Source organism: Serinus canaria, chromosome 2, assembly GCF_022539315.1.
Source record: "Serinus canaria isolate serCan28SL12 chromosome 2, serCan2020, whole genome shotgun sequence".
In the NCBI taxonomy this organism is placed as follows: Eukaryota; Metazoa; Chordata; class Aves; order Passeriformes; family Fringillidae; genus Serinus; species Serinus canaria.
In genome coordinates, this window is record NC_066315.1 from 2,310,192 (window position 1) to 2,378,236 (window position 68,045).

The 68,045-nt window shown below is 51.0% G+C and overlaps 4 protein-coding genes across 10 annotated transcripts; 2 read left to right on the forward strand and 2 right to left on the reverse strand.

Moving 5' to 3' along the window:
• The first annotated feature begins 34,643 nt into the window (after positions 1–34,643).
• ARF1 (ADP ribosylation factor 1) lies at positions 34,644–49,031 on the forward strand. The gene is made up of 5 exons (XM_009085751.4): positions 34,644–34,796; positions 44,339–44,518; positions 45,537–45,647; positions 46,195–46,319; positions 47,433–49,031. Exons 2-5 carry the CDS (start codon positions 44,371–44,373, stop codon positions 47,592–47,594), a joined length of 546 nt encoding a protein of 181 aa, XP_009083999.1. The 5' UTR covers positions 34,644–34,796; positions 44,339–44,370; the 3' UTR covers positions 47,595–49,031.
• Positions 49,032–51,269: 2,238 nt separating this feature from the next.
• Positions 51,270–54,557, reverse strand: C2H1orf35 (chromosome 2 C1orf35 homolog). Its single transcript, XM_030241613.2, has 9 exons — positions 54,337–54,557; positions 53,582–53,715; positions 53,335–53,488; positions 53,208–53,253; positions 53,039–53,121; positions 52,876–52,948; positions 52,462–52,541; positions 52,038–52,196; positions 51,270–51,871 (listed from the first exon to the last, which is right to left on the reverse strand). Exons 2-9 carry the CDS (start codon positions 53,673–53,675, stop codon positions 51,625–51,627), a joined length of 936 nt encoding a protein of 311 aa, XP_030097473.2. The 5' UTR covers positions 53,676–53,715; positions 54,337–54,557; the 3' UTR covers positions 51,270–51,624.
• Positions 54,558–54,700: 143 nt separating this feature from the next.
• On the reverse strand, positions 54,701–56,826 carry MRPL55 (mitochondrial ribosomal protein L55). 6 transcript variants are annotated; one of them, XM_030241598.2, is made up of 4 exons: positions 56,796–56,826; positions 55,937–56,021; positions 55,388–55,571; positions 54,701–54,907 (listed from the first exon to the last, which is right to left on the reverse strand). In XM_030241598.2, the coding sequence occupies exons 2-4, from the start codon at positions 55,957–55,959 to the stop codon at positions 54,764–54,766; spliced, it is 351 nt and encodes a 116-aa protein (XP_030097458.2). In that variant the 5' UTR covers positions 55,960–56,021; positions 56,796–56,826; the 3' UTR covers positions 54,701–54,763. The 6 variants fall into 6 exon arrangements, with proteins under 6 accessions (XP_030097458.2, XP_030097453.2, XP_030097449.2 ...); XM_030241593.2 differs by having other exon boundaries at positions 56,747–56,820; XM_030241589.2 differs by having other exon boundaries at positions 55,937–56,049; positions 56,796–56,813.
• Positions 56,827–56,832: 6 nt separating this feature from the next.
• GUK1 (guanylate kinase 1) lies at positions 56,833–67,999 on the forward strand. Of its 2 annotated transcripts, none has more exons than XM_030238364.2 (8): positions 56,833–56,952; positions 62,240–62,353; positions 63,088–63,129; positions 63,861–63,957; positions 65,197–65,335; positions 66,542–66,626; positions 66,929–67,014; positions 67,821–67,999. In XM_030238364.2, exons 1-8 carry the CDS (start codon positions 56,910–56,912, stop codon positions 67,854–67,856), a joined length of 642 nt encoding a protein of 213 aa, XP_030094224.1. In that variant the 5' UTR covers positions 56,833–56,909; the 3' UTR covers positions 67,857–67,999. The 2 variants fall into 2 exon arrangements, with proteins under 2 accessions (XP_030094224.1, XP_018764663.1); XM_018909118.3 differs by lacking the exon at positions 56,833–56,952 and adding an exon at positions 59,965–60,098.
• Positions 68,000–68,045: the final 46 nt, after the last annotated feature.

The window sequence follows — 68,045 nt, forward strand, 5'->3', positions numbered from 1 at the left end:
ATTCTAGTGGGAAGTGCCAGACCAAATTCCATCAGAGCTGGACAGAGCCCAGGAGGCAGGGCAAGCTCCAGCCCTCTGTGCCAGGACCTCCCTCAGCCTGGCCAGGCACCAAGCTCCACTGCACCCCCTTCTTACCCTACAGAGATGGAGAGGAACTTTATTGACTTCCAACAAAACCTTCCAAAGATTTACAGGAACAGGCAAAACACCCATGTACCTGTGGAAAAGATAATAAAGGAATATTAAAAAATAAATCAGGTTTTGTCTGAGGTGTGGGGCTGGCCTGGGGAGCAGAGAACAAGATTCCAGCAGGCTTCAGAAGCAAACTGGACATTGGTGCAGATGGAGATTCAGGAGGGTGACCCCTCTGGTGCCAAGCAGGGAGAGGATCAGCAGTGCCAGGCATTCCAGGGGGGGATTTTGGAGACAAGTTCTTTCTTCATTTGGAGAAATCTCCTATCTCTTGTTTTGCTGCTCAGGTTTGTGGGCTCAGAGCCTGATCCAGTGAGCAATAACTCTGCATTGACTTCAGGAAGCTTTGGATCAGGCACAGAATGAACTCAAAACCAACATCTTGGGGCTTCCTAAGGAGAAATTCCCTCTCTTCACATTTCTGAGGCCAAGCAAACACTTGAGCACAGTGGCTGCTTTCAGGGCTGGGCTCAGGTACACAGCCTCAAGCACATTTGCCACAGCCAAGGAGGAAGCTCTCCACATGAGTGGGGCCTTTTCTGGTTGGTGGAAGAGAAATCTCTTCAACAGAAAGTGTCTGACTGGACAAACATCCTTCCTCAACATCGTCCAGCCCTGATAAGGTCCCAGCACCACACAGGGCAGAATCTCTGCAGAAAGCTTCTCTCATAATTCCTCCCCCTCTTGGGCAGGTGCCAGTTGCCTAATCTGGGTAATAATTTGCTTTGAGAGTAAGAACACCCAGATCTCTTGTGCTTGACCTGGGTCCTGCCTGGAAAATTCAGAGTGATCCAGGACCCACGCTGGTGTGGGTTGAGATGGTTGTAACAAACAGAAAACCCTGGTTTTGAGAAGGCGGCCTCTCAGGCAAGAAGATAAAATAGATGATCAGAATAATATGAGAGGAGCGGGAGAGGAGAGAGGAGAGAGAAGAGGAGAGGATGAGAGCATAGAAAGAGAGATAGTAGGAAAGAGAGATGAATATGGGAGAGAGATAGAGAGATAGGAAGAGAGAGAAAAGAGAGGAGAAGGAGAGAGAGAGTAGATGAGAATGATGAGAGAAGAGAGAGATATGGATGAGAGTAGAGGATATATAGAGATAGAGGAAGAGGAAGCTAGTAAGTAGGATAGAAAGGAAGATATGAGATCATAGCATGAGAGGAGTATAGTATAGATGAGATATATTATGTAGATTATATATAGTATAGTGATATTATATTATATTATATTAGATTATATTATATTATATTATATTATATTAGATTATATTATATTATATATATGTATTTATTACATCATACATTATATTATATTCATTATACTTACATTATATTATTATATTTATTCTAGAATGCTGTAATAAAACTATACTAAAGAAAGGGAAAAGGACACATCAGAATGCTTAACAAGAATGATGATGAAAACTCGTGACTTTCTCCTCAGTGTGACACAGCTGGCTGTGATTGGTCATTAAGTTAAAACAATTCACATGGAACCAATCAAACCTGCACCTGTGGGTAAACAGTGTCCAGACCACGTTCCAAAGCAGCCAAACACAGGAGAAGCAACCAGATAATTGTTATTTACATTTTTCTGTGAGGCTTCTCAGCTTCCCAGGAGAAGAAATCCTGGCGAAGGGATTTTTCAGAAAATATGACAGTGACACCATGCTGTCTTTTAGACCCTCTCACCAAGTTTATAGCTGTTCACGGGCCACAACAGATCAACATAGAGTTCATGGGTGCAGGGTGGTCCCCACCACTGTTTTCCACCACAATCTGACTGCAGGCCCCTCGTTTATCTCTTCCTCTTGTCCATTTCCACACCAACAGCCTTGGTAGAGCTCCTTTCAGGAGTAAAGGCAACTCTTATCAGCTTCTCCTCTTCAGCTAACTCTTCCTGACTCACAGAGCAGCTGTGAGCCCCTTCCACACTGGGTTTGTGTTCCCAGCCCCTCTCCAGCCTCGCTGTCCCCTCTGGATGTGCTCAGTGTCCCAAAGTCCTTCCCAAGCTGAGGGCCCAGAGCTGGGCACAGCACTCCAGGTGTGACCCCAGCAGTGCCCAGGGCAGGGCAGAGTGACCTCCCTGCTCCTGCTGGCCACTCCATTGCTGAGCCAGGCCAGTGCTGGTGTTGACACAGTCGTAACAAACAGAAGAACACCCTGTATTTGAGAGGGCTCCTCTCTTTTCTTTTAGCACCATGCTCTCTTTTATACCCTCTCACCAAGTTTATAGCTGTTCATGGGCCACAACAGATCAACATAGAGTTCATGGGTGCAGGGTGGTCCCCACCACTGTTTTCCACCACAGTCTGACTGCAGGCCCCTCGTCTATCTCTTCTTCTCCTCCATTTCCACACCAACAGCCTTGGTAGAGCTCCTTTCATGGACAAAGACTCTCATCTTCTCCTCTTCAGCTGTTTCTGACTCTCAGAGCAGCTGAGAGCCCCCTCCACACAGCAGCTGTTGGACAGAGCCCTGCTCCCATGGAACGCCCACGCTGGCTCATCCATCCTCTCCTGGTGGGTTGGGATGGAGGCTTCCAGCACACCCAGGATGCTGACACACAACTGGTGTGCAAAGCCAGGAATTCAGTGCTGTCCCCATGGGAACCACGCTGGGAGAAGCTGGGTTCTATCATAAATTCCTGGCTGGGGGAAAAGGGGAGGCAGCAGTGCCAGCAGCTGGAGATCCCAATCCCGCCGGAGCGCGGAGCCAACAATCTGTCCAGGGAGAGGGAGGGGAAATGTACCAGCAGCAGATCTATATTTCTTAAAGGGATTAACTAAATCAAACCCATTCACATGGCTTCACACAGTCAGCAGCTCGTCACGAAGCAAAACAAAGGCAGGGAGGGAGGGAAAGGGACAGGCCAGCTCCGCTCCCTCGGGCTGAGCCGGAGCAAATCCTGCAGGAGGCTGCCAGCCTCCCCTCCGTGCCATCCCGAGGGATGCCCGGCCCTGGGCAAGCACATCCAGATGCCTGCAGGGAGAGACAAGTGGCTAATTAGAGTCCTGACCATGAAGGGCACTCAGCAGCCTCTCCCCAAGCCCCAGGATGAGCTGCCAAAGGGAAAACACGCCAGGCACAAGCTGGGAGCTTCAGTCACACCGATTTTCCCCCCTATTTTTTTCCCCTTCCTGGCAGTGTGATAATTTTTTTGCTAATGATCAGCTTGTGTGGTTTGGCCATCTCGGCAGCACGGGGCTGGAAACTCAAACATCCATCAGCTGTCAGGCAGTGGAGCTCCAAGAGGGATGAGAAGGTTGGGATCAGTGAGGATTCCAAACACGTGGAATTGTTTTAGCCACCTAGACTTTGGGCACAACCCCTTTTCCCTCTGAATTCTGAATCTGTAACTTTTCCAAGGTCTGTTGTGCTCCTCCATGAGCTAAAAGCTGCTGGTTCCTCAAGAGGAAAGTCATGACTTCTCCAAAATTTCAGGAGCCCAGGAGCTGGACCAGCAGAAGGAGAAACATCAGGAACCCCAAGAATCACACAGGTTGGTAATGCTGAAATCACGTTCCCAAGGGGAAAAAAAATCTGGAAAAAACACTGAAAATAATTGGTAGGGAGAAAACCCTGCTGAGATTTTCTCTAAACCAGTGGTATTTATTTTGCAGTTCAGAGTAGCTGAGGAGCTTTGAAACTGGGGCTCAGAGTGATCAAATCGTGTTTCTGAGCACAGCCATGGGGTTTTTCCTCCCTCTTTTCTCCCTCTGGCTGCTCTCATTTGGACTTGCCTTGGGAGAGGTCACTAAATTCACCGCTGGTGATGCCCCTAAAACCAGCATCTATTTTTCAACTGCAGAATTGAATTCAAATGAAGTAATTTACCAGCAATGATTACAACAACCTGAATTTCTCACCCTTGGCTTGGCCATATATCAGAGAGGGAAAACAAATTTTCCACAGGTGGTACTTCACTCGTTCTTCTCTCAGATTTTAACATTTCCTTGGAAGAAGTTCCTATCCCCATTTTACTTTTTTGTCCTCAGTGGTCCCCCTGAAGTCTCCAGCAGAGGTCACAAATGAATCATTTCTGCCATGGGCTAAACCAAACCTTTTCTTGCAGAAATCCAGAAGTGAAAAAGGCTTTTTCAATATTTTTGTGCTATTTTGCTAGTTTGTTCCACTTGGGCTCACCAGGATAAAATTATCACCCAATTTAGGCCACCAAAAATGCTACTCAGAGCAGCTGAGTGTGAGTTGGTCAATTTTTGGAGCATTTTTAATTTCATAAATGAATTTAACTGTCTTGGGCACATCCCATTTCCCACCAGCCTTGTCAGGAAACATTATTTTGTCCTAAAATTTCTGATTGAAAGCAAAGGAGAAATATTGCAAGAGCAGTTCACATTCACTCTAATGAGAAATTAGGGAATTGCACCATCCAATCCCTCCCTTCCTTGAGGATTTTGTGATAAGGGCAAGGCAGAGGGAAGGAGAAGGTTGAGCTTTCTGACCTTTTGAAGGGCTGGTCCTCACAAAGAGCTGCTCTCTGTCCTTTTCTTGGTGGCCTGGCTCTCACCTTGCTGAGGAACGGGAAAAATTCTATTATTGCAATAATTTCTCACCCTGTTCAAACTGGAAGGAACCTCTTGGACCCCACAGGGCCCTGGAATGGGTGGGAATAAAAACCCATTTTCATCCTAGTGCAGGATCTTCCCAGGGCACTGGAGGAAGGGGACACAGGAGCAGGAGCCTGGGTGGCCCTGCCAGTGCCAAAGCAGCTTTTCCAGAAGCCCTTAAATAGTACTTAGGGCTAGATCTGCTGGCACATTTTTTATTTATTTTAATGCAGAGCATTTCTTTCTTGGCACTCAAGAGGCATTGAATCCATGACTTAATCCATGACTTAATTCTGCAGATCTGCACCAGAAAAGCATCCAAGTGTATTGGCCAAAAGGGGTGGGGAAGCAACATGAAAGAGGGGAAAAAATCAACAACTGGTTTAAAGTCTAAATAATTGTGTTATGTGACAGCTGCAGGAGTGAGGTTGAAACCCTGAGTGGGAGGTGAAGGGAAATAAGCCCAGACCACAGAGCTGGTGTGATATTTCCCACCCCACTTGGAGCCCGCGTGGCCAGGCTGGGTTTGTGTCAGAAGGAATGAGGACAGAAGCTCTAGTGAGGAATTGGAGTGTGGTCCCACCTCCTCTGATTGCATCCCACCTAATGGTAGGGATGAAAGTCAGCAGAGAAGTTCAGACCCCCAAGTTGGGGTGTTCATACCAAATGTCCTCTTAGGCACCTGGTGTTTGAGCTCCCAGAGGAAAGAGCAAAGATCCAGGCACTCAAACCCCCAAGAATTCAATCTGGAAGATGTTTTTCCAAAAGGACCTGAGCTCCTGAGCAAAGACCTGTTGAAAACCTCTGCTCCACTGATACTTTGGGGTTTAGCTTTCTATTTTTTTCCTTTTTTCTTCTTTTTGGTTCTGTGCTGCTTTGGTGTGTGGGTCTGGGTTTCATATCAGGGGATGGTGAGCTCTCTTCACAGAGCAGGGAGACAAAACAATTCACAGAGTAGGGAGATAAAACAATCCAAATCTCAGGCCCAAGAGCACAAACCCCGTGGGCTGGAGAGAGAAAAACAAGCAGGGTGGGACTGCCTGGGCTGGGGCTATAATTGGACAATTAACTCCACTATCCAAATGGACCAGAACTTATAAAAATGTGAGACCTTGTGCCCAAGCCCTCTTTTGCTTCCATCTTGGAGCCATCTGGGCAGACCCAAAGCCATGGCTCTGGTACTGCCAGGGTGTGGCCTTTGAAGGCCCTTCAATAAATATCCTTTTATTCCCTTTAACTCTGTCAAGCCCCTGTTTCAGCTGTTTAAGGCATCACCACCTTCAGATTTCCTTCCTGATCCTCACCTGGGGAGGCAGCAGCCTGCAAAGAGACAGACTGAAGCATCACCAGATTTGGGATTATCCATCTGCTTGGATTGGCTCCATGTAACACGAACACAAGCACGCTGGAAATGCCAGGAATTGCCCCATTTTGCTCCAGGGAGGGCCATAATTAGATCAGGTTGGGGAGAAGCCACAACAGTGCAAAGCATTAGAGGTGTTTCAGAGCCAGCTTTGTCACTCAAGAGGAAAATGATCCGGGGGAAGGTGGCAGCTTGCCACAAAAATGTTCCCAATCCTCACGTGGCATTCGGAGCTCAGTGCCTGGGACGTGTCCTGACATGGAACTCGACGCCTGACACGCTCCACAGCATGGCTGGGAGATGGAGAGGCCTGGAGTGGACAGGAGTCTGTTCAAACCTGGGGAACTGCAGTGGAGAAACCAAATGTTGCACAAGAAAAGGGCCCAGCCTGAAATCACAGAATCACAGAATTCCCAGAATGACCAGGCTGGAAGAGACCTTCAAGATCATCCAGTCCAACCCTGCCCCAACAGCTCAACTCAGCCCTGGCACCCAGTGCCACATCCAGGCTTTGTCAAACACACCCAGGGATGGGGACTCCACCACCTCCCTGGGCAGCCATTCCAGAACTTTATCACTCTTCCTGGGAAAAACTTTTCCCTGCTCTCCAGCCTGTATTTCCCTGGGTGCAGCTGGAGGCTGTGAGCTCTGGGTGTGTCAGTGCTGCTGCAGACAGAGCCCAGCCCCAGCTGAGCACAGGCACCTTTCAGGAGCTGTCAGAGTGATGGGGGCACCCCTGAGTCTCCTTTTCTCCAGGCTGAGCACCCCCAGCTCCCTCAGGGCTCCTCTCAGGGTTTGTGTTCCCAGCCCCTCTCCAGCCTCGCTGTCCCCTCTGGATGTGCTCAGTGTCCCAAGGTCCTTCCCGAGCTGAGGGCCCAGAGCTGGGCACAGCACTCCAGGTGTGACCCCAGCAGTGCCCAGGGCAGGGCAGAGTGACCTCCCTGCACCTGCTGGCCACTCCATTGCTGAATGAGCCAATCCCAGGTCGTTCAAGGGCTCAGAGGACCATGTTGGAGCACTGCTGCCCAAGGTGGGAACATCACTGAAGGGCTGTCAGGGACAGCCAAAGGTGAAACCCCAATAATCTATTTTTTCACCCCGTGATAATTTCACTATTATGCTACTTAAACTACTGTGGCTTGCTGGTCTTCATCTAAGGTTGGTAATTTGCTCCACGGGTCATAATCAAGACCACAGTGTTCTGGGCTCTGTGCCAGGGTCTCTGAGCCCCCTGGCAGGGGTCTTGGCTGTTCTGGACCCCCAGAGGGATGTCCTGGGTTCCTGGGGAAAGGTGGGGATGGTCCCAGCTGGCTTTGCAGAGGACACAAACAGTGCCATTGGCCTTGCAGCCCTGATGACCACCACAGATGTGCCCAGGCGTGTGCTGGGTCCATCCCAGGAGAGTCAGGACACAGAGGGGCTGTGGTGCTGACAAATCCCATCAGCAGGGTGGTTTTGGAGAGGGATTTTCCAGATCTGTCGTAGTCGAGACAGGGACCATACAAAGCAACACATTCCATTTTCAGAAGGCTTCAAACTGTTTTTATTCCAGCATGCACTCTTTTTAGACATTCTTACAAAGCTCATAAGTTTGCACTTTACTCATTGGTCAGGAGAGACAAAGTGCTCATTGGAACAGGCAGTTGCAGGTTTCTCTTATTTATCCTCCTTTCTTTCTTGGTTTCTATGCCAACCACCTTGGTAGAAAATTCTTTCAGGGGTGAGCATGGATCCTCTGATCCAGCTTCTCTCTGGCTCACAGAAGCTTCTGTAGAACCTCTTCCACACAGATCCTATCAAAAGACCAGTCCAAGGAGTGGGGAAGGCTGGGCAGTGCACCTGGAGGGAGGCTGAGGATGCTGCAAGCAGAGTCTGGAGCCAGGAAAATCTGCAGGATCCAAAGGGGGAGGAGGAGAAGGTGACCTCCCTGCTCAGCCCATGCCCAGGGGGAATCAGGGTTAACCTGGCCTGGAAAACACACACGGGTGGTCCACAGGGTCTGGACACAAGGCATGAGGCTTCTGCTCCAAGCTGCCACATCCAAGCTGCCTCTGGCAGCCTCACTTTCCCTCTCCTGGCACGGCTGGGGATGGTTGGAGGAGTTTTTTCCCAGATCTGTCCTCACCTGCTCAGCTCCAGCTAAAACGCTGCTCGGGAGGATGTGATAAGGTGATGATGTCGAGGCTGCTTGCCAGCCTGCCCAGCAGCCAGGAGCTGGTTTGACAGCCAGGAATGACAGGGAAAGGGCAGAAATGTGCCTGGCTGGCTGCCCTGGCAGCAGGGGAGACACCGGGGATGCCCATGGGTTTATCTGAGATGTCCAGTTACAGGTGGGAGGGGAAGGAGGAGCAGGGCTGGTCCACAGATCCTTACCACACCCAGCATCACTCTGCAAAACCCAATTCCCTACTCCAGGGGCTACTTTAGTGGTTAAAACTCCCAAAACTTGTTCTTCCCTCCTGGTGACCGGGGTGGTGGGTGAGAGGGGACGTTTTGGGGGGTTTGCACATCCCTGGAGTGGGGTCAGTCCCCAGGCACTTACTGCATCTCCTCAGAGAGTGGCATTTGCAGGGATGTTGTAGCTGAGACAGATCACCACCATCAGAATTTATTTTTGTTATTAATAATAATAAAAATAAATAATATTTAATTATTTTATTTTTATTTTAATAATAATAAAAATTAAAATAATAAATATTGCTACTTTGAGTAGCAATATTTTTATTATTATTAATATTAATAAAAAAATGGCTCTCAGTTGTTTCTGAAGGAAGAGGAACTTTCTCAAGTCAAAACCAGTGAGTTTTGTCCCCTGATCTGCCTCACAGGGACATCTCAAAGCCTTACATCAGTGGGACAAATCAAAGATGCTCTTCCTGAGGCAGCAGCAAGGCCACACTGAGCATCCTCCTGGGGCTGAGCAATTCCCTCCCCCACCAGGGATGCTGCCACCCACCAGCCTTGGAGGTGAATTTCACAGTGAATTATCAGTTTCTCTGGGCTCTGCTCTGCAGTTCTTGGCTGCAGCTGGGACTCAGGAGCTGAGGTTGCAACCTGGATGTCCAAACACCAGGTCAGCTGTCGGCTGATGTGATGGAAAAGCACCTCCAGAGGAAATTCCCAGCTGGGGATGGCCAGCTGCTCTCACAGGAGACAGGTGAGGAGTGAAACACACGAAGGTGGTGGCTGCTGTTGGATGGAGCCCATCGCTTTAATATTCACTTTATTCTCCTCAATAATTAATATTGTTAATTATTATCACCACCAGCCCCCACGCCTCAGCCCCGTGCTGGCATCCTTGTGCTCTGAAAGTAAATTTGCTTTGCAAGGAGGCTGAAAAACGTGCACTTGAAGAGGAAGGGAATAGACCCAACTCGTTTACACAAACAAGCAGGAGAACAGGCTTGTCACATTCCAGGCGTGTTTCCCCTGGCTGCCAGCCCCCTCCTGCTCCCATGAAGGAAAAAAAGGCTTTTTTCAAAAGAAATCCTGCATGGAAATCGCCCCATCCACAAAAATCCTGAGGGGGATCTGTATGGGAGGTGACCTGGTTATATTTGAGCTCCCAAGGTAATTTTTTCCATCCTTGCCTTGTTTTGAAACGTGAAGGGAAGGGGTTGAATTTTCCCCTTGGAGGGCTGTCATCATCTCAGTCCCTTCCATGAAGGACAAGGGATGGCCCCTGTCCAGGCTGGGGAACTCTTTAGTGTCCAAAAGACAGAGGCTGTTCCCTCTTTTGGAGCACGTTCCTGGATCCACTCTGTCTGGGAAGATTCCAGAGACTCCCACCAGCACCTTACTGATGCTCCCTGGGGATGTCTGGGTCTGGGAGCCCGGAGGGGAGGCTGAGCCTTGGTTTGCAGGGCTGGGGAAGAGAAAATCCAGGGGGGAAATCAGATAAAGCACATTCCTGGGAGACATTACTGGAATGACTCCAGTGGCAGCAGCAGCAGCGCTAATGCCCATACTTGACCGAGGAGCTGCACAAACCTACTTGATTTATGGAGCAGAGGCACAGGCAGAGCCAGCCAGGGGAGGGAGGGTGTTTTCCCACCCCCTTGGAACAGGGACAATGTCTGTGCTGTGTGTGAAGTGCTCTGGCAGAGAAAATGGGAAATGCCAGCAGAGAGAGAAGCGCTGCTCCAAGCTCGGTGCGTGGCCATCACTCCTCGGCTCTTTATCAGCACTGGGCACCTGGGGGAAGGGATCTGCTGGCTCAGAGTTGCCCTTTATCAGCACTGGGCACCTGGGGGAAGGGATCTGCTGGGCCAGGGCTTGCCCTTTATCAGCCACTGGGCACCTGGGGGAAGGGATCTGCTGGCTCACACCTTGCCCTTTATCAGCACTGGGCCCCTGGGGGAAGGGATCTGCTGGCTCAGAGTTGCCCTTTATCAGCACTGGGCACCTGGGGGAAGGGATCTGCTGGCTCAGGGCCTGCCCTTTATCAGCACTGGGCACCTGGGGGAAGGGATCTGCTGGGCCAGGGCTTGCCCTTTATCAGCACTGGGCCCCTGGGGGAAGGGATCTGCTGGCTCAGAGTTGCCCTTTATCAGCCCCTGGGCACCTGGGGGAAGGGATCTGCTGGGCCAGGGCTTGCCCTTTATCAGCGCTGGGCCCCTGGGGGAAGGGATCTGCTGGCTCAGAGTTGCCCTTTATCAGCACTGGGCACCTGGGGGAAGGGATCTGCTGGCTCAGAGTTGCCCTTTATCAGCACTGGGCACCTGGGGGAAGGGATCTGCTGGGCCAGGGATTTCCCTTTATCAGCACTGGGCACCTGGGGGAAGGGATCTGCTGGCTCAGGGCCTGCCCTTTATCAGCACTGGGCCCCTGGGGGAAGGGATCTGCTGGCTCAGGGCTTGCAGAGGTGGGAAGGACTCAGTGTTAATGAGGGGGAAACAGCTCAGCCTCAGCCCACAGCACAGGGTTGTCCCTGTTCACCTCACAGCCACCAGTGATGATTGACTTTCACCCCTCTCCATCATCCCCAGGTCTCTTCCACCCACCTCCCAACACCAAACTGGTTTTCTCTCTTTTTGCTGGGTACTTGGCAGAGAAAATTTCAGCATGTTGGAATTATGTTCTGCACGTATCTCAGAGTGGTTTGGGTTGGAAGGAACTTTAAAGACCACAAATTCCAATCCCTGCCATGGGCAGGGACAACTTCCAACATTCCAGGGTGCTCCAAGCCCCATCCAGCCTGGCCTTGGACACTTCCAGGGATCCAGAGGCAGCCACAGCTTCTCTGGGCAACCTGTGCCAATCCTTCATCACCCTCATATTCAGAAATTTCTTCCTAATAACTAAATAAAAAGCTCCTTTGTCAGTTTACCATCATCCCTGTGGATTGGTTTGATTGGTCTCATTTTGCAGAGGAAACTGAGGCACAAGAGAAACAGGATGACATCCATTCTCTGGGTGAGTGACCAGGCCTGAAAATGGGCTGGAATTGCCTGTGGTGATTCTTCAGCTTCCCTGGGAGATATTTCTTTACCTTCACACCTCAGGCTGGAGGGGGAATTCAGAAGGGTCTGATGTGAAAAGCCCTGTTGGGATCCAGCCCTGATGGCTGAGATTTGGGGCTGTTTATTGGCTGAGATTTGGGGCAGGTTTATTGGCTGAGATTTGGGGCTGTTTATTGGCTGAGATTTGGGGCTGTTTATTGGCTGAGATTTGGGGCGTTATGGTGGATGGGGCTGTTATGGCTGAGATTTGGGGCTGTTTATTGGCTGAGATTTGGGGCTGTTTATTGCCTGAGATTTGGGGCTGTTTATTGCCTGAGATTTGGGGCTGTTTATTGGCTGAGATTTGGGGCTGTTTATTGCCTGAGATTTGGGGCTGTTTATTGGCTGAGATTTGGGGCTGTTTATTTGCTGGATTTGGGGCTGTTTATTTGCTGAGATTTGGGGCTGTTTATTGGCTGAGATTTGGGGCTGTTTATTGGCTGAGATTTGGGGCTGTTTATTGCTGGATTTGGGGCTGTTTATTGGCTGAGATTTGGGGCTGTTTATTGGCTGAGATTTGGGGCTGTTTATTGGCTGATCCCAAGAGAAATGGGGGTAACACAAGGACTCAGAAACATCACAAACACGAGCTGCCAACTCCTATATGCTCTCTGCCTCAGTTTCTCCACCTCCCACGGGTTGAACTCTGCTTTGGTCGCCCCCATCCCAGCAGAAATCCAAGGGGAGCGCTGAGATTTCACCCAAAACCAGAGCTGGCAGCGTGTTTCCAGCAGCCTGGGGGTTCCTCAGCAGCTCAGCCTAAATCTGCTCTGGGCTCAGCTCTCAGCACAGCCCAAGGTGCTGAGATTATCACCCCAAACCCATCCTGTGGATCGTTCTGCCATGGCCCCAAATTCCAACCCCCTGACCACCACCTGGTGGAGTTTCCCGGCTTGCAGCTTGTTTACACACATTTCCTCCCAGGCCTGACTCAGGCCTCAGGTATTTGAGAATTTGGTCATTCCTGAGCTAAGACACCTTCCCAGCACTGGGAGGGACTTTGGCAATCCCCAGTGCAGCACTCAAGTTCCCACCACCCCTGGCTGGGGTGTGGTTTCCCCTGTCCCAGGCATCCTGGAGTGATGGAGAAACCTGCAAGGGATGACCCCAGCCTGACACCAGAGGGAGATTTTTGGTGCTGGGGCCAGGACAGAGAAACCAGACCTGCATCCTTCAGGCCCAGCTTGGAAAAGCAGCAGCAGCAGCATCTCCTGCAGGGCCAGTCTGATGCTGCTGGGCTGGGGGTGGAAGGCACGAGGTCTTGGGGCTCAGTGTGGGCTTGTGCTGGGCTGGGGGTGGTGTGGGACAGGGACACAAGGTCCTGCATGAACCCACTGCTCCCACCAGTGCCCTGGGGAGAGAACCCAAAGCTGCATCAACACCCAGATGCACCCAGCAAGGAGCAGGAGCTTGGCTGAGCTGCCTCAGCTGGGAACTGGACATTTCCTGGAGCCCAGGCACCTCTGGACTCCAACCAGTCCCTCTGAGCTGCAGAATTCCATGGAATGGAGCAAACAGGAGCTGGATGCCAAGGGCCTGAAATCCAGGAAGGGGAGATCCTGATGAGATCCAAAACTGAGCCTGATGGGATCCAAGCTGAGCCTGGTGGGATCCAAAGCTGAGCCTGATGGGATCCAAACTGAGCCTGATGGCATCCAAAGCTGAGCCTGATGGCATCCAAACTGAGCCTGGTGGGATCCAAACTGAGCCTGGTGGGATCCAAGCTGACCCTGGTGGGATCCAAACTGATCCTGCTGGGATCCAAAGCTGAGCCTGATGGGATCCAAACTGATCCTGTTGGGATCCAAACTGAGCCTGATGGGATCCAAACTGAGCCTGATGGAATCCAAAGCTGAGCCTGATGGGATCCAAACTGATCCTGTTGGGATCCAAACTGAGCCTGATGGGATCCAAACTGAGCCTGATGGGATCCAAACTGAGCCTGATGGGATCCAAACTGATCCTGTTGGGATCCAAACTGAGCCTGATGGGATCCAAACTGAGCCTGGTGGGATCCAAAGCTGAGCCTAGTGGGATCCAAAGCTGAGCCTGGTGGGATCCAAAGCTGAGCCTGACGGGATCCAAACTGAGCATGATGGGATCCAAACTGATCCTGGTGGGATCCAAACTGACCCTGGTGGGATCCAAAGATGAGCCTGGTGGGATCCAAAGCTGAGCCTGGTGGGATCCAAAGCTGCTCCTGGTGGGATCCAAACTGAGCCTGATGGGATCCAAAGCTGAGCCTGATGGGATCCAAACTGAGCCTGATGGGATCCAAAGCTGAGCCTGGTGGGAAGGCTCTGCTCTAACTCACAGCAGCACATCGTGTCACAGAGATGCCACCCGGGTGAGGGACAGCCCACAGAGGGCACAGCAGCCCTTAGAGACCCTGGCACATGTGCCCAGAGAAGCTGTGGCTGTCCCTGGATCCCTGGAAGTGTCCAAGGCCAGGTTGGATGGGACTTGGAGCACCTGGGACAGTGGGAGGTGTCCCTGCCCATGGCAGGGGTGACACTGGATGAGCCTTAAGGTCCCTTCACACCCAAACCATTCTATTTTGAGGTAAACTGAGGCACCAGCTTGTGGGAAGCTCTGTCCTGGAGGCTGCTGCTCATGTGCCACAGGAGGGAATTCCTGCAGACACAACTGAGGGAGCACAGCACGAGTGTCCCCTTGAATCACTGCAAAAGGCTCTTTGGTGCCTAAATCCTCCCCATCACGTCCAAACACAGTTATCCCACGTGGATGAGGGGTGGGGGGTCTGTCAGGGAAGGAGGACCATGCAGACAAGGGACAACTTCCATTAACCCAGGTTCCTCCAAGCCCTGGACACTCCCAGGGGATCTGGTGGTTTCTGCTTTGCTCTGCGTGGTCAGAGCACCTGCAGCAGGTGGGGACACGCCAGGACAGCCCTGTGCCACCACAGGGGCTTGGGGGAGAGCTCCAAGGCCGCCCCTCATCCCTGCAGGAAGCCCAGCAGGTCCTTGCAGCCCTCAGCGACGGCTCCGTGTCTGTCTGTCCATCCCCTCCTAATCCCCAACCCCTGACCTGCTGCCTTTGTGCTGCCCAGGGAACACAGCCCTGCTAAGGCAACACGGAAATGACCCCGAGGCTGATCCCCCTGATCCCTGCCCCACCTCCCCTGATCCCCCTGATCCTTGCCCCACCTCCTCTGATCCCCCAATCCCTGCCCCACCTCCCCTGATCCCCCTGATCCTTGCCCCACCTCCCCTGATCCCCCAATCCCTGCCCCACCTCTCCTGATCCCCCTGATCCTTGCCCCACCTCCTCTGATCCCTGCCCCACCTCCCCTGATCCCCTGATCCTTGCCTCACCTCCCCTGATCCCCCAATCCCTGCCCCACCTCTCCTGATCCCCCTGATCCCTGCCCCACCTCCCCTGATCCCTGCCCCACATCTCCTGATCCCCCTGATCCCTGCCCCACCTCCCCTGATCCCCCAATCCCTGCCCCACCTCTCCTGATCCCCCTGATCCCTGCCCCATCTCCCCTGATCCCTGCCCCACCTCCTCTGATCCCCCTGATCCTTGCCCCACATCCTCTGATCCCCCAATCCCTGCCCCACCTCCCCTGATCCCCCAATCCCTGCCCCACCTCCCTGATCCCCCAATCCCTGCCCACCTCCCCTGATCCTTGCCCCACCTCCTCTGATCCCTGCCCCACCTCTCCTGATCCCCCTGATCCCTGCCCCACCTCCCCTGATCCCCCTGATCCCTGTCCCACATCCTCTGATCCCCCTGATCCCTGCCCCACCTCCCCTGATCCCTGCCCCACCTCTCCTGATCCCCCTGATCCCTGCCCCACCTCCCCTGATCCCCCTGATCCCTGTCCCACATCCTCTGATCCCCTTGATCCCTGCCCCACCTCCTCTGATCCCCCAATCCCTGCCCCACCTCCCAGGACCAGCAATGTCCCCTGATCCCCCTGATCCCTCAATCCCTGCTCCACCTCCCAGGATGGGCAATGCCCTCTGATCCCCCTGATCCCTGCTCCATCTCCCAGGACCAGCAATGCCCTCTGATCCCCCTGATCCCTGCCCCACCTCCCAGGACAGGCAATGTCCCCTGATCCCTGATTTCTGCTCCATCTCCAAGGATGGACAATGTCCCCCGATCCCCCTGATCCCCCAATCCCTTCTCCACCTCCCAGGACAGGCAATGTCCCCTGATCCCCCTGATCCCTGTCCCACCTCCCCTGATCCCCCCAATCCCTTCTCCCCCTCCCAGGATGGACAATGTCCCCCAGCAGCCAGGCCCTAATCCCCCTGCCCAGCCAGGCCTGTAGAAGAAGAAAGATTTGTAGAAAAGTCCCAGAAGAAGAAGATTTGTAGAAAAACCACAGAGAAAGGCTTGATAAAATCAGGCTGCTCTCCTGGAATCTGCCCTTGCCAAAGCTGGCATTTTGCAGGTTCCCATGTGAAAGCAATCCTGGTGTGAGTAACTCGTTAACATAACAATCTAAAATAAAAAAAAAATAACTTGCACCTGGCACAAACTGTTTTTACACCATTGGATAGAAAATTGAAAACTATCTCTCAAACAAAACAAAACAACTGTTCCTGCACACAGACACAGAGAGTTTGAGTGACCAATAAATACAGAATAACAGCTTGGTGCTGACCAATAAAGTGATTGGCAGGAAAGCTCCTCACCAACTGGAGTCCCACACGAGGTCTGCAAAATGGAAAAAAAGGAGTTTTGTGGATAAAGCAGGGGCTTTTCCCACCATGTGATTTATTCCCATCGGGCAGCTCATGGAGGGACACTGAGCACTGAGGAGTGGCGACCTGTGAGTGCTGGAAAAGAGCAGTTCTGCCCCAAATCCTCCCAAATCTGTCCCAAATCCTCCGGGGCCGAGGGGGAAGGCGAGGATGGAGCGATGAACCACGAGCAGGGTGTTTTTGTCCTTCATGTCTGGGGCCACTGCTCCATCTAGTGTTGGAAAGGTCCCTCCAGCAGCCGGGAAGGGACAGATCCTGGAAAAGAAAACTTTGGAGGAGCACAAAGCCCTGGTGACTTTATTCTTTATTTATACCCTGTTCTTTTGAGTTCTTCCAAGCCTTCTGATGTTCACAGTCTTGTAATGAAGGTTCTCACAATCTTTTCTGTAAAGAATTATTGTTTTGCATTCTTTTCTGGAGGAGGAGAAATTTGGTTTGTCCATTGTCATTAGAGAGGTGGCACTGTCACCCTCCAATCCACTGTCACTTTTGAAAGTATAAATGTTGGAGTCAGAAATTAAACTTCCCTCCTTTTTACCTTGGAAGTTCCAGTGTCTGCATTGTTTTATTTCATGTCCTATAGTGACATTATTCTGTTTGGTTTCCTGGGGCTTTTGGTTTTGGGTTTATTTGTTTGTTGGTTGGGTTTTTGTTTTGCTTTTTGGGGTTTATTTTTTTTAATTTCCAGGAGGATGTGTCTGTTTTCTCTTACACATCCCAAAAACTTTGCCAGGTGATCTCCAAAAATGCCATGGAAGGAGCTGGAGAGTCAGATCAAATCTGAGCACTCGAGTGTGGGTGGTCACTTCATTCCCAGACCTCAAATGTGACACCTCGAGCCCCAGATGAAGCTTTAGGCTCAGGGGAGATCAGGAAAACCCCCTGGCAAAGGCTGCCAGAAGTCGTGGTGACACCAAAAAACGCCATCAGCAGGGTTCAGAGTAAAGAGCTTCTCATTCTGGGAAGGCAGCTGTGCCCCTCTCCAAGGGGTGTGGGAGCAAAGATGGTTTGGAGCCTCTCTGGAAACCTTGCAGTTCTCTCACACCAGCCTGGGATCGAGATGTTCTCGAGTTTTGGGGTGATACAGAAGAAATTGGCTCCTTTTTCAAAAACAGCCCAAAATGACCATTTGTGACTCAGCTGGGTCTGCCATCCCTGGGTCACCATCCCTGCAAAACCCACAGGCTGTGGGAAGGGAGGAAGGAAAGGAGGGCCTTATCCAGCATTTTCAGGGAGCTGGGGGGTTTTATTCTGCTCCTGGGGAAGCAGGATCAGGTCCCACCATGGGGGCACCCAAATTGATGTGAGGAACCAAAAGTGCCTTCCCAAGTCAGCAGAGTGAGATGGGCTCTGTGGGGGCAGCCCTGGGCACAGCTCTGGTTTGAAATCTCTGGAGAAAAGTGATACTATTGGAGCATTTCATTTTTAAAATTATTTCCAAATAATTATCTGAAAGAGCCATGCTCCCAAAATAAAATGGATTTTTTTTCCTACCTTCCAAGTAACACTGGTTGCTTCTGAATTGTTTTGATGAAATGTCTGTGGCAGAAAAGTGAAATTTTAAAAATACTTGGTGGGAGAGAAGCTTTTATTGTTTAGGAAGCACCACACATGGATCTGGGTTGATGCCAGGATAGAACCTTCAGGACCTTAACAGAGCCTTCTAGTACTGAAAGGAGGCTTAAAAAAGAGAGGGTCAGTGAGTTTGTACACAGGCAGGCAGTGACAGGACAAGGGGGAATGGTTTTAAACTAAAAAAGTTGAGATTTAGATGAGATATTGGGAAGAAATCCTTCCTTGGGAGGGTGCTGAGATCCTGGCACAGGTGCCCAGAGCAGCTGTGGCTGCCCCTGGATCCCTGGCAGTGCCCAAGGCCAGGTTGGACAGGGCTTGGAGCAGCCTGGGACAGTGGAAGGTGTCCCTGCCCACAGCAGGGGTGGCACTGGATGATCATTGATGTCCCTTCCAAGCCAAACCATTCTGGGATTCTCCCTCATCACCTCCAGTGGGGTCCCAGGTGCCAGCACAGACCCAGGAGTGGCAGCTCCTGGCTTTGGTGACCCCTCCAGCCACCACAGGAACAAAAGAGCCCCCAAAGCCATGGGCAGACAGGACAGGAGCAGAGATCCCTCATGTCTGAGGGCTCTAGGGTAGCTCAGGTGGGAAGGGACCCTCAGGGGGTCTCCAGTGCAACCTCTCACCCCAAACACAAGGGACTGGGTCAGACCAGGAGGGACAAAACCACCCAGATGGGCCTTGCAGGCTGACTCTGCCCTTTGCTTTATTCCTGATGCCAGTGAGGGAATGGAGGAATTGCTGTCAGGTGGTGACCAGCCATGTCCCAGGGTCAGGGTTTGGGGGTCCAGGTGTTTGATCATCACTTCTCACTCTAGAAATCACAGAATTCCCAGAATGACCAGGTTGGAAGAGACCTTCCAGACCATCCAGTCCAGCCCAGCCCCAACAGCTCAACTCAGCCCTGGCACCCAGTGCCACATCCAGGCTTTGTTAAACACACCCAGGGATGGGGACTCCACCACCTCCCCAGGCAGCCATTCCAGAACTTTATCACCTTTCTGGAAAACCTTCTCCCTGCTCTCCAGCCTGTATTTCCCTGGGTGCAGCTGGAGGCTGTGAGCTCTGGGTGTGTCAGTGCTGCTGCAGACAGAGCCCAGCCCCAGCTGAGCACAGGCACCTTTCAGGAGCTGTCAGAGGGATGGGGGCACCCCTGAGTCTCCTTTGCTCCAGGCTGAGCACCCCCAGCTCCCTCAGGGCTCCTCTCAGGGTTTGTGTTCCCAGCCCCTCTCCAGCCTCGTTGCCCTCCACTGCAGGTCATGCCTTCCATCCCCAGAACTTTATCACTCCTTCTGTAAAAACCTTTTCCCTGATGTCCAGCCTGTATTTCCCTTGGTGCAGCTCGAGAAAGGGAGGAAAGCTGCAGGAACAGGAGCTGCAGGGAGCACAAGCCCCTGTGCCCATGCCGTGCCCCTGCTCAATCAGCTCCCACCCTACAGCCAGGGATGTACCAGGAGGAGCCGAACGCTCTTCTGGCTCCTCCTGAACACAATTTCATAATTTCACAATTCAATATTTTGAATATTTTGCCCAGGACATGAGATCGCTCGGGTATTTCTGCCGGCATTCCAGACTCGGAATTCTCCAAGACCAGAAGTTACCCCGAGAGCTCCTTTTGTGTGCCAGCACAATCTGCTTTTCTGTTCCCAGGGGGGCCGAGACAATCGGAGCTGCGGCGCGCTACCTTAACGCCCTTCCAGCAGTCAGGGACTTAATTCTGGGCAGAATAACTCCCCGCAGTTATTGCCATAAAGCAAACAGCGATTCAGAGAGCCCTTTTCACTCGCCGGTGCCGGGGGGGACCACCCAGGAGCCGGCGGGACAAAGCGACCCCGGCCCCCGCTGCGAGGGCAGAGCCCAGCCGGGCCGTGCGGAGGGACCCTGCTGCTCTGCTCCCCCAATTTGGGATGCAGGGATGCAGGAAGGAGCCCCAGAGCATCCCACACGTGCAGGAAGGGATGCAGTGTTACTTCTCAGTGGGGAGGGACTGTACTACTCTGGTCCCCCCAGTCTGGGATGCAGGAAGGAGCCCCAGAGCATCCCACACATGCAGAAAAGCTTGTGCTACCTCCTCCTCCCCCGTGGGGAGGGACCCTGCTGCTCTGCTCCCTCAGTTCGGTATGCAGGGATGCAGGAAGGAGCCCCAGAGCATCCCACACGTGCAGGAAGGGATGTGCTAACTCCTCTTCCCCCGTGGGGACAGACCCTGCTGCTCTGGTCTTCCCCAGTTAGGGATGAAGCTCGGAGCCCCAGAGCATCCCACACGTGCACAAAGGGGTGTTATGCTCGGTCCTCCTCCCCCGTGGGGAGGGACCGTGCTGCTCTGCTCCCCCAGTTTGGGATGCAGGGATGCAGGAAGGAGCCCCAGAGCATCCCACACATGCAGAAAAGCTTGTGCTACCTCCTCCTCCCCCGTGGGGAGGGACCGTGCTGCTCTGCTCCCCCAGTTTGGGATGCAGGGATGCAGGAAGGAGCCCCAGAGCATCCCACACATGCAGAAAAGCTTGTGCTACCTCCTCCTCCCCCGTGGGGAGGGACCGTGCTGCTCTGCTCCCCCAATCTGGGATGCAGGGATGCAGGAAGGAGCCCCAGAGCATCCCACACGTGCAGAAAAGTATGTTGTGTTGCTCTTTCTCCCCCGTGGGGAGTGACCCTGCTGCTCTGGTCTCCCCCCCAGTCTGGGATGCAGGTCAGAGCCCCAGAGCATCCCACACGTGCACAAAGGGATGCTGTCACAGACATCTTTTATGAAAAATCTTTTTTGCCAAGATTTTTCTCCTGAGAAGCTGAGAGGCCTCAGAAATGAAATGTAAGCAATGATTTTCTGCTGCTGTGGAATGCACCAGGTGCATCTTTGATTGGTCTCATGTGGCTGTTTTTAATTAATGGCCAATCACAGTCCAGCTGTCTCAGACTCTCTGGTCAGTCACAAGATTTTATTATCATTCTATTCCTTTCCTTGCCAGCCTTCTGATGAAATCCTTTCTTCTATTATTTTAGTATAGTTTTAATATATAATTTTCTTTTAATATAATGTAAATATACTTATAATGTAAATGTATAATGTAATATTATAAAATTATAAATCAGCCTTTTGAAACATGGAGTCAAGATTCTCATCTCTCCCCTCCTCCTGGGACCCCTGCAAACATTGCCAGAGGATGTTGTGCCACAGGTTCCCCCCCGTGGGGAGGGACCCTGCTGCTCTGGTCCCCCAGTTTGGGATGCAGGGATGCAGGAAGGAGCCTCAGAGCATCCCACACATGCAGGAAGGGATGTTGTGCTGCTCCTCCTCCCCCATGAAGTGTCGGAACCCAGGACATCCCTCTGGCTGCCCTGGAGGGCTGGAGCCCCTGCCCAGGGGGGCTCAGAGACCTTGGCACAGAGCCCAAGACCCCTGGGCCTTTGATCTTCACCCATGGGAAAAATTACCAACCTTATATGAGGATTTACAAGCCACAAGTTTAAGTAGAATGATAGTGAATTTATCACAGGGTGAAAAATAGATTTTTGAGGTTTTTAGAATGGGGGCTCAGGGTCCCAGGATGGAGGAATTTGGGTGTGCCTCGTCCTTCTTCTTCTCCTTCCTAGCCTCCATCTTCTGGGTGACGGTGGCACTTTTGGACTGGTTTAGAGTAGAAGCTCCTAGGTGATAGATATTGGGAAGTTGTGGTAAATAACTACTCCACACGTGCAGAAAGGGATGGTGTGCTCACTATGGGGCTTCAGCAAAGGCTGGGGGGCAGAGGGATTTGATTTTAGGGGTGCACAGAGGCAGCCACCCCCTCTTTGCCACCTCTTCTCCACTGCTGTGCTCGTGCATCAGCTGCAGAGGCGTTTGCCAGCTCAGGCATGCAAATCTATGTGTGTAAATCCATAGAAATATATCTTAAGGGGGAAAAAAAATCAATGCATTTTTTACAGCATTATCTGGTTTCTACTCCATTGGAATGGGACTGGACAGTCTCCCCTTCTCCCATCCTCTTGTCTCCAGGAGTGGGTCATGCTCAGACATCAGCTCCCTGACCCCACAAAGAACATCTGTCCAGAAATCTCAGTTAATTCTGGCAGAAACAAATCTGGAGAAGGGTTGAGTCACATCCCTGAGTGACATCCCTGAGCTCCATATCTGAGTGACATCCCTGAGCTCCATATCTGAGTGACATCCCTGAGCCCCATCCCTGAGTGACATCCCTGAGCCCCATCCCTGAGCCACATCCCTGAGCCAAATATCAAATCAAATATCATCACTCCCCCTCCATGAGGAAATACAGAGACTTTCCAATGGGACAAATCCTCAAATCCTCCCCTGTGAGGTTGTAACTCATGGAAAGCAAAAAGAGCAGAAAAAGGCCACGTTTGAGGCTGTTTCTCCCTGGGGAAGAGTGGTCAAAACATTCCCATTTGACTTTTTTTTTTTTTCTTAACTGCCCATTTGTTTTACTTTTTCCTCTTGAGTGACATCCCTGAGCCCCATCCCTGAGTGACATCCCTGAGTGACATCCCTGAGCCCCATCCCTGAGTGACATCCCTGAGTGATATCCCTGAGCCACATCCCTGAGCCACATCCCTGAGTGACATCTCTGAGTGACATCCCTGAGTGACATCTCTGAGCCACATCCCTGAGCCACATCCCTGAGCCCCATCCCTGAGTGACATCCCTGAGTGACATCCCTGAGCCACATCCCTGAGCCCCATCCCTGAGTGACATCCCTGAGTGACATCCCTGAGCCACATCCCTGAGCCCCATCCCTGAGTGACATCTCTGAGCCACATCCCTGAGCCACATCTCTGAGTGACATCCCTGAGCCCCATCCCTGAGTGACATCTCTGAGCCACATCCCTGAGTTACATCCCTGAGTGACATCCCTGAGCCCCATCCCTGAGCCCCATCCCTGAGCCCCATCCCTGATCCCCATCCCTGAGCCCCATCCCTGAGCCCCATCCCTGAGCCCCATCCCTGAGCCCCATCCCTGAGCCCCATCCCTGAGCCCCATCCCTGAGCCCCATCCCTGAGCCCCATCCCTGAGCCCCATCCCTGATCCCCATCCCTGAGCCCCATCCCTGAGCCCCATCCCTGAGCCCCATCCCTGAGCCCCATCCCTGAGCCCCATCCCTGAGCCCATCCCTGAGCCACATCCCTGAGCCCCATCCCTGAGCCCCATCCCTGAGCCCCATCCCTGAGCCACATTCCTGAGCCCCATCCCTGAGCCCCATCCCTGAACTCCATCCCTGAGCCCCATCCCTGAGCCCCATCCCTGAGCCCCATCCTTGAGCCCCATCCCTGAACTCCATCCCTGAGCCACATCCCTGAGCCCCATCCCTGAGCCCCATCCCTGAGCTCCATCCCTGAGCCACATCCTTGAGCCCCATCCCTGATCCCCATCCCTGAGCCCCATCCCTGAGCTCCATCCCTGAGCCCCATCCCTGAGCCCCATCCCTGAGCCCCATCCCTGAGCCCCATCCCTGCTGGACCCCTGGCCCTGTTGCTCCCAGTCCCCAAGGAATGCTCACCAGGAACACACCAGCATTCCCACCTCTTAATGGAGAGAAAATCTTCCTTTTCTCCCTCCTGGGGACCAGAGGCCCCTCTGCCATTGCTGTGTGGCCTTGGCATGTCCCTGGTCCCTGTCACCCTCCCACCTTTGCAGCAGGCAGGGTCTGCTGGATCCAAGCTGGATGGCTGCTCCCACAGGGGTTTCACTCAACATCTGGGAGTTTAACTGGGCTGAAATCAGCCTAGAGACCAGGAATCCTGTGGAGAGGACACACCAGGGACATCAGATCCCTCCTTGGCTTCAGAAAGTTAGCTAAAGAAAGAATCAGAAAAAAAGGGGGAAACGTGTTAATTAGGAAGAAGAGACTATTAAAAGACTGGCTGAGATTCCCAGAGGAATCTCCCCTGCAGAGAAATAAGAATAAAGGGGTCAGGCTCTCTGTGTCCCTGTCCACTCCAGCTCCAAACCATTGCAGGAAGGGATTTGGGCTCAATATTGAACCCACAGAGGTTTCTGGGATCATTGGAATGAAAATCCACAGTCTGGGGGAATACCTGCTCAGCAGCCCCCACATCCAGCCCCAGCACTGGGAATGCCAGGGGAGGAGGAGCTGCTCACCCCCTCTGTGGGACACTGGAGATCCCCTCTCAGGTTTTGTGTTGCTGGAATGGCTCCTGAGGTATTAAAAACTCTCTTTTTTCCCAGCCCCGCGACTGAAGAAGAAGTGGAGATTCCACAGCTCTGCTTTTCAAGGCTGTTTATTTTCTCTTATCCATTCCATTCCTTCTCTGCCCTGCTGAGCTCTGCCCAGCAGGTCGGGCTGTGGCTCTGTCTCTGCCCTTGGGGTGCTGTTGGCTTTTTATACTAAGAACTACCTGTACTTTATTTACAATAATTTTCCAATCCCTGTCACCTGTGTTAGACAGTCTGTCTCTGCTCTAAACCAATCCGGAAGTGCCACCATCACCCAGAAGATGGAGAAGAAGGAGAAGGAGAAGGAGAAGGAGAAGGAGAAGGAGAAGGAGAAGGAGAAGGAGAAGGAGAAGGAGAAGGAGAAGGAGAAGGAGAAGGAGAAGGAGAAGGAGAAGGAGAAGGAGAAGGAGAAGGAGAAGGAGAAGGAGAAGGAGAAGGAGGACAGAACACACCCAGATTGCTCCATCTTGCCTCTTGAACCCCCATTCTAAATCCCCAAAATTCTACTTTTTCACCCTGTGACAAATTCACTGTCATTCTACTCAAACCCTTGTGGCTTGTAACTCCTCACACAAAGTTGGGAATGGTTTCCATGGGCTAAAACCCAAGGCACAGGTGTGTTTGACTGAATGCCAAGGTCTCTGAGCCCCCTGCCAGGGTCTGGAGTCCCCCAGGGCAGCCAGAGGGATCTCCTGGGCTCTGACACCCCCCACACACCCCAGCAGTTGCGGCTGGATGTTCTGCTGTGGGATGCAGAGGTTGTGGGATCATGGGTGGGACATTTCCCTCCCAAAATCCCTGCTGGAATCCCTGGGAGCTGTCAGGACCCAGCTCCGTGGCTTCTCCAACCTGCTGCTGCCATTTGCTGCAGGAGACCTCCCTGGGAGCCAAAATTTGGGCTGGAAAACCTTCCCAGAGCCCATCTCGTGGCTGTCACGGCTGGGCAGGTGCCAGTGCCTCAGTTTCCCTGCAGGGAGGGTCCATCCTGACCCAAACAGATCCACAGAGCTGATGGCAGCATCAGCCCCATTGGGGATGGGCTGCCACAGCCCAAACACTGCATGTTTGTTCTTTTTGGGGCCTTCAAATATCATCACTGCCCCTCCAGGAGGAAATACAGAGACTTTCCAACGGGACACATCCTCCCCTGTGAAGCTGTAACTCATGGAAAGCAAAAAGAGCAGGAAAAAGGCCACATTTGAGGCTGTTTCTCCCTGGAGAACAGTGGTCAGAACATTCCCAGTTGACTTTTTTTTTTTAACTGCCCGTTTGTTTTACTTTTTCCCCCCAATTTTCCACAGTTTCCTACTTAATCTCAAGCCAGCTGGGACCAGAATGTGCCCTCTGGCAGTGCAAAGAGCTGCCAGTCATTATTATTTGGCCCCCAAATTTAAATTTTATCCAGAGAGTTTTGCTTTTGCTTTCATTTCAGTTGGAAAGGGAATAAAAGAAAGGAAACAACAAAAAAAAAAAAAGGAAGAAAAAGAAGAAATGAAAGTACCAAAAGCTTCTCAGAGAAGAGCAAGTCCTGCTCTTGTCCTGCTCTAATGCAAAGAGCAGCTGGGGCTGGACCAAGGACTCAAAAAATATTTATGATCACAGATTTATGATCTCCTTAAGATGAGGGGAGCAGCCCAAATCATCCCAGCACTGCAAACAGGATGGGACCTCAAAGCTGGATTTGGGATCTTTGGGGGGTACCAGCAGAAAAATCAGGATGATGGTTCCTGGTTTAGGAGATGTTCTGGAAAGTTCTTTCATGCAGCACCTCTAGGAGCAGCTGCTGGAGGGATTTCCAGCCAAGGAAAATCACTGCTGTAGTTTGTTCCGTGGAAAATGAGGATTTGGGCCCAGACTCCTCCTGGGAGGTGTTGAACTGGAGTCAGTGAGAGCTGGAGCAGGACCCAGAGGGGTGGAGAAGCTTCTGGAGTGAGTCAGACTCTGGAGCTCACAGATCAGCAGCTGCTCCTGTGGTGGCCAGAGGGGACTTTCCCTCACCTGAAGCCTGATCCCAAGGAGAGAAGCCTTTCAGGGAACCAGGGGCTGGGACTGAGCATTGTGCAGCTAAAGAAATTCCAGGTGGCACATCCCAAACCCAGGTCTCCCACTCTGCTGAAGCCACCAAACCAGGAGGAGAAGACCCCTAGAGCCCAGGGAGGTCACTCTGCCCTGCCCTGGGCACTGCTGGGGTCACACCTGGAGTGCTGTGCCCAGCTCTGGGCCCTCAGCTTGGGAAGGACCTTGGGACACCGAGCACATCCAGAGGGGACAGCGAGGCTGGAGAGGGGCTGGGAACACAAACCCTGAGAGGAGCCCTGAGGGAGCTGGGGGTGCTCAGCCTGGAGAAAAGGAGACTCAGGGGTGCCCCCATCACTCTGACAGCTCCTGAAAGGTGCCTGTGCTCAGCTGGGGCTGGGCTCTGTCTGCAGCAGCACTGACACACCCAGAGCTCACAGCCTCCAGCTGCACCCAGGGAAATACAGGCTGGAGAGCAGGGAAAAGTTTTTCCCAGGAAGAGTGATAAAGTTCTGGAATGGCTGCCTGGGGAGGTGGTGGAGTCCCCATCCCTGGGTGTGTTTGACAAAGCCTGGATGTGGCACTGGGTGCCAGGGCTGAGTTGAGCTGTTGGGGCTGGGTTGGACTCAATGACCTTGAAGGTCTCTTCCAACCTGGTCATTCTGTGATTCTGTGAAGAAAAGCTGTTCCCAGCAGAGCTTCACCTCCAGGCAGCAGCCAAGGGACCCATCCCAAACCCACGTCCCCACCACGCTCATGCCATTCCCAAAATCCACCTGGAAATTGTGTTTTCCTTACCTGGTTGTAATTACCTCCAGAAATCCGTGGCTTCAGGTCCTGGCTGCTGGCTGCCAGTGATTTAGGACAGCTGCTCTCCAGTTCAGGGCCTCAGGTCTCCATTTTCCCTCCCATTTTCCCATTCTTGCCTCTCACACACTGATGGGAAGAGGTGCTTGGTCCCCTCCAGCCTCTCCACCCCAGCACCTGACCCCCATCAGGAGCTGATATCCATCCCTGCACAATAAAACAGGGAACCAACCTCTATTTTCACAAGTTTATTGCCACATCCATTTTGATTAGTGACCAGCACCTGCTCCCCAGAGCCTGGCCAGTGGATCAGGGAAAGGTGGAGCTGTTCTGGCAACTCTGGAATCAGTGATAGCATTTTCTGCTGTGTGCCCAGCTCCCACCAGGGTGAGTTCATGACTAAAAACCTGATTCATTATATTGCTTTTGTAGCTGCAGCATGGGCACAGCCTTAAATGTGAATTGCAATCTACCTCTTGAGGATAAATCAGCTGTTTCCCTAGAGATGAGTGTGGCACAAGCCCTGAAAATGTAAAGAAAATGGGTGTTTTTCCAAGGGATGCAGAAACCCAGGGGACAGATTTTAGGTTTTCCCCTGAATCCCTGAGGTGGGAGGAAAAAGACACCCCAGGACCTTGACCTGAGGTTGTCCCTTGGCCAGTCCTTGCTGATAGGCCAAGCCCTTCCCCTCTGCCCTGTGCTTTTGGGCAAGGAGATGTCCTGGAGGTGATTCCTGAACTCCAGAGACCTCTCAAGGTCCTCACTTGTGATGTTTGTAGGTGTCACATGGAGCTAGTGATAAATGTGATGGCCTTGAGGGCCTTTTCCTCCTGGGAATCCTGGTGGGTCTCTGGGAACTCCCAGCACTGGCAGATTCCACCCTTCCCTGCAGTAAATGGGAGGATGAGCTCAGGCTCTCCTGCACCACACAAGCTGTGAGTCCTGGTTATTTCACACCTGAATTTGCCTTTGCCTTCACTGATTTACCTTTGCTCAGAGGAAATCCTCCTGATCCAGGCAGGCCATGGGAACCCAGGAGCTGCTGGAGGCTGCTGAGTGAGCCAAGCCCACCCCAGCAGCTCCTCTGCCCCATGCCCAGGGAAAGGGGCAAAAAATGTCCTCAGCTTTGGGTCTGTGGGAAGGTGCAGGAAATTTAAGACAGGGAGAGGGATCTCTGCTCCTGGGGGCAGCTCTGAGAGCCCTCAGGTGTCACCATGGCAAGGAGAGACTCAGCCCAGGGCCTCTGTCGTGCCTCTGGTCGTTCTCCTTCTTCTTCTGGCACAGAGCTCTGCCAAAGGAGGATGGAGATGGCCTGGAAACACTCAGGATCATGTTGGACAGAGCTCTGGGCAGCCTGATGTGCTTGAAGGTGCCCCTGCTCCCTGCAGGGCTGCACTAAATGTCCTTTAAAGACCCTTCTGACCCAAACTATTGCATTTTCCTGGGATTCAAAGGGAATGAACTTGTCAGGGGATTGCTCAAAATGAGATTAAATGATGCTGTCCTGCTGTGAGTCAGACATTCACCACTTTTTGACCTGCACACCTTTCTCCTACGCCCAAACCCTCCTCCATTTGATGGTTTGCATAAGCTGAATCATTAGCAAATAATCAGAGATCCATTAATTCTGCAAGGAAAACTTAGGGATTTCTGAGGGAGGCCTGGATTTCTGCAACTTTTGAGTAAAGAAGAAAGCTGAATACACAAATGTTGCAAAACTGAAGGCACAAATAGCAACATACAGAGATTAATCAGCTTCTCCATGGCCCTTCCCCAGTCCAACTCCTCCTGCCTTGCAAACCAACCCTTCCATGCTGGAATTCCCCCCTCCTGCATCCTCAGCCTTCCACAAAACCCACTCTGCCTGAACAAAGCCCCTCAAGGTGACATTTTTCCAGCCTGGAAACAGAAGCTGGACCCCAGCCACCCCTGTCTGGGAGCTTTTTCCCCCTCTCCACCAGGCAGGTGTCCAGTGGGGAGCTGTGACCTGACATTGATGTTATAATTAGGCTGCTCTCCATCTCTCCCCTCCAGAAGGAACAATTCCAGCATTCTTGCCGGTGGTCAGAGTTCACCCAGGGCCAGGGACAGCTGTGACATTGATTGGCAGGTCCCAGGGCAGCCACCATCTCCTCCTTGTCAGGTTTGGGCTTCTCAATTAGGGGCTGCACAGCTTAATGAGGTTTTGATGATGGAGGGAGGGCGAGGTTTCATTCCCACCCAGGCAAACACTGTGGCAATAACTCTGCTCCCTCTGCTGTGATGTTCTCTTCCACAGCAATGACTTCAGAGGGAAAGGAGGAGCCTTTCTCCTTTTTTTCCAAGGAATTCTGGCTGGAAAAGTGTCCTGAGTGACAGGATGCAACATTTAGAGTTTCTGAGGTGGCAGCTTTGCCGGGGTCTCAGAGCACTCTGCTGATGGAGGGCAAATATTCCAGCTGAGCTTTAAAAATCCAGATTTTCTGCCAGGGGGCATTAAAAGCAGGAGGATTCATGCCACAAGAAATCCTGCACAGCAGCATGGTGCCCTGGGGATGGTCAGACAGCTTTGCCTGATGGAGCTCTGGGAAACTGCTCAGAGATCTCCAAATGGGATTTTTAATGCTCCCACCTTTGGGTTTAATGCTGCCAGCTTTGGGTTTAATGCTCCCACCTCCAGGGGTGGGATGGGGAATATTTAAAATCCCCTCCAACCCATTCTATGATTCTGTGACAGCACAAAAATCAATTTTTCCTGTCCAAGCCACCTTGCCTGGGTACCAAAAGGCACCACCAAGGCTGCCCAAGAAGGGGATCATCCTGATGCCTTGTGCAGGCTGACCTAGAGCAGAGACTGGGCAGAGCTAAAGGATAAAGCAGGGATTGATTCCAAGGATCTCCTCCATGGATGCACCTTGGGCAGCAGCAGAGCCCAGCCAGGGCTGCACCCAAGATGACCCAAAACGGCCCCAAAATGCACCAGCGCTCCCGGGGTCTCTCCCTGGGATCAGCTCTGCTCCATTCCCACCTTGCAGTTCATTGTCCCAGCCCAGCTTTAGCCCAGGCACTCCCACCCTGCTTGTTTTTCTCTCTCCAGCCCACGGGGTTTGTGCTCCTGGCCTGAGATTGGGCTCATTTTTACAGTAAAATCAGGACCCCTGATGAAGGAATGATTGGCATCTGACTCCAAGGCTGTGGAATGCTGAACACTCACTTTATTAAAATTATAGTATATTCAATTACAACTATATTAAAGAGAGATACTTTACTATACCACACTTATTACTAGGAATACTAAAGAATACTAAAGAAAACTCATGACTGTCTCCTGACAGTGAGGATCCAGCTTTGTGAGATTGGTTAAGGAAACAAAACAATCTTCAGTAGAATCTAATTATCAAATTCTTTCAGGTAAATAATCTTCTAGCACATTCTGCATGTTCACAAACACAAGAGTAGTAAATGAGATAAGAATTGGTTTAATTATCCATTTTTATTATTCTTTTCTCTACTGTTCTTGTAGCTTCTCTCTGTTCAGAGGGGATATGAATACCACAATCCTTGGTGCCCAGCTGGAGCTGGAATTGTTTTGTCTCCCTGCTCTGTGCACAGAGCTCACCATGCCCTGATGGGAAGCCCAGACCCACACACTAAAGCAGCACAGAATGTGAAAATATAGAAGTTAAAACCTGGGGCATCACCCCATGGCTGCTGCAGCTCCCTCCTGAGGTGCCAGCATCAGCAGTGCTGAGGTGAAACATCTCCTCACTGCCAGGTGACCCTGCAGGCCACAGAGCCACCAAGTGCAGCTGCTTCCAAGTGAAGGAGGATTAAAAAATGAGGCAGAGAGGGCTGAGGCAATTTTCCCAACATCCCTGGGGGTGGTGTCAGGAGCACAGAGCTGATCTGCTCCCTCTGCTCTCCAGAGGCTCTCAACGGTGCTCCAGCTGAGTGGGTCCTTCTGCCACCTAAATCAGCTCTGAGAGGAGAAACCACAGCAAAATAAAAGCTCTGGTTGTGAATACTCTTGATTTTTCTGCCTCTCCATGCAGCTGTGTAGAGTTGTTCTTGCTTTTCTCCTCCTCCAACCTTCCTTTCTCTTCCAGGATGGTGAGACATGAGCAGCAACTTTAGATCTGTCATCTTTTCAACAGCCCGAGCCCATCTAGAGGTGACCCCAGGACCACCAATCCCAGGAATCATGGCTATTTTTGGTAGGCAACATAGCAAATTGCTGGAGGGGTGGAGGCTGGTGTAATTTCTCAGCTCCTGAGCGTAATTGCAATTCTCACCTCGAGGTGAGAGACTCTGAGGTGAGAAATCCTCAACCTGACAGCAGCCAGGAGCTCCAGGGCAGCAGAATTCAGAGCAGTGATGGGTCCCCATGTCCTTCAGCCCCTTCCACCCTTTTGGGGTCAGTGCCTACCCCAAAATTACCTTTCCATCACCACCAGAAGAGATTTAATGCTTGGACATCGCTGCCACCTGCTCAGGGGTCTCCACCACCCCTTTATCCCAAATATTCTCAGCAAGAAATCCTCAACCCCACAGCAGAGCTCCAGAGCAGCAGAAAATGAAGCAATGCTGGGCCCTCAGTCCTTCAGCCCCTTCCACCCTTTTTGGATGGATCTCCACCCCAAAACTACTTTTCCATCAGCATCAGGAGGGAATTAATGCTTGGACATCACCGCCACCTGCTCAGGGGTCTCCACCACCCCTTTATCCCAAATATTCTCAGCAAAAATCTTCTCAATAAAGACAGCTTGCCCACACTTTGGAGAAAAGATTATTTTGGGGGACCCTGAAGCAAGAGCCAATCCAGCCTGTGGTGATTTTCCCTGGGGGAAGATGCAGAAGGAGAAGCACATCCTGGGAAGTGCTTTGAGGCTCCAAGTGATATTTTTATAACCTCAGAAATCGCCTTGCACAAACACTTCTTTATTTTTTATTTTTTTTTTTAATCAAAAGGGCAGTGAGAACAGGGTGTGTAGTTCAGCTGCAGATTTGTCATCAGAGGCTCCCAGCAGGGAGGAAAACTCTCCAGCTCCAAAGGGGCCATCCAGGAAAAGCCAAGGGGTTTTCTGGAACCCTGGGAGCACCCAGAAAATGAGCTGAGCTGCCCTGTTTTGTCCTTCTCCCACATGGGGTTTTTTTCTTAGGATGGAGGAAGCAAAGGGGCACTTCTGCTCCCTCAGCTGAAAAAGAAACTGAGGCCTCTTTTCTTTCCACTAATGCTGTGAGTCACAGGGCAGAGGGTTCCAGCTGCAGCACAGGGATGAATCAGAGGGATGAGACCTCGAGCTCGGTGTCCACTCAGGTCTCCAGAGGATGAGGATAATGAGATCAGATCTCCCTGGTGATGTGCCATGGGTGACAATATGAAATAACCTCCCCTGGGTTGCTCTGTGCCTGGATTTTCACCCCAGTGGGGTGGTGGGGTTGAGCATCTTCTCCCCTGAGTGAGCTAAAAGGAGGAGTTGCTCTGGGTTAAAAATAAAGCAAAAGGGAAAAAAAAAAAAAAAGAAAAAAAGAAAAGGCAAAGCAAAGGAGAGAAGGGTTATTTTTAACTCAGAGCAGCCCTGATCTGGTTCACTGCCTGGGCATGGAGACAGGGCTGTGAAACAGGGGCTGCTCAGCTCAGCTGGGCCCAGGAGGGGCTTTGGGCATGGGGAGAAATTTGGGGTTTTTGCTGTTGACTTGGAAGCAGCTTCCTCCTGTCACAGACACACAGAGGCACCCAGCTCAGCTCCTGCCTCAGGGCTCACCCAAAATATCCAGCAAGGACAGAGGCAGATCCTCCCCAGGAGCCCTGAGCAAGTGCAAAATCTCCTTTTTCTCCCTAAATCTCGCTGGGTATTTTTGGTTCAACTCAGGCTCTCTTACAGCAGGTCCTGGAGGCTGCTGTGTCCCAAACAGGTCCCAAAGCCAGGGCTGCACCAGGGGACAGGGACATCTGTGATCCCAGTGGGAGCTGGCCGTGCCTGGGCATCGAGGTGGGCACCAAGCTGTGCCCTGGAACAGTTCTCCTCTTCCTGAGGCCCCCATTTCAGCCAGCTCAGCTTCCACAGGGCAGGAAAACAGGATTCATTTGATTTTTCAGCCTGTCCTTGCTGTCACTTTCTCAGCCCATCAGTGCTGGTGCTGCTGAGGGACCCTTTGAGGAGATTTAATGCAATTTAGGGGCTTTTTAAAGCGAAATAACAATACTAATTTGAACCTGCTCTGCCCGGGGTTGGTGCCTCCCTGGAAGAAGCCCAGGGATGATCTTGCCTCCTGCCCAGGCTCCCTCCTGGCACTTCTCAGCCCTGTTGCTGCCATCTCTCTTGAGTGTGACCCAATTTTTTTTAGGAAAAGAAGCTTTTGGGCTCACTCCCATCTGCCTGTCTGCCTTCTGTGTAATGCTGGGTGATTTCAGCCCCTTTGCACAGGGAATGGGGGTCTTTGAGGTACTCATTTCCTATGAGCATCAGGGGGAAATCTGGAAATAAGCAGTTTTGGTGGCTTCCTGCTGCGTTTCCAAACTTCCCCTTAACAAAGGATTTAGTATTTAGCCAGGGACAGCACACAGCCTCGATTTAGCTCAAAGTTAACCCAAAACAGAAAGGAGATAAACCTAAATTTATTGTGCACAGCTGTTTCTACGCCGACCTCTTGAGCTTTGGAACCATGTGAATTATTTCCTTTGCATGTGGAGTTAAGCTACTGCTGTGCTGACCTGTTCCCTCTGTGCTGGGTAAGGTAAAACGAATTAATATTAGTTCAAATAATGAAAATTAGGGAATTTTTCCTGCTTAGGTAAAAAAAAAAAAAAAATTAAAAGGAATTTTCCCTGTGTGGGGAAACTGAGGCACAGAAAGGCTGGAGCAGCAGCCAGGGTGGGAGAGCTCAGAGAGGATCTTTGGCTGCTTTGGGAATAGGGAAGGGAATAGGGAAAGGTGTAAGGAATGGGGCAGGGAAAGGGGGAATGGGGCAGGGAAAGGGGGAATGGGGCAGGGAAAGGGGGAATGGGGCAGGGAACAAGGAAAGAATGGTGAAGGGAAGTGGGAACAGGAAAAGGAGAAAGGTGCAGGGAAAGGGGGAGTGATGAAGGGATGAGAGGAACAGTGCAGGGAAGAGGGAAGGAATGGTGCAGAGAAGGTGGAGGAATGCTGCAGGTAAGGGGAACGGGGCAGGGAAGGGGACAGGGTGCAGGGAAGTGAGAACAGAGCAGGGAAAGGCCAGGAATGGTGCAGGGAAAGGGGAGGAATGGTGCAGAGAAGGTGACGGAGCGCTGCAGGGAAAGGGGGACGGGGAAAGAACGGCGAAGGGAAGCGAGAATAGCGCAGGAAAAGGAGAACGGTGCACGGAAAGGGGAGGGCAGAGTGCAGAGGAAGGGGAGCTGTGCATGAAGGGCAGGCACGGTCCCCACGAACCCCATCCCATTGATCCCATTGATCCCATCCCATCCCCGATTCCCTCAGGATCCCGGCCCCGCTCCCGCTCCCCTCACGCGCTGCAGAGGAGGCGTGGCCAACCCTCAGGCCACGCCCCCGCGCCGTACTGGAACTTCTCCCGTTGTGGCCACGCCCCCTGGTCTCACGGAGCTGTCACTCCCGCTGTGACCACGCCCACTGCGTCTCTACGCCGCGCCCCCCGAGCAGCCCGGCCCTGCGGCAGCCCGCCTTGGCCACGCCCCCTCGGCGGAGCCACGCCCCCCGCTCCCTCCTCGCTTCCCCGTGGTGCCTCGCGCGGGGCGGGCACTGACGTGGCCGCATCGCGCCGCCATCTTGTGCTCCAGGGCGGATCGCGGCCGGGGCGAGCGGGCTCCGAGCGGGACCCTCCGAGCGCAGCCAGACCCACGGCCCGCGGCTCCCGACGACGCCGGTGGGTTTGCCGATACCTTCTTCTTCCCTCCTTTCGAGCCTCTTATCCCCCTCTGGCCGGCCGCGCCGCGCCCCCGCCCGCATCCCGCGGCCTTGGCGCTTAGGCGCGGCGGGCGCCGAGGCAGCGGGGCCGGGCTGTTCCTTCGTCCCCTTTCCTCCTCATTCAATTCCTTCTCGCTCCATCTTATCCCTACTCATTCCTTTTCCCTCACCGGAACCAGAGGCCTCCGGGAGCGGCGCTGCCCCATCCGTCCCCCCCTGCACGGCTTTGGGGCCGGGAGGGGGGGGGTCGGGCCTTTCGCTTCCCTGCTTGTGGGTGGGATGGGGTGGGAAGGGCTGAGATAGGCAGGGCTGGGAAAGGGGAATCGCTCCAGCTCGGCAGCAGCTGCACAAGGCCCCGCTCCGCTCCCTCTAGCGATGGCATTAGACGGGATGGGTTTGTCCTCCCTTCCCCAAACTCGCTCATTCCGGCCCCTGCCCCGCCCGCGGACGGCTCCGAGGAAGGAGAGGCATTTCCGCCTTGTCCTCTCCCCCCGAAACCCTCGTGAGGTGGGGGAAAGGAGCCTCGGAGGAAGCCCGTGGGGCAGAGGTTGATTCTCTGTAAGCCCTTGGCTGCTGAGTTGGTGTTTTTTTGCTGGGCAGAGCAGTTGAGCTTTATCGTGGAGCAAACAACTCTTGTTTGCCATCCATCGCCTGGGGTTTGGTGGTGTGGGAGATCAGCTTTCCTTGGCCCAGCGGCTCCCGGTGGGAGGATATTATATTCTGTCTGAAAATACTCCATCGGGGCTCTGTGCGAGGCGAACGTGATACTTCGGGGCTGATAAAGCTCGGTGTGATGAAGTGATAGCCCGGCTCTGCCCCAGCACAGCGAGACCAAAACTCTGCCGGGCCATAAAACTGCCCCAAATGTTGTTGTGGTTGACATTGACCTTGTGGCTTTGCCGCTCTGCTCCTGCCAAAGCAAATTCCGCAGGTTGATTAGAGTCCTGGCCAGAGGTCTGGTGTTGAAATCGTAGCTTTGTCAATAACTAAAATTCCCAGTATTTATTGAATACTTTGAGCTTTGTCTTGCGAGGCTCGCAGCACTCCTTTGCAGGGTATTCCATTAACCTTATTTTCCAGGAGGAGAAACCGAGGCAAAGTGGATTTTTCCAAGGTCATTCAGCAATCTTTATTGCTATTTTTGCTGCTGATTTGGAGCGCTCCTGGGGGGGAGAAAAAAAAGGAAGTGTGGCTGAAGTGGAGGATTGCTATTTTGCTTTATTCATGGGGTTTATAATGGAATAAAATAGGAACACAGCCTTATGGATACAGGGGTTCTCTGAAAGGAAAGTTTTTGGCGTTGTTTTGATGCCACTGATTTTTCTCTGCTCCAAACACGTCTGCAGTGCAGGAGGGCCCTGTTGGGCTGCTTTCCCTGTTGGAATAATTGCATTGGGTGAAAGGGTGAGGAAACTCACCTCGATTGAACCTCTGCAACTCCAACTGCACAGCTTTGCCAAGTTCGTTGGTGCTTCCTGTGATGGAGCATCAGGAATTAAAATGGCTCAAGCAGAGCCGCTCTCCCCTCAGAAGAGCTTTGTGTTTGTGATGTAAATGCTGTTAAAAGTCAAAGCCCTGGGTGTAAATGGTCGGTCTGAGGAGCTCAGATCGGTTTCTCGGAGCATTTCCTCGGTTGTGAAATAGTTGGAATGTGGAAGGGCCTGGCAGGAGCTGTGCACCGAGTTCCCTGTGAGTGTTAGTCATGCTGACCAAGTGGGGGGAGGACCAGGCACAGCTTTTCGAGGCAAACCTAACGTGTGTGGGAGTCGGGGCTGGATTCTGCTCCTGGGAATTCACCAAACTGTGCTGGGCTCCAGCTGCTTCCAGCAGGAGCCTTTCTACAGATAATTATCAGCTGAGCCATTGATGACATGAATTGGTGGGAGGAGGAAAAGCTCAGAACCCAGGATTGCAGCTGAAATGGCAGTGGTGAAATTTCAAGAACCACCTTTACAAGTCCCAGAGGCTTTTCTTTCTAAAACAACCTCTTCTTTTTAAAGATGGCCTTTCAAGCAAGAATTCTTACGGATTTCAGCAGCCTTCCCAAGCATCCAGCTTGCTTTACAGTGGATAAATTTGGTGAACGTGAGCTAACTTTATCTGAAAAGGAATAGTTCTGATTCTTTATTTAGAAATCTCTTGGAAGTTCTGCTCCTGGAATGCTACAGAGCTTGTGCTAGAGCTGGCGCCGTCCTCAGCCATTCCCTTTCTTTAACTGATGAGTAAAGAAGTTCAGAATCAGCTTCCTACTACAGCAGCTGTTTTTTTTCTATGTAATTCAGCATTTTTTCCTTTCTGCTTGCGAGTATCCGATTTTATTCCTTATTTTTAACGCAGCAAACGTCGGAGGGGCTGTGGTGGAGCTTCTGCTGATGTTTCAGTTCTAATAAAACCCTCCTGTCTAACAGCTCTTGTTCACCCACTTCTCTGCCTCACAACTCAGAGGCTCTGCTTTGACATTTCCCCCAAACCAAAAGCCAATTTCATTGCTGGATGGAGCTCTCCTGTGAGTTCTTGCCATTTCTACTAGGAGTGTAAATGTTGACTTAGTGCCCAGTTCCCAGGAATGAATAACAGGATATTTGGCTTAAAATTGGAGATTTTGAGTTCAGGAACAATTCAGCCTCAAAAACATTAAAACCACCTCAACTGTGCACTGCTTAAGTGAACAGAAATTCTTTGTACCCACCAGTTCTCACACTGGTGTACCCAGTGCTGAACTGGTGAGCAGAAAGTCACAGGCCATTTTTGGGGTTCACAACTTCCATTTATGGCACCACAATATTTCCTGAGCAGGGAGGGCATGGATGCAGCTCCCTCTGTGCTTTTCACCTATCAGCTTACCCTTTAAAGGTATTTTTCAGCCCAGATATTTTATTTTGCTTTTCTTCATGGGGTTTATAGTGGAATAAAATAGGAGCACAGTCTTATGGATAAAGGGGTTCTCTGAAAGTGTCGTGGTTTGAGAGGAAATGAGTTTTTTTGGGATGGTGTGGTCAAGCCAATGGGTGTTCAGATTTTAAGGAAAATTTTTGGTGTTGTTTTGATGCCACTGATTTTTTCTGCTACAAACCTGTCTGCAGTGCTGGAGGGCCTGTTGGGCTGCTTTCCCTGTAGGAATAATTGCATTGGGTGAAAGGGTGAGGAAACTCACTCACCTGTGTCTCCTCTGGGTTGGTTTGTGTGCTTTCAAGGGTATAAATCTTTAAATTGTTGGAGGTTTTGTTGTGAAACAGCAGCAGTTTGCTTTCCCTGCCTGAAGGTGAAAATAAGGGAATAATTCTGATTTGGGGTTTGAGTATCATCAAGTCAAGCAACCCACCCTGATACTGACTCTTTTTGTTCTGGCTGTTATTTTAGGAGTCACTTTTCTCATGGCTGAGAAATAGGCATGGCCCCAAAAGCAACTTTTCCCTCTTTTGTCCTTGTTTTGATCTTGTAAATGAAATTATTTTCTGTTTTCTGCCACTCCAAGCCCAGTGCTCCCAAGAGAATGTTCCAGCACGTGGGAAATGTCCTGTCTGGGTAAGATGTGTAGACAGGGGGGTGTTGAACCTCCTTGGGTTAAACAAAGGTGCTGGACAAGGAGATTTCCTCTCACATGGAGTCTCAGCTGTGCTTGGCTTGTGCTCCATCTGCCTTAGACATGCACAGTGCTTTTGGAGCCCTTTTTAGTTTGCAAGCCTTTGGTGGCCAAATCCAGCAGTTCCTATTTAGATGCCAGCACAGTTCTGTATCTCTGACTTCACTGCTTTTCCCCTCAAATAAGCAGGGTATGATCCTTCAGGACACTTTTTCCATGCCAAACTTGGCAGAAGCACCCCCAGTGTGAGCTAGGAGGAAATGGTGCCAGTGCTCAGTGTTGATCTCCACAGTTAACACTCCTCTGGTTCTAATGGTTAAAATTATCAAGGAGTTAGGACTAATATTAATGAAGAGCTCTGGGAAGATGTTGTTGCCATGGCCTTCATTGCAGTGCTGTTTGTGCAGGATAATGAATCACCTGGTGAACAAAGGGCCAGGCCTGCCTGTTGGCTGCTCTCACATGGTACACGTAATCCATGCCTCCTGATACTGATATGGCCCAAAGAGCTCAAATCCAAATTATCTCAGCTAAATTTCAGTTTCAAGGCCCCCTCTAAGAATTGAAGGGTTTGAGTTGATAGATTTCATCTCTCAGGTTAGCAGATGTGGAAGGGCAGTAAACAGTTTCTAAAAATAGTTGAATGTAACTGTACTGGAATAGTATTGGGCCACCCTGGCTATATATAAAGAGGTGTTTCCAAAATTTGCTGTAACAGAACACTTTAATCTGTAAAGAAATGATTTCAAGTTCAAGAGAACACACCAGTGCTGTTCCCTGCTGAGTGGGGGTGTGAAACATTGGGGCTGTACATTAAACCTGAATTTTAGCAGTGTTCTATTCTTGTTGGATCTCTTCTCACATTCTCCTTTAAATCACACTTTATATTGTTAATAACAAGCTGTCGGGTTAGATTTGCATTTTAAATTATTTGCAGTTGTTCTTGCATGTTACATCAGTAACAGCTGTTGGAGTTGCATGGGTTTTAAAACAAATGTATTCTCACCTTTTATTTGCATATTGGTTTGGTGATTTCTTGTGTGAATATTTTGCTTCTCCTGATAATTTAATTTAAAACATTCTAGAATGCTGTAAATGAGAAAGAATCTTAGTCCAGGCCAACTAGTGACAACTGGCTGAATTTCAATCAATATTTCTGGTAAATAACAAATTGATCCACTTTTATTCCCCTGTAACTGATAGAACCAGTGTGTTAATACCTGGTTAGGAATTATGGATTTGGTGCTTTTCTAATTGTTTTAGACATGGAGCTAAAGCTTGGGCCAATGTCCAGTGGATTTTCCTTTAAATTGAGATGGAATTTTGGTAGTGCATCCATTGCTTTTGTAAACAGGCCAGTTTCACTTGCCAGGGTGCCCGGGCTAATGGAACAAGGTGCAGGAAGGAGCTTTTTGTAAACCTTCAGCTGTTGGGGTTTTACCTGTGTTCAGTATTTGTCTGATTGAAGCTGTGTAGCTCAGTGTGCCATTGGTGTTTATCTCTCCTTGAAATGGGCATTTAAACGGGATAGGAACATCCCAGGGAGAGGAACAGCAAATATCCCAGAGACAGCAAATGCCCTCTGTAATCTCTGTCCCAGCCTGATGGGCAGGAGAGGAACAGAGGCTTGAACTTGATCTTATCAGAAACATAAAATCCTGGAATGGTTTGGGTTGGAAGGGACCTTAAAGCTCCACTGGTTCCAACCCCCTGCCGTGTTCATGGCTGCTGGGATTTTCAGATTGCCAAAATGATGGGCCCAGCCGGCTTGATTTTAACACTTGCAGAGTTTGGAGCCTTATTTATTCACTGTGGGAGCCTCATGTGGTAAGTGCTGTCTGTAGAAGTGAAATAAATGAATTTCATACTGCAGTATAGTTGGACTCAAGAATGCATTTGGCATCCTCTGCCTTGGCCTCTCATTTTGTTTCTGGTGTGTTTAAAGAAATTGTGTAAACTTAAATGAAACACCATTTCTGTCTCAGGGAAGTTTGATCTCTATGTGGCCAAAAAGAACTTTTCCAGAGGTGGAAAGGTGAAGTTCTGTGGGAATTTCAGTGTGTTTTGATCTCTCTGATGGCTGCACACCCTTCTGGTCATACACCTGTGGGGTTGTTCACCAGGCTCACCCAAGGGGTTTGGAGGTCAAGCAGCAGATTGGATTTGTCATGATACCAGCCTGAATGAAACGATGTTTACATGCATTAATGTACATTTAAATATAAAATTCTGCAGCGTGATGAAGTGTTTAGTGCTCTTTGGCCTTGAGATGCTCCTCAGAGCTCTTATTCTAACCACCTACAATTAATAAAAGCAGATTGTTCTTCTTCCTCCTGAGCCATATCACTTTAACAACCACGGGCTGCTGCTATTGCAGACACTCATTCATTTTTAACTCCTCTCTGCAAAAGGCTGCCTGTAAAGGCTGCCTGTTCTCCTAATGGCTCATCTGAATGTATCACTTACTCGAAAACGGGCAGCTGAAAATACTTTTGTTTCATGAAACGAAACTGCAGCTTCCCCATTGAACGTCAGCGCTGCTGTTTACCGATGGCACATTGTACCTCAGCGAACCTGCCTGACGGGTTTTTAGCGCTGCTCAGGTGGAGTGCAGTGTGTTAAAGTGCTGTAGGACTGCATGGGCAGGGACAGACAGACAGACACCTCAGTGCTGGGGTGCTCTGGCTCTGCTCAGGGGTGCTGAGCTGCCGATTCCAGAAGCTGGAGTTGTGCTGAGGGGAAATACACACGGAGCTCTGTGAAAATAGTCTGTGCTGTTTATTCAAATCGTTCCCTTTCATACTCAAATCTTCCCACTTAGCCTGATGGATCCCTCTTTTGAAGATGTGCTCAAGCACTACAAGCAGCTCACAAGCCGTAGTCTTTTATGTTTTCAGGAATTTTATCCAACTTGTGCTCCTGAAACGATCGGTGTGGCAATTACTGACAGCATTCGGGTGGAGGGAAGGAGGAAGTTAAACTTGGGTAAGGAATACAGGTCAGGTTTTGGTGAGACAAGGGGTGATAATGCCTGAAAGACAACAGGGAGTTTTGTTAAATATTCGAGGAAATGGAAGGCTTTTCAAGCTGTGCATGTGCTCATGGTGCAAGTAATGGGCTGGGATGGGAATTAGAGCTGAGTCCCGGGTGCAGAGGGAGCAGTCCCGTGATCCCTCAGCTGAGCTGAGTTAACCCAGGCAGTTCCTGTGGCAGTGCAGGGAGAGCAGGGTGCAGTACAGACCATGGAGTGTGAGTTCCTTCCTGTGGGAAGTTCCTCCCTGTGTGAGGAACTTCTGCTCAGGGGATGGTCCCAGCCCTGGGGAGGACAGGACCGTGCCCCAGCACCATCCAACAAAACCCTGATGGGAACCAAAACAGTTTGTGGGAGCTCTGCAGATGGATTTCTCCTGTTTTTTTCTTCTTTTAGACAGCAAGGATTCAGCTACTTTTTAGTCAACTTGTAAACACTTCTTTTCTTGCAGGAGTGGGCTGTAAACTATACTGTGCTGCCTATAAAAATAAATGTGACTTTTTGTAATGCCACCTACCCTGAAGTACCAAATAAAGTTACAGGCTTGGCTTGGATAGGAGGGATGTGGAAGAGAGCAAGAGGGGAAATGGAAACCAAGTGCTTAAATAGATCTTAACTTCTTAATCTTCACAAAAAGTAAAAATAGGGAGGATGGTGGTATAAAAGCAGCTTCAATGGCAAAGGGCAGGCTTGACCTGGAAATAGCTGCCAGGAAAACAAGGATCTAATGGGATTCACTGCTGTTAGTGCCAAGTACCAGCAACTTGTTCAGCAGCCTGGACTTCTCCAGTGTGTGGAAAGCTGTCCTGGATGTAAATGATAGGATTTTCCTCTTTTTACTAATTACTGTGATCAGACCAAGCATTTGATAACCCATTATGCTTTTAAACGTGTGCACACCAAAGAAAGGCATTCTTTGTGCAGGCTTCTAAGGTTCTCTTGCTGTGAAAGTTCTTGCAGGCAGTTTCTGTGAGCTCTGGTAAAAGGTCACAGTTCAGCCCTGGCTGCTGCTTTCCAGATGAAGCAGGAGATAGAGGTGGCATGAGCAGCCAGACAAAGGGAAGCTTTACAGCCTCCCTGCCCTCCAGGCCACTGGGAGCTGTGCTGTGGGCTGGGATGGGAGGTTTCCTGCTGTGGAGAAATGGGGACTGCAGCAAAACTGTTTTCTCTGCTTCCTAATTAACCTTCCTGTTTATATAGCCTTCCTATATTCCAGTGGGAGTGGAATATCCATGGTCGTGTTGCAGAAATACAGAAGGAAATGGTGGAATAATAGAACTTTGAAACCTCCCCTTTGGTTGTAATCCCCAGTCTGGTTTGTAGAGGAGTTGAGTTTTAAAGATCAGTCATATAAAATAAACAAATCTTTGACTCGGTTACTTCAGCGAGTTGGTGTGTGGGGATTGACGTCCTGCCGGAGCCCTGGAGTGGACTCTGAACTTCCCTCTGGAGCTGGGCGTGCTTAGACACGTGGTTTGGTTAATGTTACAGTTTAACTTTTGGGTTAAAAATTGTATCCAGCAAAGCTTCCTAAAGAGGACGGAACTGCTGAGCCCTCTCCAGTGCAGAGTGGGGAAGCCAGGCTTCAGACACGACCAGGACATCCCTGGACAGAGTGGGAAAAGGCTTTTGTGGTGTGCTGTGCTTGTCAATCCAAATCTTGCTTCAGTGTTCTTAAATAGATATTCTGTAAAGATAAATAGAATAGATATTCTGTATAGATACTCTGTTCTCTTTCTAGGGAGAGTTTTGCTTCAGGTTCAGCTTCCTCGTGAAATGCAGAATATTTCCAGAGATGATTCAAGCTTCGTGTTATGCTTTAAATTTGGTTTGGTTTACAGGAAACTCATGCTTTGAATGTATTGGCTGTTGGTGCATCTGGTCTGAAACTTGAATTTTCAGTTGGGTTCTGTCTTTTCTTAAACTGACACCTGAGAGCTTCTGTAGCCAGCATCGGGCAGGGTGTGAATTGTCCCTGTGCAGTGTCTGTGAAGCTCCCAGGCTGCTTTCTCCTGCCGTGTATGAGCACAGCAATAGTTCTGCTGGGATTTCTGCTGTGAACTGCAGGAGTAGGTGTGGGAAGGGGGGGATTTGTGATGGGGTGGGTCAGGTCCCAGGGGCACAGGGAGGTGTCAGAGGCTGGAGTGCAGTGGCAGCTCCTGCAGCTCCCAAACAGGAAGCTCCTGCTGACGTGAATCACTTCAATCACCCAGGCAGGAGTGTTGGCTGGGAAGGAAGTGCTCATCTCTGAACGGGCTCCTTTAATGTGGCTGTTAATTCTCCAGAGTTAACTCTGATTAAATGTGGGTTTGTTTGTGCAGAAGGTCTCCCTCCACTGTTAATGAAAGTAACTGCTCTGTGTTTATGTGCTGTCCTCAGCCATTTCCTCAGGGATGGAGAGGAAGGAAACTGTTCTGAGTAGGAGAGAATCCAAGCTGTACTCAGAGATTCCTTCCCAAAAGAAGGACCAGCTATTGCTGTGCTAAGCAAAAATGTGTTATCTGCAGGTCAATTGGGAAAAGCTTCTTTAATGGTGACACTTTTCTGCAGATAAACTATCCCATAACAGTGGGGAACAAAGTACCTGAAGTGGTCAGCTGCATGAATTTTGCAAGCAAAAGTTTGAGAACAGCTAAAATCAATGCTAAAATCTCTGAAAGAGCATTTCAAGCGCTTAAAGCTGAGTCATTTCATGAGCACTGAGCTTTGGCACATCTGGTTATCTTTGTGTTGCTTCAGTATGGGGAAAATGTTCAGTGGTGGCTGGGGTGTCTATAAACGATTCACATAATCTCTTACTTTGGGGTTTTTTGTGGTTTTTTTATGTTGTGGTCAGAACACAAGTGTTGGTAACTCATGAGTGATACTCTGATCTTTTTTCTTCCAGACTTCACTGGCCAGTGAGAACATATCTGAACCATGGGAAATATTTTTGCTAACCTCTTCAAAGGCCTTTTTGGCAAAAAAGAAATGCGTATTCTAATGGTTGGCCTGGATGCTGCAGGAAAGACAACTATTTTGTACAAACTTAAACTTGGTGAAATAGTAACTACTATTCCTACTATAGGTAAGAGTTTTGTGTTTCTCTAACTGATGGCTTGGAGATTTGGGTCTCAGCTGATTTAAGTGACTTGTCTGTTAGAACAAACTTGTTAAATCTGTGGTGTGAAGGTGGCACAGCCAAATATTCTGCCATGGGAGGAGATTGTGACTCTTTTCTCACTCCCCTCCCTCCACCAGTCACTTGGGGAATGAGCCTTGTGGGCCACAGAAAGACAATTTGTCTCCCAGTTGTTGTGGCATCATGTCAGTCAGACTGAGTAGAGAGGATTCACCTTTTTTTTTCTCTTTTTATTGGAAGGTATTGAGGTTTGCAGTTCTTAAAACCTGGGGGAGGTTGGGGGGGCTTTTTTGGTTTGGTTGCAGGAGGGTGTTTTTTTTTTTTTTTTGTCCCTTTGAAGTTTAATTTTTGGTTCCTTTTGGGTTTATTTTTTGGTTCCTTTGGGTTTATTTTTTGGTTCCTTTTGGGTTTATTTTTGGTTCCTTTTGGGTTTTGCTTTTTTTGTTTGCTTTTGTTTCTTTGGGGTTTTTTTTTTGGTTTTTTTTTTTTTTTGGTTCCTTTTGGGTTTAATTTTTGGGTCCTTTGGGGTTTTTTTGTTTTTTTTTTTTTTTGTTCCTTTGGGGTTTTTTTTGTTTGGGGTTGTTTTTTTGTTTGTTTGTTTGGGAGTTGGTTGTTTGGGGTTGTTTGTTTCTTTGGGAGTTTTTTTCTTTGGGATTGATTTTTTTTGTTTATATGTTGGGGGGGTTGTTTGAGGGTTTTTTATTTGTTCATTAGGGTTTTTTTTTTAAGGCAACATAATTTGTTTTTTGTAACTGCTCAGGTAGCAATTAGATTTGTTCATTGGGTTGATGGTGGGAGCAGGACAAGCTGGTTTTGCTTTGAGAGCTTCAGCACAGGATTCTGCTGGTTTAAACTCCAATTTTAAGTGAACTTTTAAAAATTATCACAGTCTGAGAGTGTGACCTGCTAAGTACAACAGGCCAGTTGTGCTGAAGTGAGATTTGTGCCCCCATCTCTTGTTCAGGTTTCAATGTGGAAACAGTAGAATACAAGAACATCAGCTTCACGGTGTGGGACGTGGGCGGCCAGGACAAGATCAGACCCCTGTGGCGCCACTACTTCCAGAACACACAAGGTGAGCCCACACTCCTCACTCCCAGCTCCCCAGAGTCTGAGAGAGCTTTCTGGCTTCTTCACTGAGTTCATTTGTGGAGGGGAGTGGAAATATTTGTTATTCCAAAGGTGTGTTTGTGTGCTGCTCTGGCTTTTCTCTCTTAAGCTGCTGCAGGTTCAAAGAGGGATGGGAAGAATTCCACAAACCAGTCTTCCTTGTCCTTCTGACTCAGAGCGAGTTCAGGAGTTTGTTTTTTCTTCTGTCAGCATCACAGCTCTGCCCTCACTTCAAAGCAGAGTCTTTACCTAAAGCTCTGCAGCCCCAAGAACTGGGAGTTTGTCACTTGTGTCACTGCTGGGCCTCTTTCATGTGCCTGTCTTTGAGTCCTGTCACAGCACTTCAGGAGCTGCTGCTCCCTGGAAAATGCCAAGTGGTTTTGTAGAAAGAGTACCCAAGATGCAAAAACAAATGCAAACCAAGACCGGTTTTCACCAACTTTCAGCAAGAACAGACCTTCTCTCAAAGTGAGACTTCAAGTTTGTGTTTATTTTTGTTTGCTTATTTCTAGGTCTGATTTTTGTGGTTGACAGCAATGACAGAGAACGTGTGAACGAGGCCAGAGAAGAGCTTATGAGAATGTTGGCAGAAGATGAGCTCAGAGATGCTGTTTTATTAGTGTTTGCTAACAAACAGGTATGCCCAAGAAAGGTGTCTGTTCTGTCTGAACCCTTGAAAACTTGCAACATCCTTGTGAGTGCCAAATGTTGACCTTGGTTTTCATATTTTCAGTGTGATGATAAATAACTCAGAGTAAATGGCCATTCAGGTATGTTGAAGGGAGAAAACCGTAGATTAAATTCTCATCTGAAAGGAGCATCCTTCTAAAGAGTCTTGGCTAAGAGATTTTCAGTTTTGGTGAAAACCAGTTTGATTTTTAAAGTTCACATGGCTGAATTACAGCACCTGCCCAAACTTCCTTTAGATGCTGGAATGGCAGAACCTCCTTGAATTCCTCATTTAGGCTGTTTGAGGGCACTGCTGGTGTTGGTGGAAGCTCTTGAATGTGCTTGTGCTGATCTGGGCTCTCAGAGTTAGCTGAGAGTTCTGCCTTTTATTGCTTGTGGAGGCCTTGGCAGCTTAACCCCAAATGTCAAGGGCCTGAAATGTGACCAGGAAATGTAAAGAGGGAATGACATCCTGCTCCACTGAGCTGGGAAGGGTGGAAGTGCCACAAGGCTTGTCCAGGAGCAGGAAAGGTGGGCTCTAAAGAAGCTGTGCTCAGCAGAGTAGTACTGAGTGGTAAAAGTTGATCTTAAATCATACCCACAGTCACAGAAAGGAAACTCCTGAGTGGAAACACGAGTTGATTTTACAAACTGGGACTTTTAATTCACTTGAAGCAACACACAGAGAATACATTAGAATTTGAGGCAGGTTTTACAAAGTTGTAGTTCCTTAAAATACCTTGGATGAACAGTCAGGTGTCAGCAGTCATTTGCCTTCCAGGTGTTTTTGGGAGTCCTAAGGTCCTTCTCACACAATTTTCATTGTACTTCAATAATTTTGAAATGTGGGCTTGGAATTGTGAGCAGTGTCAGCACTGGGGGAATGGCTGGATAATATTCAAATATTCCATCATGTTGACTTAGATTGGGTTGCTAAAGCTTTGAGGCTTTTGTCAATGTTGGGGAAATAGCTTGAATATCACAGTAATCCACTGGGGTTGTCTGAAAGAGAAGTTCTGAGAGCTCTTTGCTTTCAAGCTGGTGCTGGAGGAGTGGGAATGACTGTTGTTGCTTCCCTCAGGACCTGCCCAACGCCATGAATGCAGCAGAAATCACAGACAAACTCGGACTGCATTCCCTTCGTCACAGGAACTGGTACATCCAGGCCACCTGTGCCACTAGTGGAGACGGTCTCTATGAAGGACTGGACTGGTTGTCCAATCAGCTCAGAAACCAGAAATGAAACCATAAACCTTCCTCTTCCCTCTTTTTCCACCCTCCCTCTTATCTCCTCCTACTCGCCCTTCGCTTTACTCTAATGTGGCAAACTGTGCTACTTTGTGGTATTGAGTGCCGGAAGCTGTTTTCATTTCTTTTTTGTCACAGTATATATTGCATCATGCTGTAAATGTGGCAAATACAAGCCTGAAAACAGTTAGGTTTCTTATTTAATGTAAATAGTTTTTGTTTCCAATGAGGCAGTTTCTGGTACTCCTATGCAATATTACTCAGCTTTTTTATTGTAAAGAATCGAGTCACTGTTTAGTACCTGGAAGGGAATTCAGTGGGTTAATAACGTAAGGGTTGCCAGTGGTCCTTGTGCATAGAGCTGGATTCGATCTTGGTTGGGTTGTGAGATCTGTGAGATCCATTTTGGTGGTTGGTTTTTAACCTGAATTCTGTATTTTTTTAAATAGACAAGGAAAAGTAAAAACACTTAAAACACACAAACGTTTGACATCGCTTCTGCTGCTCCAGCTCTAACGTGGTGACTCTTGATTCTTTTGAAAGGGTGAAGCAATGACTGACACCCAATTAGCTTCATCTGCTTAATGAACAGATCATAAGTAGTAGATCTCTGGTTCTGTCTGTAGCTCGTAGTCTGTGCTCATCTTCGTTCACAACCGTTCAAAGATTTGCTGGGCCTGGTTTAGATGAGCTTTGCAGACTCATGCTAAACATCTGACTTTTGGTTCAGGTGAGATTTCTCGTTTCCATTGAACTTGAATCATTTCCAGAAGTCGACATTTTTAGCCTGTCATATTTGTCAAAAAGTGTTTTGTACTTTTCTTGTGCTTAAACCACTCCAGAAGGCAAAACCTTTCCACAGGAAGCACAGCCTGTCCTAGTCCTAAGCTCTATAGGCAGAAAGTACTGTACTTAACGTAAGAATTGCCATGAAAAACACCAAACATCTATGTATAGTGTCTAGGGAAAAACAACAAAAAGCATGAGAGTTTGGAGAGTCATTCCACTCTGCAAGTATTCAATCCCATTTTGGAACAATCCCATATCTGTATATGTGTGAAAACCCTTGGCATCCCTCATACTGCAAGGTTCAGATTTGCCATCAGAAAAATAAAAAAAAGACCTCTTTACTTTTCTTTTGTATTTTGATAAACACTGAAGAAGCTGGAGCTGTTAAACTTTAACTCGAGGAACTATCAGAACTGGTTTATTTAGTGTTGTGGAAACCTTTATTGCTTTCAATACACAACTAGTAATCAACTGTTTTGTATACTTGTTTTCAGTTTTCATTTTGACAAACAAGCACTGTAATTAAAGCTATTAGAATAAAATCTCTTAACTATTTCATGTTTTTTATGCCTTGCTGTTCATTCGATCATCTTGGCAGAATCATAATTAAATACTTGTTGAATAAAAAGTTTCATGAAACTTGCACTGGTCTCGTGTTGGTTTGTATCATCTTTGTGCAGGGGATCCAAATCCAGGCAGCTTTTTGCCACATCATGATTTGCATGAAAATTTGAGAATATCTCCTGTATTTTCTAAGAAATGCATCATTCCTGGTTGGAGCCCTGCGGGTGAAGTGGTGGGTGGGGTTTGTTGGGTTCTACTGGAGTCACTCTGTTGCCTCTGGGGCAGCACAGCTTGAGCTTCTTGACTAGCCCCATCAGTTCCCCCAGCAGGTTGTTCCTCTGCTGGTCCCAGTTAATTACAGGATCTGTCAATTAGCAGTTTCGTGGGAGAAAAATAGGAATTCTGCCTTCCTGAGTGCTTTGTTTTGCCTTTTCCCTTTCTGCAGTTCCCTCTGGATCTGGGACAGAGCTCCTCCTCCAGGTGATCCTCCTCCCTTCCCTGTCAGCTGCAGCTTCTCCTCCCCAGTGCTCAGCTGGGCTGCCTGCCAGCTCCTGGCTGCTTTCCTGGCTGGAGCTGCAGCAGATCCCCCATTACACTGGAAAGCTGCAGGGTCAAAGGTCTGTCCTGCAGGTTAGAGAGCCAATTCCCTGGGGGGAAACCTGGGACTCCGGGTGGGTGACAGGGACTGGGGCTGGAGTACAGGGTAAATAGCACTGGGCAAACTGGGATCACAAACCTCCTGCAGGTCAGGAATCCACCTTGGAATTTCAAGCTGTGAATCAGGATATTTGCATCCCTAATAGAGCAGGACAGCTCTTTATTCCTGTTCTGGGAGGGAATTGAACTTGAAGGGCCAGCTGGGTTAGGATTCTGCTCCTCTGCATACAGAATTTGCTGTGGAAAACAGGGAATGTGGTGATGTTATCTGAGCTCTGCCCTCTGCTCTGGGCAGCACAGGCTTTGCTCTGTCCTGGACTCAGCCTGGAGCTTTGGCCACCCAGCAGCTGGGCAGGAGGCGGCTCAAGCCCAGGGCAAGGATCCTGCCCAGTGCCCCAGTGCCTTTGCAGCAGCTGGACAGGGAGGCTTTGGGCTAAGCAGGGATGGGGCTGGGCTCCTTTACCCTCTGCCCCCTCAGTTTCGGCTTCCCATGTTTCAAAATGACTTTGGTTTGAGTGTGAGACAGGAACAGGGGAGAGCAGGAGAAAGCCCAGGAGAGCTGCACTGAGCTGAGCCAGCAGTGCTGGGCACACCAACACCCTGTCCCTGTGCTGAGGAGCTGGGGGTGCAGATCACCCTGGCCCTGCCCAGATCTCCATCCAGCCCAAAGCTTGGCACTGAAGGTGGCATGTGGGAGCCCACAAGAGACCAGGACTCTGGGCTTTGTGGGTTTCTTCCTCTGCTTGCTGTGCTGTTCCCACTCTCCCATGGCTCCCTTTTCAGCCTGCTGCCCAGTTCCCATGAGGCACAGTCCTGCTCTGGGATGTTTCCAACAGGCTCCAGCCAGTTTGGACCCCAAAATCCCATGGAGGTGACCCCAGGCTCAGCCTGGTGAGCACCAGCAGGGGCAGAGCTCCTGGTCAGGGAGTGCAGGGGCTCGGGGTGCCCCAGCTGTGCCCTGGGGATCCCTGGGATGGCTCAGGAGCTGCAGCTGCTCACAGCACGAGGAGCAGCCCTGGTGCCAAGGGGCTGCCAACCCCAGAAATCGCATTGGGGTGGGATCACCGCAGGCTGTGAGGGCTCTGCAGCATCTCCCACTGCTGGGACAGAAGGGCTTTGTAAGCTCCTGAGCACTGTGCCACTGGGCTTTTGTCCACCAAGACACACAAACCCTCCCTGTCTTCAATTGCATCATTAATTACACAAATGAGAGTCTTGTGCTTGGCAGCGATGCTCCGGAGCTGCTCGGGACACCCCCTTTCCATTCGGATCAATATTTCTATTTATTGGTGTAAGATTCCCCTCTTTCAGTATGCCAAGAACATCAATAATCACATGCTGAGGGTCCCAGTCCTGGATGGGAATGGAGTTTACTGCTCCCTGGGGTGGGGGGATGTGGCCAGGGCAAAAGCCTATGGAAGACACCTGGTCCCATCCATTTCCTTCCCATAAGCTGAGTATTAATTAGGTGTCCAAGGCCAGGTGGGACAGGGCTTGGGGCAACCTGGCCCAGGGAAAGGTGTCCCTAGACTGGAACTAGATGAGCTTTAAACTCCCATCCATGCAGCTCATGAACTCAGGGAATCTTTAAAGAAAGAAACTCTTCAGCCACTGCACTGGCAAGCACTCAAGGGCAGGGAAAGAAGACAAAACCCCATCGTAATAACAATAATAATATTAATCTCTTCCAAAGTCTATCCATAAACACGAGGTATCCACAGCATTTTCAGCACCACAGCCAGAACCACCCCAGCAGCAGCCCTCACCCAGAGCATCCTCTGTGCTCACTCCTGCCTGGATGGATTTTAGGGGGTGAGGGGAAGGGTGCCCAGGTCCTGCTGCCCCCACAGCCACTGGTGCTGCCCCTGGGCAGGCAGGGAAGGGGCTGCTGGCACCACAACCTTATGCCCTTTGCCACACTGCCCTGGCACCCGCGGGGCTGCGGCCTTCTTAATTTAATCACTTAAAAAATATAAATCTCTGGAAGATGTCCCTGAGACAACCCAGGCTCCCTCTCAGTCCTCCGAGTCGGTGTCATGGCGCTGCCGGACCCCGCGGGCCGGTGGGGAGCGGGACCGGCTCCTCTTCCTGCCCTTCCTCCGCGGGGACGGGTGGCGGCCGCGGCCGTCCCTGCTCCGGCTGCGGCGGCGGGCGGGGCTGCGGCCGCCGCTGCCGCTGCTCGCCGAGGATTCCGTGTCGTGCCGCCGCCGGCTGCCGTGCCGCGGCGCCTCCGAGTGCTGCGGCGTTTTCCTGCGGTGGTGCCTGCGGGGACAGGGGGGATTCCAATAAGGTGATTCTGGCGGTGAAAAGGGGATTTTGGAAAGCCAGGAGATGCCAACGGAGCATCCTGATGCCAGCCATGACCACGTGGCTCTCCTGAATCCTTCCTCCCGTTTTGCACTGCTGCTGCCCCATCCAACTCGGCTACCTCTTATCCCGATCCGGAGAAGAATCAGAGGATGAGGGGGCAGCATCCTTCTTGGAATGCTTCTCCTTGTCCTTCTTCTTCTCCTTCCTGTGTTTCTTCTTTTTCTTGTTCTTTTTCTCCTTCTTCTTCTCCTTTTTGGATTTTTTGCTGCTCTCAGGTCTGCAGGGAAGAGATCAAGCAATGAGAATCCCTGCACTGTGCATCCCTCTGGCTCCAAAAACTCATCCCCCTCCCTTTTTCCAGGCACATCCCACCACATCCCTCCCTTGCCAAAGAGAAGCCCACAGAGGCTTTTGGGGATGATTCAGAGAGATGCAAAACAAGCCCACTGCCAAACAGAGCCAAAGAAACATTTTGTAAAATATTTCCCATAAAAACCAGGGCATTTCTGGAGGTTTCCCACCAAAGTGGGAAAAATCCTCACCGTTTCTCCTCCACCTGCTCCTCCTTTTCCTGCTTCTTCTTGGAGACAGATGTCTCTGGGCTGCTGGAGACTTTCTGGTGCTAGGGTTGGAGAGGGGGAAAAATACAGAGTGAATCCATGAGCCCATAGCTTGTAATTACAAGACAAAGGGTTTTTCTCCCTTTAAAAATTAAACTTAGAAAAAAAAATTAAATTAAATTTTGGGAAAAAATTAGAATACCCTCAACAGCTGCTTCCAAGTTGAAGCCCCACAAATGACCTCTGTGCCAAGAGGACACAGGAAACTCCTGCAAGTCTCTGTGCTACAATACCCAGATGGTTTTTTAGATAAAATATTCCAAGTGAGGGGCACTGCTTTTTGCCTTTTTCCATCTATTTTTGAACCTCCCAAGGACAATGTGACTGGCACCGTACCGTGAAGACCGAGAGCCCCATCTTGGCCGCCTCTCTGTCCTCCTTGGAGAGCATCACCCTGCCAGCGCTGCCACTGCAGAGAGACCACAGAAAAAAGCATAAAAACACTAAAATCAAACAAATAGTTGTGAAATGTGTGTGGGATCCTTCCCTTTCTCCTTACCTGGAGCTGCCCAAACCCACCACCCGATCCACGTCCTTCTCGTCCCGCTCGCCGCCGTCCCTCTTGCACACCTCAGCCAGGTCCTGTGGGGAGGGGGGACAGTGTCCTGTGTGTGTCCCCAAAATCAGAGCCCAGGGGACACTGTGGGGATGTGTGGTGCCCCTGTTACCTCTTTGCTGAGGCCCGTGGGCTGCCTCTTCAAGCTCTTGTAGCCCCTATAAAAACAGGAATAGGTGATATGTGTGTGGGGACACGCACCTGGTGGTTTTTGGGGATTTTGTGGGGTGGGGACTCACAGTGCTGCCATCATGGCCTCCTGCTCAGCCAGGCGGACTGCAGCCAGCTCTTCCTCCCGGGATAACGGGGGCCCCGTGTCCTTCTTGCCCTTGGCATACCAGGTCAGGTCCTTGCCCTTCTGCCACCGCCCCACCGGCGCCATCAGGGAGTTCCCTGTGGGGAACAGTGACCCCCCTTCAACATCATGGCACCCCAAAAACACACAAGGGACAGGGAGGGTGAGATTTGAGCAGGATCAGCCTTTACCCAGGTAATTCTCTCGCTGTTTGTCTGTCTTGACATCCTCCCAGCTGAACTGGTCCTGGCCCCCCCGGACCCCGCCCCGGGAGGAGCCGAACATGGCGCCGCACCCCGCAGCAGATTTGGGGGGTTCTGGTGACCTGCAAAGAGATCAGCCCTGGGTTTACCCACTCCAGATCCTCCATCAGCTCTGGGGAGGCTCCTGAAGGTGCAGGGAAGCAAATTTGGCCCCCCAGGGGGGAGTGGATTAACCAAAGGCCTTTGTTGGGTTGTTACAGGCTGGAAGCGGGGCTCATAACCCGGAGGTCGGAGGGGGTGCACAGCCTAGGGAGGGTCCCAGCCTGGGGGGACATTGCTGGGTGGGGAGGAGGACTTAGGGCAGCCCCAGGGGGGGTTTCAGAGCCTCAAGCAGGGTTTTGGGCCAGCAGTGGGGCAGTGACAGCTTGGAGGATTCAGGATCTAGGAAGGGTTTGCAGAGCAAGGAGGGTTCACAATCTGTGGGGAAAGAGTTCAGGACGAGAAGTGGGAAGGCTCTGGGTCTGCGAGGAGGTTGCAGGGTTGATGGAGGGGTTTAATGGCCGCATGGGGGTTCTGGGCTTCAAGGGGGAGGGTTCATGGCCTGGGGGGGTTCAGGGTCTAGGAGGGGGCTCACAGCCTGGATGGGATGAAAGCTGGAAAAAGGGATCATGGCCTGGGGGTGGGCTGGGCGGGGAGGTTGTACTGCTCGAGAAGAAGCTACACGGCCCGGGGTGGGACATTACCTGGGGGAGAGTTTCAGGATCTGGGAAAGGGTTCAGAGCCGGGGGAAGCTGCAGGGCCTGAGGTGGGAGTTTGCCCGTCCCCGAGTAAAGCAGCGCGGGGCGCTTTCCTGCAGCCCGAGCCCCTCCGGGTTGGGGAGTGCGAGGACCGGGCGGGCCCGACCCGCGGGGCCACCTGGAGCCTCCAAATCCCCAAATCCAAATCCCAAACCCGCCCCGCTCCCCTCACGCACCTCCGGCCGCCGGGAGCGCGCCCGCCCCGCCGCTACCACCGCGGGCACCGCCGGAGGGGGGGAGAGACGGGCGGTACCACCGCGCGGCTCAGCGCGGGGGGGAACCCCGCAAAGCCGCACCGCCTACACAAGGCTGTACTTGTGTATTTTTATTTATACATTTATTTTTACATTTAAACAATTCTGGTTTCAGCGCTTCACTTCTTCCAGAACTTCTTGTAGGTGTCCAGGTCGATGCCCTCGAAGGTTTCCTCTTCCTTGGCCTTAGGCTTGCTAGGGAATTGCCGGCGCAGACGAGCCTTGCGCTCGGCTTCGGGCAGCGTGTTGCTGTCCAGGGGCATCTGGGGACACGGGATGAGACCGTGAGGACACAGTGTGACATCCCTAGGACACGGCATGAAAGCCCTGGGACATGGTGTGAGACCCCAGGGACAAGGGGTGAGCTCCCAGGATGTGGTGTGGAGCCCTGGGACAAGGCAGGAGACCCCTGGGACATGGTGTGAGATTCCCCAGGGACAAGGGGTGAGCTCCCAGCACATGGTGTGACACTCCCAGCACCTGCTTCCCTTCTTCCAGCTTACATGGTAAACTCCCAGGGACACAGTGTGAGCTCCCAGGACACGGTGTGAAATCCCTGGGAGAAGACATGAGACCCCTGGGGCATGGTGTGAGATTCCCCGGGGACATGGTGTGAGACCCCAAGCACACAGGGTGCAATCCCAGGGACACACTGTGTGCCCCCTGGGACGCACCATGAGCCCCCCGGGACACATGACAAGCCCTTGGGACCCCCATGCTCCCAGCCTGCCGTTTCCCCGTACCATGAGGATCCTCTTGGGCTCACTGTAGCGCAGGCGGACGGTGGAGCCGTCGGTGCTGACGAGCAGCAGCGGGTACTGGCGGCCGTAGCGCTGCCGCTGCAGGTGCCCGATGGCCGCGCGGTTGGAATTGCTGCGGGCGCTGGCAGCGAGCGGCGGCCGGGACGGGGCCCAGAGGCGCAGGGCACTGCCGGGGGAAGGGGGGAGAGGGCCGGTGTCACCGTGAGGGTGACGGAAGCTCCGGCCAGTGTCACCGTGAGGGTGACGGAAGCTCACACCAGGTGTGAGGGTGACGGGAGCTCCAGCAGGTGTCACCGTGAGGGTGACGGGAGTTCCGGCCGGTGTCACCGTGAGGGTGACGGGAGCTCACACCAGGTGTGAGGGTGATGGGAGCTCCGGCCGGTGTCACCGTGAGGGTGATGGGAGCTCACACCAGGTGTCACCGTGAGGGTGACGGGAGCTCCGGCCGGTGTCACCGTGAGGGTGACGGGAGCTCCGGCGGGGAGCTCCCGGTGGAGAGCCGCCGCTGCCCCACAGGCACCCCGTGCTCACCTCAGTGCACGGCTCGCTGCCATCGCAGCCCGGCTGTGAGGGACGGGTCTGGCACACGGAGCAGGGGACACAGCCTGGGGACAGCCTGGCGACAAGGAAAGGTGCTGGGGTGGCTGTGGGGTGACACCGCCGTGTCGCCATCGCTGTGAAGCTTCCACATCCCCTCCACAGCACGGAGCAGCCCCATGACAGCTCCGGCCATGGTATGGCTTCCCCCGGTCCCGCAATGGTTTTGTCCCAGGTCTCCCCCGCCCTCGCAATGGTTCAGCCCCACTATGGTTCCCTCCATTCCCGCAATGGTTTAGCCCAACCACGTCTTCCCCTGCCCAGCCATGGGTCATTTCCATGACAGTTCCCCCCTCTCCCCGTCATGGTTTAGCTCACCACGGTTCAAGCCGATCATGCCTCCCCCCACACCCACCTTGGTTCAGCCCTCCCGCCTCTCTCCAACCATGGTTCAGCCCCACTCTGGTTCCCTCCCATTCCCGCCATGCTTCGGCCCAACCACGTCTCCCCCTGCCCAGCCATGTGTCATTTCTATGACAGCTCCCCCCCTCTCCCCGTCATGGTTTAATCCCATCATGCCTCCCCCCCCACACCCACCTTGGTTCAGCTCTCCCACCTCTCTCCAACCCCACTATGGCGCCCGCCACCCCATCGTGGTTCGGCCCAACACCGCCCCCTGCCCTGCCCTGCCCCGCCATGGTTCAGCCCATGTTGCCCTCTCCGTTCTCCCCCAACACTCCCCCTCCCATCACAGCCCTGCCCGTGCTGCTCCCCCCGACCATCATGGTTCAGCCCCTCGCTCACCCCCCCCGCCCGGCCCGCCGCGTGGTCCGTCCCGCCGCCCCGCACTCACGTGACGGCGCACTCCCCCCTCCCCCCTGGGCCCCGCCCCCGCGGTGACGTCAGGCGCGCGGCGGTGGCGGCGGGCGCGCGCGGGGGCTGCCGGGACCGCCCCCCCCATCCCCTCATGATCCTCGGGCGGATGCGCGGGGCGGGCATCGCCCGGGCGGGTGAGCGGGGATGGGGCCGGGGCTCGCATCCTCACGGGGACCGCGGGCCGAGGGGCACGGCCGGCCACGGGGGGCCGAGACCCTCACAGGGGCCCTGGACAGAGGGGGTGTAACCAGCCTGAGGAGCTCCGTCACTCACAGGGGTCCTCGGTTGAGTGGCCTCGGGGCGTTCAGCCCCTCACGGAGGCTTGGAGTGAGGAGTCCTGGCCGGCTCTGGGGTTCTCAGCCCCTCACAAGGGCTCTTGGCTGAGGGCGCTCAACCTGCCCTGGGGTGCCGAGCTCCTCAGGGGTTCCTTTGCTGAGGGGGCCCGGGGTATCAGCCCCTCTTGTGGGCTCTGCATTGAGGAGTCCTGGCTGGCCTTGGGGTGCTCAGCCCCTCTTGGGGGCTCTGCATTGAGGAGTCCTGGTGGCCTTGGGGTGCTCAGCCCCTCTTGGGGGCTCTGCATTGAGGAGTCCTGGCTGGCCTTGGGCTGAGAGGGTCCAGCAGGCCCCAGGATGCTCAGCTGCTCAGAGGGTCCTGGACTGAGGGCCCTCAGCCCCTCTGGGAGCCCTGAGCTGAGGGGTCCCAGCTGGCCCCAGGCTCTGAGTGCCCCACGGGTGTGCCAGGGCACCGAGGTACCGACCTGGGGGGTGCTGATCCCCCACCGGACCCTCTGATGATGCCCCCCACCTGGCCCCGGGGAGGCTGAGCTCTCCCTGCTCTGTCCTGTGTTATCCATGTGTGATAGCTGAGGGGATGGGACAGGTCACAGCCCCATCGGGCTGTCCCCAGGCTGGCTCTGTGCCCTTCCCAACATCCACACTGGGTCCCCATGGCTGAGCTGCTCCAGGGTGGCTCCGAGGTTTCCCTGGTTGGATAAACTAGACAGGGATGTGCTTGTGGGGGTTGTGGGCACCGTGGGGTGAGGTTAGAGGGTTTTAGGGATAAGCATCTCTCAGATATCCTAACACAAACACCTGTGGGGAAGGGGGATGGTAAAACCACACCTGCGTGAGCTTCACCTCTCTAGAGGTTTTCCCAGGTGTGTAAACTGGTTTCATCCTCCTGGTGGGTTCAGCTGCTCTGGTTTACAGGAGGACATGGTCTGGGAATAATGGGTTTGGACCTCTCTGATTTCTGCAGTGACCTTGAGTGAGTGGTTTGTGTTCTGTCTGCAGCATCACCACTCCCTGCAAGCCAGGGCTGCAGCCAGTGGAGAGGCTAATTAGTGCTTTGTAGGTAATTGTTTCCAGGAAAAAGGTGGCTGAGCTCCAGCCGTGTACTGCTGTGGGATGCTCTGCTCCTCACAGATTCACAGAATGGGTGAAGTTGGAAGGTTGGAACCTCCCTGCAGATAATTCTCTGTCTGTCACAGCAGGAGTCCTCTCCCTTTTTGGAACCTCTCCCAAATCTTTCAAAGCTGGGGGTGGCACCTTTTTTAACAAACCTGCTAAAAATAGGGGGTGGGATTATAATCCTAATCCAGGAGCCCTTTCTCAAGGCTCCAGGGAAACCGTGCTTTAATCTTCTTTTCTTCTTCATAAGGTGGCTTTGCCTTCCCTGTAAAGCCTTGCTGCTAATCAGTTTTAATTTGTTTAACTCTTGTGATGTCTGTCCTTTGCTTCCCTGGTTATGTTGCCACCTGTGAGGTAAAATCCAGGGTGAATTTAGCAGCACAAGCAGACCAGGAGCCATTCCTTGCCTTGGGGACAGCCTCCTGTGACCACCTTGTCTTTTTGCAGCTCAGAGGGGTTTATGTGGCTGTTTGTCACATAATTATCTCCCACACCTCAGTCTCAGGTGTGGGAGATAATTAATATTGTTAATTGGTTGGGCTGTTCTCTTGCTGATCAACTCTGCAGTGGTTTTGGTGGATTAGGCTGGATCCCAACCCATTTTTAGGAAACCCTCTGTGCTGGATATTTGCAGATTGGCTGCTCTGAAACTGCCAAAATCTGACAAAAGGGGGAAAAAAAATTGAGCTTCTGCCTAAAATAAATCCATCTTTGTGGCACTCCTGCTGCAGCCAGCTCGGAAACACCGATGTATTCCTGGAACAGGAAGAGGAGAAAGAAAAAAGAGGAGAGAGAAAAAAGCCCCATATCCACCAGATCTGGGGTTTTGGGGGTTTCTTGTTGGTGGCTGGGGAGCAGGGAATGAGGGCAGGAACATCGTGGGATTGCCCTGGGAGTTGTGACTGCTCCATCCCTGGCAGTGTCCCAGGCCAGGCTGGACAGGGCTTGGAGCAGCCTGGGACAGTGGGAGGTGTCCCTGCCATGGCAGGGGTGGAACAAGATGAGCTTTAAAGTCACTTCCATTCTGGAATTGTATGAAATTCCCAGTTTGCCACCTTTCCTCCTGTGAGGGCCCAGCCCATGATGGGATCCCATGGGAGGGGAAGTGCCTTTTGTTCCCTCTCAGTTTTCCTCTGCAGATCTGCAGCAAGAGAAGGGATTCACAAGGGAGGCAGAAGGAAACATCTGCAAGTCTTTAGGTTTATTTTTAGCTGTTTTGAAAGAAGTGAGACGTGATCACAACCCAGGTGTCTTTTCTCTTAGGTAGGAGGATTTTGGGGAAGGAAAAGGGAGTGGAGGGGAGGAGGGGGTCCCACTGTGGGAGTGGTTTGGATCTGTGAGCAGGAGAAGGAGTTTTCCTGTCGTGGAGCTGAAGTGAAGCTGTGTGGATTTGGTCCAAAGGAAGAGCAATGCTCCTGCAGAAGGAAAGTGCCTGGAAGTGTTCCAGGTTGGATGGAGCTTGGAGCAGCCTGGCCTAGTGGGAATTGTGCTTACCCATGGCAGGGGTGTGGAATTAGATGATCTTGGAAGGTCCCTTCCAACACAAACCCTTCCAGGATTCTACACAGACCAAATCCTTGTGCCTGCAGGGACAGGAGCAGCTTTGCTGTTTTCCATAATCCCAGCCCAGCAAGGACTGCCACCCCTCAGCCTTTTGGGGATGTTGGCTGCAGCTTTGCCAGCCAGGAGAGCAGGGAGTGGAGGAGGAACCAGGGGAGATTAAAGCTCAGCAGGGTTGTTCTCATTGGCCACCTTCAAATTGCAGCTCGGTAATTAAGGCTTTAGGAGCTCACAAATAGCCCAGCTCTGTCCCCAGGAGCCTGTGCTGCAGCCACTGCTTTCCTTGGCTGGAAAGGGAGCACAAGGAAAAGGTAAGGAAGTGTTGGAGCCTGCTCCCAGCCCATTCCTCTGCCCCCTTCCCAGTTTGTCTGGAGTTGAATGGAATTATTGGAAGTGATTTGGGCAGCTTTAAATTTCTGCTGGTGTTTGCTAAGGGCAGGTGAATTTCTGAGAGAGATGAGGGGAATCTGGGACTGGGATTTGTGCACCCAGCACAGTTGGGATTCTTCTGGATCCCAGCCAGAAGGAATCCTTTTCCTTCTGGCTGGGATCTGGGACTGGGATTTGTGCACCCAGCACAGTTCTTGTTGGCACAGCTGGGTCCTGGAAGGGAACCTGGAACACCTGGAAATCCAGGCTGATACCCCAGTGTCACTTTTGGGATGCTTGTGGAAGCTGGTGTGTGATGGAGCAGCATTGTCTGGGGGCAGATGTGTTGGGATGTCTGAAGGGGATGAATTTGTGTGGAGTGTTTTCCAAGGAATGCTGAGGGCTCACCTGATGAAATTATGTGGGACAGAAAAACTGTGAGGAACAAAGAGAAGAAAATGCTTTGGGTGACTGCTCTGCTCCCTTTCTGCAAGCACTGAGTAGCATTTCCCTGCTGAACATTTAGGCAAAACCTGTGTTTTTTGGAAATTACAGAAGTTTAAGGACCAAGGGAACGGTAGGAAAGCCCCCAAAGGACTGCCTAGAGTTTGTTCAGCCTTCTGTTTTTGAGGTGATGGAGCCTAAGAGGGCACTGTAGTGATGAGATTGGTCCTCCCATGATTTCATCTCTTGCATCTCTGAGGCTGCAGCACTCGGAGGGCACTAAGCAAAAAAAAAAAAGGAATAAAGGAATTTCCTTATGGATGATTATCGACCGTGGGTGTTCTCACCGCCCGCGCTGCCGCTGTTGGCCCCTCCTCAGCCTTTGCGCGTTAAACCCCGTCCCTTGGCGCAGCCCGGGATGAGCTGCGGTCAGACGAGGATCCTCGGGGAGCAGAGGGAAAAGTTGTGTAATTCTCTGTGTCGTGCTGCCCGAGGGAGCAGGGATTTAGGGCTGGAAACGCGTCCTGCTCCCGCAGCGGGGTCAGGGAGAGGGAGCCCGGCGGGATTAGCCTGTGGCCGCTCTGGTGAGACAGCATTTGGCTTAAGGCTGTTTGAAAAGTGATGTGTAAGGTCAGGGTGACATTGCTATGAGCTAATTTAAAATGGAAAGGCATTATCTGCCTCTCGGCTGGTGGCTCCCCAGGCCACACCCAGCCCGGGAGGCTGAGGAAATCATTTTATTGCTTGCTGAAAGTAACTTCTTAAATAGGAAGGACTTGCTTGATTTGTCCCACTGTTGCCATCACTTCTGGTTTGGAAGCTGCTGATAGGTGAGGGTCTCCGTGGTACCCCCACAACTTTACACAGCATTTCTTCTTTTTCCCATGTGGATAATTAACCTTTCTTCCCCTCCAGAGACACAGGAACATGAAATTATCTTTTTTCTTTCTTTCTTTCTGACTGAAGAAACAATTGCAGCAAGTTCTGTGTGGCCCCAGGCTGCAGTTTTTTCACCTGTACCAGGAACTGATCTCTGGATCTCTTTCTTTCTTGCCATGAAACACCTGCAGATGGAGTTGGTGCTTCAGGAAGTGTGGGAATAAACCCCTGAGCCATTCATGGCAGTGATTGCACCTGAGTTCACATGCTGTTGCAAGGGTTTGGGGGTTGGTGATAGAAACTTTTAGGTGCAAACTCTCCTTGAAGCTCCTTTCTCCCTGTGAGAGGGACTGGGGCTGTATCTCTGTCCCAGGATTCCAAATGTCACCAGGCACAAATAGGATTTTGTTCCTTTTAGAGAGAGTTTTCCTTAGGATTTTGGTCCCAGTGAGACCCAGCTGTGATGGAAAACAGCTGGCTTCAATCATCCCAGTTTAGAGGCAGCTAAATCCCAGTTTCCCCCTTCTTTGGGTTACATCCTATGAGTTTAACCTCAGTCTCCTGAGAAATGTTTCTACACTCCCAGTGCTTTTTATCAGCTCTGAGCTTGTGATTTTGCATCCTTTCAGCTTTTGCTGCATAAATTTGTACCCGAGGGTAAAGGACTGGTGCTGTTTTGAGGGGCTGAGCACTCCTGAGAGTGCACAGCTGCGTTTCCATGGATGTTTCTAACCTGACTCATTTTTCTGTCTCTCCCCAGTCATGCAGGGACCAAGGCCAGTGGTTCTGAGTGGCCCATCAGGTGCAGGGAAGAGCACTTTGTTAAAGAAACTGCTCAAAGATTATGAGAACGTCTTCGGCTTCAGTGTCTCCCGTGAGTATCCAGAGCTGGGCTCTGGAGGAGCTCAGCAGGGCCAGCTCAGAGCTGCCTCTATTTATATCCCACATGATGGTTTCTCATGGCTTGGCTGTGTCCCAGTCTGCCTGTGGGCTCTTGGGGATGTTTAAATCATTCAGGGCACCTTTTACTCCTGGTATTGAGTGGTGAGTCTAAGCTTTGTCTGGAGTAGGACCTTTCCAGGTTTAGTGACTCCCCAGGTGTCTAAACACAACTCAGGAGAGGAAACAAAGTTCTGAGTGATTCTTGACTGTGAAAATAAGAAAATCCCCGCCACATTTCTGCTTCAAAAGCCATTTGAGTTTTCAATTGAGCTGTGCAAGGTGTTTTTATGTCTATTTCCAAAATGTGTTTTATTGTCCCAACACTTTGTGTACTGCAAGTAAAATCTGTGCTTTGAGATCTGGATTTACTCCACCATGAAAGAACAAAATACTAGATGTTTAAAAATCTAATGCTATGGGAGGAGAAAGAAACTTAAAAATATCCATTTTGTGTGTGTCATCCTATGCTCCTTATTCAACTGCATCTCTCATCTCACTCCAAACTAAACCTTGTTTTCTCCCAAATTGCCTCTTGGTAGAGATTTTTTTCCTTGGAAATCTATGTGCCACTTGGATCTTGGCATTTCTTTGATCCTGCAACACCCATGGGTGATGTACAGAATTTACAGAGCTGGTTTTTCTTTTTTTTTCTTTTTTTCCCTGCAGATACCACAAGGCAGCCAAGACCTGGAGAAGTGAATGGCAAAGGTGAGCCTTTTGCAGTCAGGTCTGTCTCATTGGACTCTCCAAATAATTCAGGTTTTCCAAGCTGGGCTCTCATTTGAGGTACTGTGCTCTGAACTTGATTGGATTTTCCAAAGTTCCAGGTACTTCTGGGGAGATATCTCCAATGGCCACTGCTTTGGGAAGTGCAGCTGCTTAATGAGATGGTTTTAGCTGTATCAATTGCTTGTGCCCAGCTGTTTTCTCATGTATTGGCATATTTAAGAAACAACCAAATGAGGTTTGTTCCTAATTTCCAGTGGCAGATTTCCCTCTGAAGTGACAGAAAGGAATTTCATCAGAAGATAAATATTCCTTTTAGTTAATTTGGTTTTGGTGTTCCCTTTTATCTCCCTCTCTCTCATTCCATTCTGGTCTTTAATTAGAAATCCTTTCAAATGAAAGGCTTTACCATTCCTGCTCTAATGTGTCCCACACCTGGAGGCAAGGGGGGGAGAAGTTCCCAGTGCACCAGGAATGGGAAAGGATATGAAAAATGGGGTAGAGCAGCATTTTTGGCCACACAGAAAACTCCAGAATGTTTTGAGCAGATGTTGGGACAATTGGTGTGGAAGTAGGAAGTGAATCCTTGTCTAAAACAGATTTTTAGTGTCTTCTCCTCCAAAAACCTCCTCCTCCAAAGGTGTATTTTTGACTGTGAACTTTGCCTTCAGAATGTTAATTTCTGTCCATTTTCCCCATTTTCCCTTCTCCAGATTATCACTTTGTGACCAGAGAGGAAATGCAGAAGGAAATTGATGCTGGTGAATTTATTGAGCACGCGGAGTTCTCCGGGAACATGTACGGGACAAGGTAGGTCAGCTGTCCCTGCCTGTGTCACAGGGGCTGCAACTGGATGGTCCTGAAGGTCCTTCCCAATCCAAACTATTCTGGGATTCTAGAAAATAAATTCAGAATCTCTCCAAGCCCCTGAGGATGTTCCTGCTCACATGTGGGATAAAATGGATAGTCCCTCATTCTTAGCAGAAGAGTTGAAGTTCTCACCAATCCTTTCTGCTCTCCTAAGTCATCAGTGGATTATAAGAAATTATTACAAAGCTTGAGGCAATTCCCAATGTTGGGGAAGAGAAATTGTCTTCACAGCATATAAAAGCCACCACTTAAAAAACTAGGTGGAGAATTAAGTGCATCTTGTGACCCAGATGGAGCATCCATGTCTATCCAGCATCCTTCAGGAGAGCATGTGGAGTCAGCGGATCTCTGGAGAAGGGGAGTTCTCAGTGCTTTTGCTTTTCAGTGAAGATTATTTCCATGTTTGTCACAGAATCTCAGGATGGTTTGGATTGGAAGGGCCCTTTAAGATCATCAAGTTCCACCCTCCTGCCACTAGCAGGGAACTTCCCTCCAGGTGGTAAAGCTCTGCCAAGGCAGGAGTTTATGCACATCCCTCCCATCCTGTGAGATAGTCACACGTGATACATGCCCACACCTTCCAGCATGGCTTTGCCAGCAGCTCCCTGCTCCACCCAGAGCAGTGACACTTGGAGAAACTCCTTATCAAGAGCAGAGCAGGCTCTGTCCCCTCCTGCCGCAGTTTGGGGAGCCCTGTGAGGTTCCCCCGCTGCTGGAGGGGACACCCCACTCCCCCGTGTCACTGTCCTATTTTAGGAAAAATCACTTTGCCAGGATTTTTCTCCTAAGAAACCTCAGAAAAGAAATGTAAACAATAATTATCTGATTGCTTGGGATGTGCTCTGGAGGTTTCTCACCAGCAGTTGCATCTTGGATTGGTTCCATGTGAATTGTTTTTAATTAATGACCAATCCCAGTCCAGCTGTGTCTGGGCTCTGGTCAGTCATGGGTTTTTATTGTTCATTCCTTTCTAGCCTTCTGATGTCTCCTTTCTCTTTAGTGTAGTTTTAGTATGTAATTTTCTTTTAATATATATCATAAAATAATAAATCAGCCTACTGAACCATGGAGTCAAGATTCTCATCTCTTCCCTCGTCCTGGGGACCCACAACAACACCACGACAATTAATAACCACAGCCCTGGGCTCTCTGACCCTTCCCTGTGTGCTGTGTCCCCAGTAAAGGAGCTGTGCAGGCCGTGCAGGCCCAGAACCAGATCTGTGTCCTGGACATCGACATCCAGGGCGTGAAGAACATCAAGAAGACGGAGCTGAACCCCATCTACATCTCAGTGCAGCCGCCGTCCATTGAGATCCTGGTGAGCGCCCGCCTTGCTTTGCCGTTAGCACTTAGAGGTAATCAGCAGCCACGGCTCTCCCTTCCCTCTGCAGGGCCCTGCTCTCCGTGGGGAGGACATTCCCAAGCATATTCCTGTAGGAGTGTGCCACAGAGTGACAAAACTGTCCGTTGTCCCCTCAAAAAGGAAAGAAGCCCAGAAGTTTCTTTCCTTAATTAGGTGAAAAAGCCACCTCACAGGTTTAGGGGATTTCACCTCAAACTTGAAGATAGCTAATTGGACAGAAGCTAAAAAGTCCTGCCTGGACAATTTAGTAGAAAAAGAAGTTAACAAAGAAACTAATGGCTTTTGTGAGGTGTTTTACCAGGAGCAAGACCTCTGGCACCTGGCTTGGTTTTTCTCTGTTTGTTATTTTGCCTTTTAATAAACCTTTTTGTTTCCAACACTGCAACAGAAACCATCCTGCTGATTTTTATGCCTCCAAGGGTAGCTGAGCTATCTTGGGTGTGAAATAGACCTCCAAGAGCTTATGGGACCTGGCTCAAGGAGGTGACTATAACATATCTCCACCCAGCCTTTGACTCTCAGGACTAAATCTTCCTGTGTTTTGTTTTTTGAGTCTTTCCTCAGTGTTTTCCATGCCTTGGTTATGGACTGCATTGCAGCATGGCCAGTCTTTAAAAGCATTAATTGTGCTTCATGCTGTGCTGAGATTTGCCTCCACAGTTAATATTAAGCCCAGCAAGGCTGGTTCTGTGCAGTATCTTAAATTCTGTGCCCCTCTGGTCTTACCCTGTGTAAGTGATTGCAGTGGGACTCCTGCAGCAGTGGTTCAGAGAGGGATGAGGACAGGTGAGGACAACTCCTGACTCTCCCCTCTTGCTCTCAGTACATCAGGCAGGCTCTGTTTCTCGTTGAGTTTGTGGAGGAGGAAGCCAGCAGCACCAGATGCCAGAGCCCAGCAGAGAAATCTCATTTCCAGCAGTACCTGGAAAAATAAGTAAATGACAGGGAGGTAAAAGAAACCTGGGGCCCTGAACTGTGGGTAGGAGATCTCAAGCCCAGTTTGGCCACTGGTTTGCACTGGGCTGTAAGTGAGGCCCCTCACCCTTTGCAGGGTGTTCTCACGTGCCTGTGGTCACAGACAGCACCTGCCTGAGGGTGGGGGTGGTTTGTGCCTGCAGCTTTCAGAACGCTCATTTCCTTCATGTCTGTCCCTGGGTTTAGGAGAAACGACTACGGGACCGAAAGACTGAGACAGAGGAGAGTTTACAGAAGCGTTTGACTGCAGCCCGTGTGGACCTGGAGCTCAGTGAGTCCTCAGTGCTGTGTGCACGGAGGGGGGTGCCTGGGGGATTTGGGAGCTGGTTTTGGTGGCAGCATCTGATGTGTGCTCTCCAGCAACGCTGGCAGGGCTTGCCATGAGCTGAGTTGGATCACTGCTGCATTTCCCACTGCAGTTCCTTGGGGGAGGTTGGCAGAGCAGTTCATTAGCAGCAGCTGATCTAATAATAATACTAAAAATCATATTAAAATGCCACGGGCCTTTGTGCATGAGAGCTGACACAGGGAAGAAAAATTGTCCTCTAACTCTGACCTCATCTCCTTCCCCAGGTAAAGAGCCTGGGCTGTTCGACCTGGTCATCGTTAATGATGATTTAGAAAAGGCCTATTCTGAATTGAAGGAGGTGCTGCTGGAGGTGAGTCCTTGGGGATTTTCTCCACCTCATTCCTGGGCCAGATAGGTGAGGGTCTGTTCTCAGGCAGCCACAGAAATGTCACCTCATCCAACATTTGGTCTGCTTTGAGCTGCTGAGGGACAGATTGAGTACAAGTGACGATGGATCAGAGAGCGGGAAATGAGTCCAACACAGTCCTGAGCTGAGGCAAAATAAACGTTCATCCCTGGGTAGCAGAGAAGGGGACTCCTATTTCTGGAGCTTCCAAGTCAAACCTGGCCCTGTCCCTAAAGGTGAGCTCAGGTCCTGTGATGTCATGGAACTGGTCTGAGTTTTTGGTTGTCACCATGATATTTTCAGAAAAATCCCTTTGCCAGGATTTTTCTCTTGAGAAGCTGAGAAGCCTCAGAAAAGAAATGCAAACAATAATTATCTGATCGCTTGGGTTGTGGTCTGGAGGTTGCTCACCAACAGGTGCATCTTGGATTGGTTCCATGTGAATTGTTTTTTATTTATGACCAATCCAGTCCATCTGTGTTGGACTCTGGTCAGTCTGGGTTCTTATTATCATTCTTGTTTAGCCTTCTGATGTCTCCTTTCTCTTTCTTTAGTGTAGTTTTAGTAGATAATTTCTTTCAATATAATATAACATCCTAAAATAATAAATCAGCCTTCTGAGAACTTGGAGTCAAATTCTCATCTCTCACCTTGTCCTGGGACCCACAACACCACAACAGTTGGTCACTCCTGGTCTCCAAAGCTGTGCAACCAAGAGTTGTTTCCCAAAGAGTGGCAGATTCTCAGTCTCTTTCCTGATCTCCTTGCAGGAAATCAAGAAGACCGAAGAATCCAGGAAGTCCTGAGCTGGCCCTGCTTGGGCGTTTCAATTTTGCACATCATTCCCGAAGCTCGCCACAGCGTTTTATTCCAAAAGACATTCCCTTTAGGCTGCTCCTACCCCCAACCCACCCTAGGATGTTTATATTAAAAAGGAAAGAAAAGGAAACCTGCTCATGCTTGTGCTTCTGTTCACTGCATGCTCGGCACATGCT

Bases quoted from the DNA above. Each gene is read 5' to 3' on its own strand.
- C2H1orf35 (XM_030241613.2), bottom strand. From the start codon at position 53,675: ATGTTCGGCTCCTCCCGGGGCGGGGTCCGGGGGGGCCAGGACCAGTTC. The intron at 53,254-53,334 runs GTGAGTCCCCAC...CTGTTTTTATAG, and splicing joins GAGGCCATGATGGCAGCACT to GGGCTACAAGAGCTTGAAGA. The intron at 52,949-53,038 runs GTAAGGAGAAAG...GTCTCTCTGCAG, and splicing joins GTGGGTTTGGGCAGCTCCAG to TGGCAGCGCTGGCAGGGTGA.
- MRPL55 (XM_009085753.4), bottom strand. From the start codon at position 56,283: ATGGAAATGACCCATGGCTGGGCAGGGGAAGACGTGGTTGGGCTAAAC. The intron at 55,572-55,936 runs GTGAGCACGGGG...TTCCCCCGGCAG, and splicing joins GCAGCGAGCCGTGCACTGAG to TGCCCTGCGCCTCTGGGCCC. The intron at 54,908-55,387 runs GTACGGGGAAAC...CCGTGTCCCCAG, and splicing joins AGCCCAAGAGGATCCTCATG to ATGCCCCTGGACAGCAACAC.
- GUK1 (XM_030238364.2), top strand. From the start codon at position 56,910: ATGATCCTCGGGCGGATGCGCGGGGCGGGCATCGCCCGGGCGG. The intron at 63,130-63,860 runs GTGAGCCTTTTG...TCCCTTCTCCAG, and splicing joins TGGAGAAGTGAATGGCAAAG to ATTATCACTTTGTGACCAGA. The intron at 63,958-65,196 runs GTAGGTCAGCTG...CTGTGTCCCCAG, and splicing joins GGGAACATGTACGGGACAAG to TAAAGGAGCTGTGCAGGCCG.
- ARF1 (XM_009085751.4), top strand. From the start codon at position 44,371: ATGGGAAATATTTTTGCTAACCTCTTCAAAGGCCTTTTTGGCAAAAAA. The intron at 44,519-45,536 runs GTAAGAGTTTTG...TCTCTTGTTCAG, and splicing joins AACTACTATTCCTACTATAG to GTTTCAATGTGGAAACAGTA. The intron at 46,320-47,432 runs GTATGCCCAAGA...TGCTTCCCTCAG, and splicing joins TAGTGTTTGCTAACAAACAG to GACCTGCCCAACGCCATGAA.